This window comes from Capricornis sumatraensis, chromosome 10 (assembly GCF_032405125.1).
Source record: "Capricornis sumatraensis isolate serow.1 chromosome 10, serow.2, whole genome shotgun sequence".
Taxonomy (NCBI): domain Eukaryota; kingdom Metazoa; phylum Chordata; class Mammalia; order Artiodactyla; family Bovidae; genus Capricornis; species Capricornis sumatraensis.
In genome coordinates this window covers 103137173-103198162 of record NC_091078.1, presented here as the reverse complement: position 1 = coordinate 103198162, position 60990 = coordinate 103137173, and the positions used below count along the sequence as shown (strand labels likewise).

General features: G+C 56.2%; 1 protein-coding gene across 1 annotated transcript; it reads right to left on the bottom strand.

The window, feature by feature from the left end:
* Positions 1–4872: 4872 nt before the first annotated feature.
* On the bottom strand, positions 4873–46477 carry GRIP2 (glutamate receptor interacting protein 2). The gene is made up of 24 exons (XM_068982044.1): positions 46411–46477; positions 37674–37754; positions 37054–37189; positions 35646–35791; positions 34893–34979; positions 33977–34052; positions 32508–32653; positions 31298–31445; positions 31018–31187; positions 29265–29390; positions 28825–28974; positions 24968–25154; positions 24321–24466; positions 23527–23607; positions 21482–21548; positions 21238–21383; positions 13389–13533; positions 12317–12456; positions 11531–11710; positions 10423–10594; positions 8434–8539; positions 7118–7261; positions 6017–6163; positions 4873–5031 (listed from the first exon to the last, which is right to left on the bottom strand). Exons 1-24 carry the CDS (start codon positions 46448–46450, stop codon positions 4873–4875), a joined length of 3126 nt encoding a protein of 1041 aa, XP_068838145.1. The 5' UTR covers positions 46451–46477.
* Between the last annotated feature and the right edge of the window lie 14513 nt (positions 46478–60990).

The following is a 60990-nucleotide window of genomic DNA, read 5'->3' as shown; positions in this document are numbered from 1 at the left end:
CCCCTATTCTCAGGAAATAGCCTGCAATAGATAATGCCCCCCAAAAACTGAATCTCAGCTGACTTTCAGGAAGTCAATTTGAAGAGGTAATTGTACTCACACTGGTGGTAGACAGAGAAATAAGTAAAGAATCCATACCCCAAGATGCTCAAGATCCCTAATATTTAGGAGAATGCTGAGCAAACCTACAAAAGAGGGGGCCACTCCTCCAAGCAGGAGGTCCATTCACTAAGTCTACGCACAGTAACTGCTGGAGCGACCAAGGAGGAAAGGAGCCCACCTACACTGTTGTTGGGAATGTATATTGCGAAGCGCCACCGTAAAACGCTCTCTGACATCACGCTTACAGCAGAACAGGCCCCTGATCTGCCATTTTCTCCCCTGGATGTACATCCAGAGAAAGCTCCAACTGGAAAAGAACGCACCCCAGCCTTCATGGCGGCACCGTTTCCCTGCGCCCACGCACAGCAACCAGCAGACTGTCCACCCGGAAACGAGTGGGAAAGGAAGCTGTGCTAGAAATAGACGGCGCACTGTGAGCCAGAAAAGGGATGAGATGCGCCACTGGCAGGAACAGGGGTGCACCCACGGAGACCCTCCACCAACTGAGCCACTTTAAGAGGAGGCCCAGGAAGACTCGCTATCACACGTGGATGGGGTTGGGGCATAGACGGAAGAGACCAGCTTTGCAAACGACAGAGTGGCTCAGAGACTTCAGCCAGAGAAGTAGGCTTACAGAAGCGGAGGAGACGGTGCGGCGGCAAGGGAGGAGGCCTGGATTGACATGCACAGAAATATGTGTGTGTGTGTGTGTGTGTGTGTGTGTGTGTGTGTGTGTGTGTGACAGATAATATAGAAGGGCCTGAGATTGAGGAGGCCTGGATTAATATACACAGAAATATATGTGTGCGTGTGTGTGTGTAACAGATAATATAGAAGGGCCTGAGATTGAGGAGGCCTGGATTAATATACACAGAAATATATGTGTGTGTGTGTGTGTGACAGATAATATAGAAGGGCCTGAGATTGAGGAGGCCTGGATTGACATGCACAGAAATATGTGTGTGTGTGTGTGTGTGTGACAGATAATATAGAAGGGCCTGAGATTGAGGAGGCCTGGATTGACATGCACAGAAATATGTGTGTGTGTGTGTGTGTGTGACAGATAATATAGAAGGGCCTGAGATTGAGGAGGCCTGGATTGACATGCACAGAAATATGTGTGTGTGTGTGTGTGTGTGACAGATAATATAGAAGGGCCTGAGATTGAGGAGGCCTGGATTGACATGCACAGAAATATGTGTGTGTGTGTGTGTGTGTGACAGATAATATAGAAGGGCCTGAGATTGAGGAGGCCTGGATTAATATACACAGAAATATATGTGTGTGTGTGTGTGTGTGTGTGTGACAGATAATATAGAAGGGCCTGAGATTCAGCACATGGAACGCTCTCAAACTTCTGGAATTCTCAACAGCAAAAGAATCCGAAAGTGCAGAGATATGCTCTATGTATAAACCAAGGAGAGCAAACCAGTCCATCCTAAAGCAAATCAGTCCTGAATATTCACTGGAAGGACTGATGCTGAAGCTGAAACTCCAATCCTTTGGCCACCTGATGCAAAGAACTGACTCACTGGAAAAGACCCTGATGCTGGGAAAGACTGAAGGCAGGAGGAGAAGGGGACGACAGAGGATGAGATGGCTGGATGGCATCACCGACTCGATGGATGTGAGTTTGAGTGAACTCCGGGAGACAGTGATGGACCGGGAGGCCTGGCGTGCTGCAGTCCGTGGGGTTGCAAAGAGCAGGACACAACTGAGCGACTGAACCGAGCCGATACGTCGAGTCAAGCTGCTGTACATCGAACACAAACGACAGTGTAAACCAACTAGACTCCAACATGTCGTAAAAATGGAACTGGAAAAAAGAGTAATAAAAGAAAAGGCCTTGCAGAACGCTCTGTCCTCCTTGTCTTGGGCTGCTTGGTATTACGTCCCTGGAGCCTGAGCCAGCTTGGGTCCCGTGGCTGAACTGCTCTGGGGCTGAGAGGCCTGGCGTGCGTGGGCTTGTAACCGAGCCCCACTTTGCTCCTGGAACACATCTGTTTTGCTCCCGATACGACCGCAGTCTCCAGATCTAGGTAGACTGTCCTACAGCTAAAGCAAGCCTGGTACCCCTGAGCGACGGCGGGCCTTCTGGCCAGGGGTTTAAAAAACCTCACATAGCCTCTGCGTGCCCTGGTGTAAGGTCCCCACCTCAGCCTCCCCGCTCCAAGTTACCCCTTCTATGAATCACCGGCCACTGAGGAGGCTGTTTTTTCAAGGCTTGGGATGTTTGTTTTGTCTCGGGTTGAATCTTAAGGGGGCATGAGTGGTGAGACGCAGGCCGGTAGTTCTTTGCTCAGGCGCGTTCTTCATGAAGAGCACATCCCCTAAGGCTCTAGCTCCCCCAGTAAGCACAGGAGGTGTAAAGAAAGGCTACTCATGGGTGTTGCCCAGAACAGCTTTAGTGTGTAAAAGTATCAGGACTACAGTATCTTTTCCTGTATATTTTTGTCTCCTTTGTCAAAGATTAATTGATGAGATGCTTGTGGGTTTATCTGTGAGCCCTGTATTCCCTTCTACGGATCAATATGTCCATTCTACGACAGGGGCATGCTGCTTTGATGACCGTAGCTTTGCAGTGCTGTGTAAAGTTTGGGAGGCTTATGCCTTGTTGTACGTTCTTTCTCTTTGGGATTGCTTTTTGCAATTCTGGGTCTTTTGTGGTTCCATAAAAATTTTAACAATTACTTTCCCTCATGTTGTGAAAAACATCATCAGTAATTGGGAGAGGTATCGCAAGCCAATGATTTATTTTTTTAAAGCAGACACCCTAATCCAGGTGGCTGTAAATAGTTTTATTTTTTTAAAAAATCACCCCAGCAGCAATCTCCCACCCAACCCCCAAGTCATTGCAACTTGCGGGGGAGAGGTCTGTACACGTGTCCCCAGACAGACCCCAAATGGCCTTTACAATTTGGCGCCGCTTGTCATGTTGTGCTTCCCAAGAGCCCTAAGAAAACCCCTTGTAGAAAAATACTTTACAAGGAATACGCTCTAATCTCAGCCAGAGAAAAATACAGCTTTTAGGGGGTGGGCGGGGCACGTCGCGGGGGGCTGTACTGAAAATGCATAGGCAGGCAGGACGCTCGCCGGGAGACGGGTGTCAGGAAACGTCGATTCTGGGGTGACCAGGCCCCGTGAGAAGACAGAGGAATATTGCATATGAGAAGGCCGGCCGCAGCCAGGAGGCTCACCCCCGGGGCCCAGCGACAGACGTCTGGGGGAGAGGCGGAGGCCTCGGCCCAAGGATGGGGGTGCTGGCCGGGTTCAGGGCGCGTCTTCCTCCAGCAGGCAGAGCTGGCTCTGAGACCATCCCCACCCTAATCGTGCAGAGGGGTCAGCCCGGATGGGGCACACGGCAACGCGCAGTGACCCAGCGCGCAAACAACACAGCTCTGGGGTCCTCACCAAGCCCCTTGAGGGGAAGAGCGTTATTCTGGGGACACAGGGGTGCGAGGTGGAAGGTGCGGGAGGGTGGCGCCTCTGTTTTCCTGGGACCCTGTTAAGAGCTGGGCAGGGTCCAAGCCCGGCCGGGGAACTGGCTAAATGCTTTTTGCCCACCTCCATCCCCGGGGTGAGGCGGGGGCCCCCGCCCTGACCTCCAGGTAGATGTCCCGGGCCCTTCTCCAAACCCAAAGGTAGCGGAACATGAGGAAAACCATCTTAAGCGATGCTGGTGCCTCCAGATTTTCAAGCAAGAATCAGCTTCCCTCCACAACCCCTTTGGACACTGTCGCCCCCAGGAGTGAGGAGGAATGGCCTGTCTCCCCCCGCCCCTCCAGTCTCTCCATCTGCTTCTGTCCCCTCCTCCGCTGACCTGGTGAGGAGCTGGATCCCCTCACATGCATCCTGCTTCCAAGGTTCCCCATCTTCACAGTCACAGCAGGTGAAGGGAACACCCCTGGGTCTTCGGTCCGAAAACGATTCCCTCTCGCCCTGAGGGGCCTGGGCTGAGAAGGGTGCACTCGTACGGAGCAATGGCCATGTGTCCAATGAAAGCAGCGGGAGAGATGGACAGCCTGAAGCCTGCTTTGTGAAAGGTCACCCAGCGGGCCCAGAAATGCGATCGCAAGTCACAGAGGCTTCGACCAGTCTCAGAAATGGAAGAACTGCTCAGAGGGCCTGGGATTTGAGATGCCCCGGCTCCAAGTCTGCTAAGTGCGGCATGGGAGGATGTGCCGGTGAGCCCTGGACCCAGATTCTGGAGAGAAGGGGGTTGGCCCCGTTCCGTCTTTCCTGGCGGGAGGCCGTCCAGATCAAGTAGCTCGCAGCCTCACCCTAGATGCTCCCCTGAGGGGAAACTAACCATCCCTGAGAAGCTGCACATCCCCGCCTGTGACCACGCAGCTGGGATCAGCTCCTCTTGCTCACCTCCTGAGACAGGGAGTTCACTCCTGCCCTGAAGTCACTCGGCTCCACAGCTCTGCTGGGCGATCGCTCCCTGCGTGGCGCTGAGCTGTGCCCACACTGGATGCTCTTCCCAGGGGCCCTGCAGGGACCTGGAGTAGCCCCTTCACTCCTGGCTGAGCGACCTGCCTTCACTTCTATTGGGTGCCCCGCCCCACCCTGGCACATCTCAGAGGCCCAGTTGGAGAAAGACCTCAATGTCACTGGAACAGGCCCAGACCCCTGCCTCCACAGATCTGGAGGACAAAGTCCGATCCGAGCCTGCCCGATGACAGACGGACGAGCGGGTGGCCACATCTCCAGTCTGGCTGCAGGTGTGGGAGCCAGGATCTTCCTGGATGTCCAGGTCACGGGCCGACTTCAGAGCATCCGTGGGCCGCTGGGGCCGGGCGCTCGCGGGGACCGGCTGGTCTGGGCCAGCGGGTTGCGGCTGACGATCAGCTCCACGACATCGCCCGCGTCGGCCAGGAGCGGCACGGCCAGGCAGCAGTCAAGGTCCCGCGTGCGGATGTGGTTGACCTGCGCAAGCACACCCACGGGGCAGACAGCGCCCACTCAGCCTGGGCTCAAGCGGGTGAGGACTTCCCAACACACAGACCCTGCCCGGCCTGGACACGTGTCGTTCTGCACACTGACACAGAGGCGGGCACTCCCATTGAACTCTCTTCACCCTCCAACACCTGCACCTTCTCTCTGTTTGTTAACATCACAAGCAGACCACACGCTGAGCCTCCTGCCCAGCAGGGGCATGAGCAAGGGGGTGCCCACTCACATTTCCCAGACTCCCTTGCTGTGAGATCGCATGACTGAGTTGCCATGGAGTCTGGGGCACTTCCTAGAGGGTGGACCCTCCCTGAGCCCAGGTGGAATAAGACCCGCGGTGGACGTATAGGAGAGGTGACAAACAAATGCCCATGTGCGTTAAATCACTGAGATCTGGTGACTTCTCTGTTGGTCCAGTGGCTAAGAATCTGCCCGCTGATGCAGGGGACCTGGGTTCAATCCCCGGTCCAGGAAGATCCCACATGCCACAGGGCAACTAAGCCAGCGTGCTCCGGCTACTGAGCCAGTGTGCTCCGGCTACTGAGCCTGCGTGCTCCGGCTACTGAGCCTGCGTGCTCCAGCTACTGAAGCCACCAGCATATCCTACAGCCTGGGCTCTGCAACGAGAGAAGCCACGGCAGTGAGAAGTCCATGCGCCCCCACTAGGGAAAGCCTGAGCACAGCCACCAACAGCGAGCACAGCCAAAACTAAAATAGAAATATTTCAGGCAAGCAGTACTTAAAAACCACTGGGATGTGGGCTTGTTTGTTACCGCAGCATAACTTAGCCTAACCTCACTGATATAACTGTGCGGTCAGCCCCTTCTCTCAGATGAAGCAGCTGGCTCTCAGAGACGGGAAGCCACCTGCCCAAGGCCACTCAGCCAGGGTAGACGTTGGACTTTCTCCCCACCCTGGGTTTAGGGAAGACCACTCCATCAAAGCCAGACCCCGGCGTTACCTGGAGAACCCGGTCAAAGGGCCGGAGACCCCCTCGCTGGGCTGGCCCATCAGGGCGCACGCTGTGGACGTAGACGCCCTTCTCCAGGAGGCCGTCTGAGACGCTGAAACCGAAGTCACTCCGTACGGGGTCCTTGTGCAGCGTCACCTGGGAGCCAGAGGAGGGGGCCTCTGGAGCCCTGACCTTCCCCCAGCATCCCACAGGGGCCCGAGTCCCTTGGGTTGGCATCAGATGCCTCTCAGACTCAGCCCCAGCCCACCTGGATGCCCCCCCCCAACCTCTGGGGCCCCTCAGTCTGCAGCACTCAGTCACCGCGGAAGCCACAGGAACAGAGTTCCCTTACATTCCTTTCCAGTCTTCCCACTTCCATACCAGAACAACGTCTCCACAGGGTGCCATGTGCACTCCCAGCCTCTGACACTTCCCATTGCCCTGCCCACCAAAGAGCTCAGAACCCTCTGAAGGCGATTACGGGGCGAGAGGTTTCTTTCCTCCTGTGTATTTTATTTTCCTAGACTGTAGCCTAGTTGACAAAAATGCTGGCCTTTCCTTTAAGTAGTGATATACATGCATGCATACACAGATATGGGCTTCCCTGGAGACGCTAGTGGTAATGAATCCGCCTGCCAATGCAGGAGACGCAAGAGACGCTGTTTCGATTCCTGGGTCGGGAAGATCCCCTGGAATAGGAAGTGGCAACCCACTCCAGTATTCTTGCCTGGGGAATGCCACGGACAGAGGAGCCTGGCGGGCTACAGTCCATGGGGTCATAGAGAGTTGGACTCGACTGAGCGATAAAGCCACCACTGCCACACATGTATCTACACACACACACGACAAGCTTACATACTGTATACACTCACACACACAATCACTTAAGTGGGATAAAAGTGAGTCCACTTAAAGAAAAGCATCACAAGTGTGTGTGTGTGTGTGTGTGTGTGCACCCAAATGGCAGGAGTTTGGGAAAACTCTCCCTTCTCCCTAATCTTGTGTTTTACTGGTGGAGGAGAATGAAGCCTGGAGAGGAGTGGGGTCCCCCTGGGGCCGCATCAGGACATGCGCCCTGGCCTCCCGCACACCCCGAGCCCCAGCACCCACCTTGTGCATCTCCACGGGCGTTGGCAGCAGCAGCTCCCGTGTCTCTTCGGGGGAGGCTCGTAGCTCCCGGCTCCTCCTCCAGGGCCCGTGGCCAGGCCTGCCCTCCAGGGCCACGCTCTGCACGGTTCCTGTCATGATGGATGCCTGAGGGGACACAGCCCTCCACTCAGACGCTTCCCGCTCTGTCTGCCATCAGCAAACTTTGGCAAGCGTATCCAAAACAGTTACTAAAGCTGATCATATCCTTGGCCACCAAGAAAGAAGTCTTACAAAAACTCCCAAGAGTTAGGATCAAATCGAATGCACTTTCACAACCCAGTGTGAACAGGTTTTAAAGTTGGCGTCAAAAAATGAAACCAAACATATGCAGTTCCAAAACCAAACACCCCGCTTCTAGAAGTGTAATTAAAGGGCTTCAGTAGAAATCACAATGGAAATTTTTTAAATATTAGGAATTGAATAGACCTTAAAAGCACCACAACTTGAAGTTTATGGGATGCAGTCAGGCAAGGGCTTACAGGTAAATCCGTATCTTTAAATGTTAGGAAGCAAGAAAGACTGAAAATTAAGGAGTTGAGAAACCAGGAAAAGTATCAGGACTTAAAACACAAGTAAAGTAGAAGGAAGGGATACAGAAGCAAAGTGTGCAAAAGGGTTAGACAAAACACCAATGGGACGTGAGCAAGAGCGCATAAACCTGAAACTTGACTCTGATGAGCCAAGCACTTGGCAAGACTAACAGCGAAAAAAAAGCTCAATCAAAAATCCAAGGAGCCAAAGCACGGCACGAGGCACAGACACAGAGTGCAGATCACTGATCTCGGAGCGGGCAGGCGCTCCAGGAGCGACCCGTGAGGACCCCGCCTGCGTCTCCCTCGCAGCCTGCCCCAGCATGGGGGACGCAGACCTCACTGCAGCCACGCTCACCTCCCAGCCCCGCACTGCCTGCTGTTACCGATGCTGACATCCAGAAGCTTCCCCTGGGCACGCTCACAGCCATGTCACACCACTGTACTGCGCACACACACACACACACACACACACACGCGCACACACACACACAACTGCCCTTCTGCATCGACATGTGCACACCCGGACACGTGTTGTGACAACATGCTGCACTGTGCATGCCTGAGCATGCTTACACGCATGCACACACATGCTCCAAACATGCTCACAGCTGCACATGCCCGGTCGCACATGTGTCCATCGTGTGTGTGCAGCGCCTTCCCCCGGAGGAGGCCAGTGCGTGCATTCGCACACACTGCACGGGAGCACAGTGCCACCACCGTGCTGCCTCCCACGGGCACACGCACCTCCAGCTCCCTCAGCAGCTCCGACTGACCGCACGACTCCAGGTCTTCGAGGGCCTCCCCGAACGTGCGCCAGAAACCCTCCTCGCGGCTGGGGCCAGGGGCTGGGCTGCAACGTAGGAACCAGAGAGCGTCAACTCCCAGGGGCGGGCAGGCGGGCAGGGGTCTGAGGCGTCTTCCAGGCCCTGGGGACCCTGCGCTGGGCTCAGGGGGGGCCAGAGGGTGGGCAGGCGGGCGGGCTGGAAGGCAGGTGTCCTCGGCGGCAGTGCTGGGGCCCCAGGGCAGTGGCTGGTGACACAGAATGGGGGGGAGACGCAGTGAGGGGCCACCGGGACTGGCGGTGAGCGGCTAGAACGGGGGCAGATGAGACGGGGCGGAGAGCGGTGACACAGGACGCCTGGGGAGAGAGACAGACGGACAGACAGACGGACAGAGAGACAGACAAGAGAGGAGATCCATGGTGCAGCCCCGGAGGACAGCCCCTGGCCTCCCCTCCCCGCCCAGACACAAGGCGTCACAGGACAGTGACAGACGCAGCTGGAGCCGGCGTGGACACGGATGGATGAGGATGGAGGGTCTGGGCTGGGGAAAGGGCCGCCCCCGCGATTTCTATCACAGGAGGTCAGGCCCCTTCTCGGCTCTAGACTCGGGCCCCATCAGAACTCAACAAGCCACAGTTTCCTGCTTCACTGCCTGCAACGCCCTTCGCTATTGACACAGCCCCAGCCGTTATCAAGTGTGCCGTGGTGTGCAAAGCACTCTCTCTCTCTCCAGAAGGCACCCAGGCTTTCATCTCCTGGGGAGCCGCCAGGACGATGATACAAAAGGGGCGGCCCCCTTGCCTTCCCATTTCAGAGATGAGAAGACGGAGACTGAAGGCCGTGCGCTGCGTTCAAGTCCATTCTACAGATGCGCTGAGCCAGGCCCTCTGCTGGGTGCAGGTCCATGCTACAGGCGCAGCGAGCCAGGCCCTCTGCTGGGTGCAGGTCCATGCTACAGGCGCGCCGAGCCAGGCCCTCTCCTGAGTGCAGGTCCATGCTACAGACACGCCGAACCAGGCCCTCTCCTGGGTGCAGGTCCATGCTACAGGCGCGCCGAGCCAGGCCCTCTCCTGAGTGTAGGTCCATGCTACAGGCGCGCCGAGCCAGGCCCTCTCCTGGGTGCAGGTCCATGCTACAGGTGCGCCGAGCCAGGCCCTCTCCTGGGTGCAGGGGAGGGGACTAAGGTGAGGGCCCTGACCTCACGGCGTGTGTGCATGAAGCTACTGGGTGCCAGGCTGAGTTAGCGGTGCCACGTAGAAGACTCGACAGCCAGGTCATTAACAGGGAGACCCAAGGTGGCCAGAGCCACCAGCAGGCTCATGTGCACGGCCATGGGTTTCAGCAGAGGGACGCAGGCCTCTTCCTTACGAGACTCAGGGAAGCCTGCCGCGGGGAGGGGACCTTGAGCCTGGTCTGATGGATAAGCAGGCGTCGGCCCAGAAAGGGGAGGGGACGGCACTCTCGGCAGCAGGCACGGCCGGGTCGAAAGCACGGAGGTGGGAAGAGGGCAGCTGGGACTCCCTGGGATCGCTCCTCGCAGGAGCAGTGGGCAGCTGAATTCCCCCAAAGACCCTGCCACAAACACCATCACACCCACAGCCCAGGGCTGGCGCTCGTGACCACAGCCACCCTGGGGGGCCACTGCCATCTGGGCCAAGTCGGGAGGGTCCGGATTCAACGTCTCAGGTTCTGAGAAGAGCGGATCACCAGACACAGAGTGAGGTGGGGGAGTCAACCAGGCTGCCTCCCTGCCCCCGACCTGGGCCTCCTGAAATGGAGACGGCCCTGCTCCACGCTTGCTCTCCTCTCCCGGGAGGTGCCTCTCCTGGGGGCCACATGAGACTCATCCATCACACCCACCGCCCAGGCACAGGGGCCAGCTCCCTAAGCCCATCCCAGCCGAGAGGGCGAGCCTGCTCCTCCCCTGGGGTGCCCCCCACCCCCCACAGACCTAGTGGGCGGCTCCCAGTCCTCCTCCTCCTCCTCGGGGAAGCTCTCATCGGCAGGGCCTGGGGTATAGCTCGTCCTCCGGGGCTCGGTCAGGGGGGGACTGCTTCTCAGCCGGCTGGACCGCCACTCCTGGGGGGTCACGGCCCGAGCTGCTGCCTGTGGAGTGTAGGAACCTGGCCGGGGGGAGAGAGAGGGCGTCGAACATCCTCTCCATGTGCCCCGCTGGCCCTCCTTCCTGCCCACCTCCAGCCTGGCGGGGTGGCCTGGGAGAGGTCTTTCCCTCCTCTGGGCTTGCTGGACCACCCAGGCCCCTACCCTAGAACCCCGTGACCATCAGCAGAGTGAATGCCAGACCTCCAGGACCCTGTCCCAGCTCCATGGGGCTCAGCGTGGCCAAGCCCTGCCTGAGAAGGGGTCCACTCTTAACCATCCCCTTCCCCCTGCCCTGAAGGTCCTGCCCTGTGGGGTGACGCTGACCCAGGGCTGCAGATGGGGAAGCTCAAACACAGCGGACAGACACGCAGTGAGGGGTGACCAGGGCCAAGGGCCCCTGAGACTACCTCGAGGCCTCACCCCACTTCTCCCTGAGCTGGGCCTTGGGGAGGCCCCTGCAGTTCTGGGTCACAGAGATCACAAGATTCAGATGTCCCCCAAGGCCGCCCATGGGTCTCCACTTGCAGTGGGCAGGGGGGCACGTGTCCTGGGGGGTGGCCTCCCAAGTGGGTCTCATAGGAGGGATAGCAGGGGGCTTTCTGCCTTCCTGTCTTTGATGGGATATAATCAGCACTGAACACTTGCTGCGTGCCAGCCATTGGGCTGGGAAGGGAGGAGGCAGAAGCCAGACCCCTTAGTCTCAAGCCTCATGGGGGAGATCTGAATGGGCAGCTTTGTGCCACGGATGCCAATCAAAGTCCAGGAAGGCCTGCGGTCCCCGCTCTGAGGGTGAGGGGCCGTCAGAATGGCTGACCGGGCCCGATCAGCTCTGCCATGAGGAAGTGTCCCTAAGGGATGGAGCCAGCAGAGGAGGAAGGAGGCGGGGCAGGGGGAGGGCACGGCCCTGCAAAGGCCCAGAGACAGTACCGTGCTTGTCCAGGGGCCCGAGGCGTTACCTGGGCCCCCAAAGCCACCGTCTGTGGCCGAGCTGCCCCAGGACTCCACGGCGCTGTCCACGCTGGGCACGGTAGGTGAGGATCGGGCCGCCAGCAGACCACCTTTCAGCGCCTCTGGCGGGTCTTCATCCGCGTCACTGGCTTCGCTGAGGCTGCCCGACTTGCGGGGTGCGAGGGGGCCTGGGAGGAAGAGCGGGTGTCACCGCCACTGGCTTCCGACCTTGGAGACACAGATGTCCGTCTGTTTCCCTGCTTCGGCCTGGTTTGGGGAATCACAGGCCCCTGGGTGACCAAGTGGACATGTGAGGTGGGAGGCAGGCTGGTGGGCACACCCATTTCACAGATGGGAACAGTGAGGCTTTGGGAAAGCTGCACCACACACCCAAGGTCACATGTTGGGCAACAATGGAGCCCAGATTCAAAGGAGAGCCCCAAAGTCTGGACTCGTGTCCACTCCCTACCAAAGCACGGGGGATAAACACAGGGGAAACTGAGGGATGTATAAGTGACAGCCACAAGGGAAAACAAGCAGGCTCCTTAAGAGGCAGGAGGCCGAGGCGGGAGGTGATGAAGAGCATGGCTCAGGCCCACAGAGCTGCACAGTGGCTGTGTGACCTCGGGCGCATCACTCCGAGCCTCGGCTCCTCATTGTCCCCGGGACCCTCCCACCTCCACGGGGTGAGCAGCCATCTTATGAGGCTGGGCCCTTGAAGCGGGCCACAGTGCCCCAGGGATCTCTCTCCCTAGGTGGGCTGGATGGCCCCCAGGGTGCGGGGTGAGGCTCACGGTCTAGCTGCTTCTTGATCTTCAGGGTGACGGTCTCGCCAGCCACCTGCAGGAGGTGGATGGCCTCGCTCAGTGGCCGGCCCTTGAGGCTAACGCTGTTGATGGCCAGGATACGGTCCCCGACGTGGATGGCGCCAGTCCTGGGGAGGGGGCACAGGGTAGAGGACGGGAGTTAGAGACTTGAAGTGGTGGGGGCCTGCCCTCCGGGAACTCAGGAAACCCAAAGCACAAGCCAGGATGACCCCAGGTAAACCCACCTGTGGGGGATTTAAAAAAAAAAAGCCAGTGTGATTGTGTTAATAGAGGCGTTGAGTCTTTCATCTGGGAGGGGATTGTTCCAGCTCAACTCCAAAGTTAGGTTCTGGAACCAGTGTTCATCATGAATTCTGAGGATGTTTGCAATGTCACTTGTGAAGTGAAAGTGAAAAGTCGCTCAGTCGTGTCCGACTCTTTGTGGCCTGTGGACTGTAGCCCACCAAGCTCCTCCGTCCATGGGATTCTCCAGGCAAGAAACTAGCTACCAAATACTAATGTGGTCTTTTCAAGCTGAGCGCTGGAGAATTGATGCTTTTGAACTGTGGTGTTGGAGAAGACTCTTGAGAATCCCTTGGACTGCAAGGAGATTCAACTTGTCCATCCTAAAGGAAATCAGTCCTGAATATTCATCGGAAGGACTGATGCTGAAGCTGGAACTCCAATACTTTGGTCACCTGATGCGAAGAGCTGACTCACCTGAAAAGACCCTGATGCTGGGAAAGACTGAGGGCAGGAGGAGAAAGGGACGACAGAGGGTGAGACGGTTGGATGGCATCCTGCGTCTCCTGGATTGCAGGCAGATTCTTTACCCACTGAGCTGCCTGGGAGGGATTTATCCAGCACTTACCTGAAATCGGGATGGCTGCCAGGGGCTAGCCCCCATCTAAGGAACTGAGGTTCAGAGAGGGATAGGACAGGCCCCAGACCATCGATACTGGAACAAAGCTAAGAGCCAGTTTTGACTGACCCCAAAGCTCAGCTCCTGCCCTATGGGGTCCCTGGCTCACCCGTGTGTGCCCACAGAGCCCTGGCTCACCTCTCAGCCAGGCCACGCTTGGTGAGGCCCGAGATGACAATGGGATCGAAAGGCTCCTCTGTGCCTGAGATGGTGATGCCCAGGGGGCCCCCGTAGCGTTTCAGCTCCACCGTGTAGCTGATGGCACCTGTGGTCTCCTGTTCATCTGTGGAGGGTGGGTATGCATCAGAGGTTGGGGGCATGTATCGGGGGCTGGGGCATAGGAATGGGCACGCCCAGAACCCCACAAAGCTTTAATGCACCACACTCATCATACACTTCCATTAATACACCCCTACTCCCTCAGTCAAAATAAAGTTACCCATTCCCTAAACCACTAGTACACCCAATTCCTCTGCCATTAATACACACATTCCCTCAGTCACTAATACACCCATCCCCTTATTCCCTTAATATACCTATTCCTTCAGTCTTTCCTTGTGTTAATTCAGCCATTCTCTAAGCCATTACTTCAGGCATTCCCTCAGCCATCAATTAATCCATTCCACACCGTTAACTCACCAATACTCCCTCAGCCTTGAATACACCATTCCCTCAGTCATTAATATACAATTCCTACGGCCATTAATTCACCCATCATGCCTCCAGTAACTCACCCTTTTCCTTAGCTATTAAATCAGGCATTCCTTCAGCTACTAACTCAGCCAGGAACTGAGCCATGAATTCACCCAGTCAGCCATTAGCTCGCTACGCCTTCAAACATTAATACACCAATTCCCCCAGCTTTAATACGCTCATCCACTTAGCGATAAGTGTACCCAGTTGCTCAGCCATTAATTCACCTTTTCCCACAAAAATTACTGGACCTATTCCTTTGGGCACTATACACTCATTCTGCTGCTCCTGCTAAGTCACATCAGTCATGTCCGACTTTGTGTGACCCCAGAGACGGCAGCCCACCAGGTTCTCCCGTCCCTGGGATTCTCCAGGCAAGAACACTGGAGTGGGTTGCCATTTCCTTCTCCAATGCATGAAACTGAAAAGTGAAAGTGAAGTCGCTCAGTCGTGTCCGACTCTTAGCGATCCCATGGTCTGCAGGTCACCAGGCTCCTCCATCCATGGGATTTTCCAGGCATCAGCACCTAATTCAGCCATTCCCTCAGCCTTCAATACACCATTTCCTCAGTCATTAATGGAGTCAAGTGCCTCCATTAATTCACCCATTCCCTCAGCTATTAAATCAGGAATTCCTCAGTTATTAACTCAGCTAATACCTGAACCTTTAATTCACTCATTGCCTCAGTCATTCCTTATACCCTCAGCCATGAATTTACCTGTATCAGTTCAGTTCAGTTACTCAGTCATGTCCAACTCTTTGCGACCCCATGAATTGCAGCACGCCAGGCCTCCCTGTCCATCACCAACTCTCGGAGTTCACCCAAACCCATGTCCATTGAGTTGGTGAGCCATCCAGCCATCTTATCCTCTGTCATCCCCTTCTCCTCCTGCCCTCAATCTTTCCCAGCATCAGGGTCTTTGCAAATGAGTCAGCTCTTTGCATCAGGTGGCCAAAGTACTGGAGTTTCAGCTTCAGCATCAGTCCTTCCAATGAATATTCAGGACTGATTTCCTTTAGGATGGACAAGTTGAATCTCCTTGCAGTCCAAGGGACTCTCAAGAGTCTTCTCCAGCACCACAGTTCAAAAGCATCATTCTTTGGTGCTCAGCTTTCTTTATAGTCCAACTCTCACATCCATACATAACCATTGGAAAAACCATAGCCTTGACTAGACGGACCTTTGTTGACAAAGTAATGTCTCTGCTTTTCAATATGCTGTCTAGGTTGGTCATAACTTTCCCTTCAAGTAGTAAGCGTCTTAATTTCATGGCTGCAATCACCATCTGCAGTGATTTTGGGGCCCACAAAAATAAAGTCAGCCACTGTTTCCACTGTTTCCCCATCTATTTGCCATGGAGCGATGGGACCAGATGCCATGATCTTAGTTTTCTGAATGTTGAGCTTTAAGCCAACTTTTTCGCTCTCCTCTTTCATCAAGAGGCTTTTTAGTTCCTCTTCACTTTCTGCCATAAGGGTGGTGATATCTGCATATCTGAGATTATTCATATTTCTCCCAGCAATCTTGATTCCAGCTTGTGCTTCTTCCAGCCCAGCGTTTCTCATGATGTACTCTGCATATAAGTTAAATAAGCAGGGTGACAATATATAGCCTTGATGTACTCCTTTTCCTATTTGGAACCAGTCTGTTGTTCCACGTCCAGTTCTAACTGTTGCTTCCTGACCTGCATATAGGTTTCTCGAGAGGCAGGTTAGGTGGTCTGGTATTCCCATCTCTTTCAGAATTTTCCATAGATTATTGTGATCCACACAGTCAAAGGCTTTGGTATATTAGTGATGGGGAAATGTGCGAATCCATGGCATGAGGGAATGGATATATCAATGGATGAAAGAATGGTTGTATTAATGGCTGAGGGAATGGTTGGAATAACAGCTGAAGGAATTGGTGAATTAATGTCATATGGCTGTGAGGAAAATAAAGTGTCAGACTTTATTTTTCTGGGCTCCAAAATCACTGCAGATGGTGATTGCAGCCATGAAATTAAAAGACGCTATTCCTTGGAAGGAAAGTTATGACCAACCTAGATAGCATATTCAAAAGCAGAGACATTACTTTGTCAAGAAAGGTCTGTCTAGTCAAGGCTATGGTTTTTCCAGTGGGCATGTATGGATGTGAGAGTTGGACTGTGAAGAAGGCTGAGTGCTGGGAGCCAGCACGGGAGATCCCACCCATGAGAAGGTCATGCGGAGAGGCCTGGTGGGCAAGGCGAGTCAGGTCTCGAGGGGTCCTCTGTCTGAGCATCTACCCCGAAACCAAAACCTGTCTGTTTCCTGTCTGCTATACTATACCCTTCTGACATAACAGGGGGTTATCCCCAAAAGAGTTAATTCAGAGCTCCAGTTAACAGTCTCCTGCATATAAAAAGAATGTCTCGGCTTAACCCCTTTGATGGCTTTCTAACCTATTTAACCGGTCTGCCTGGACTTTACAATTTGTGGGTTGTTTACAGCCCCCAACCGTGAGAGGCACGAAGCTCAAAACACCTTAAAGATATAGAGCCTTTTAGAGTTAAGAATTAGTTTGGTGAAGAGTTTGTTGAGTTAATGTTTGCCCCCAGGCCTCCATATCCTTTATCTTTTAGGTACCTGGGAGGATATTAATCAATGTAAACAGGATGCAGAAATAGGAATATAGTAGTTTTGATGTTAGCAACACTAGACTTTTGAGTTAATTAACTTTCTCTTTGTTATAAATCACTGCACTTCTTTCATTGTTATAAATTGTTGTGTCTTTGCTATGTAAGAATGTAACTTTACTTAGTGCTTTCTGAGCGTGGCACCAGACTTTGGGAAGAACAACATTATTAGGGCAAGTCAGTCTTCTGGTTGACAAACCCTTATCAGAAAAGGGCCGTAAAATGTTAATTGGCCTTCTGGCCAGAAGATGATGTAAATCACCTAAGACTTGTGTATACAACTAGGTATGCAGAGAGAAAAGCCTGGTCTCGCTAAGAGTCAGGGCTGCTAATGCTACATAATTTTATATTATCCACTGATCTCTATGTACAGAAAAAAAGGTATAAAAAGCCTTTCCAACAATAGAGGATGGGCCAGTCACTGGAAAGACTGGTTTCCCCCGTGTCTTCTTTACTCTCTTTTCTGGCTGAATTCCCAGCTGGGGCATGGAGGCTTGCCATGTCTACTTAGTTGCCCCGGCTTCTAAGATCCACACAAGAGTGAGCCCAAGGCGGGGCACTCCCCGCTATTCAAGAGGACGCCGGTGGCCTAACGTAGATGGTGCAAGTTCCTCGTCTTGGAACTTCATTGGTTTTCCACGTAAACCAAGTTATTCAGCATCTTTTCTCCACTAAATTTTCCTACTACACTATTCTTTCCTAATCTCTCTTTTATACTTCTAAATAAATAAGTTTTTCCTCGCCACGCCGTCCCCACTTCGAATTACCCTGGATCCACCGGGGCTGGACCCCGGCAGCTGAATGCCGAAGAATTGATGCTTTTGAACTGTGGTGTTGGAGAAGACTCTTGAGAGTCCCTTGGACTGCAGGGAGATCCAACCAGTCCATCCTGAAGGAGATCGGCCCTGGGTGTTCATTGGAAGGAATGATGCTAAAGCTGAAACTCCAGTACTTTGGCCACCTCATGCGAAGAGCTGACTCACTGGAAAAGACTCTGGTGCTGGGAGGGATTGGGGGCAGGAGGAGAAGGGGACAACAGAGGATGAGATGGCTGGATGGCATCACCGACTCGATGGACATGGGTTTGGGTGAACTCCAGGAGTTGGTGACGGACAGCGAGGCCTGGCGTGCTGCAGTCCATGGGGCCGCGGAGAGTCAGACACGACGGAGGGACTGAACTGAACTCAGTTCTTCCGTTCTTCCAGCTGTTATCTCCACCGCTCCCTCAGCCGTTAATTCAAGCGGTCCCTCGGCATTATTTCTGTCATTCCCACAGTCTTTGACACAGCAATTCCTTCAATCTAGAATACCACATACCCGCATGCATTAACTCACCCATTCATCAGCCATTAATTCAGGCATTCTCTCAGCCCTAATTCACCCATTCCCTCAGCCATCAATGTATTCCCACACTCATCAGTAGAGCCATGTCCTCAGGCCATATAAAAAGATCTCACCCATTTCCTCCACTCTAAACCACACATTCCCAAAGCCATTGATTCCCCCATTCCTTCAGCCACTAATTCACCCTTCCCTCAGCCATTCATTCACCCATACTTTCAGCCAGTAATACAACAATTCTGCCAGGCCTAATATACCCAATCCCTCAGGAATTATTTCACCCACTTGCTCAACCATTATTTTCCTCATAACCTCACGTTCACCAGTTCCCTCAGGTATTATCTCAACCATTCTTTCAGCTATAAATTCAGCCATTCCCTCAGCCTATTTTTTGTTTGACAAGTAAGAAGTAGGTTTATTTAGTTACACATTCCGTAGACCGGGTGTGGTCCATCTCGAAAAGTGCGAGTGACTTTGGCAGAAACACTCCATAGAGAGGGTGGGCCATCTCCGAAGGCAAGAGGCCTCCCTTAATCTTTGATACACGAATTCCCTCCATCATTAGGACACACATTCCTACATCCATTAATTCAACCATCCCCTCAGCCATATTTCAGGCATTCCTTCAGCCAACCAATCCCTCAGTCATTCATACACATTTCCTCATGCTATTAATTCACACATTCCCTCAGGCCTAATACAAACTTTCCATCAGCTATTAATTCAACCGTTCTCTCAACTATTAGTTTCCCATTATCTCAGCCACTAGCCCATTTACTTAAGTTGTTAAATCACCCATTCTTTCTGCTGCTGAGCTCAGTCATAAGTCCCCAGTTCACCCAGCCCTGCCATCATTCAATCACCGTTTACCTTAGGCATTACCTCATTCATTCCATCAGGCACACTCACCTCTCTCCTGTGCAAGCTCTCACCCATTAATTCAGCCAATCCAAGACATTTTCACACATTCTCTTGGCCATTAAACTGTTTCTTCAGCCAGTAAATCCCGTATTCTCTCAGCCATGAATATAGCCTCAGCCACTAAGCACATATTCTCTCAGCCATTAATTCACCCATTCCATCAGCCATTAAGTCAATCCCTTGGCCATTATTCCACCTATTTCATCAGCCCTAACATGCCAGTTCTTTCATTTCAATAGAGATTCCTTAAGTGACTAGTTCCCCTATTCCCTCAGCCATTAATACAGCCAGCGCCTTCATCATTAATTCAACCAATCCTGCAGCTATTAACTCAGCCAATTCCTCAGTGATTATCTGAGCCATTTCCACAGCCTGTGATACACCAGCTCCTCCATTAATACACATATTCCCACTCACCCATTCATTAATTCACCCATTCCCTAGACATTAATTCAGTCAATCCCTCAGCCACTAATACACCAAGTCCCTAATGCCTGACACCCGGACTTGCTGGTGATCAGTTCACCCACGTCCTCATGCCATGAATACGCTCATTCCCTACGTCATTTATAAACCCATTCACTCAACCGTTAGTCCACTGTTATCGCAATCTTTAGCCACAGACCGCCAAACCCGTAGTGGATCCACTCCTTCGGCCACGAAGTCACCCCTCATCTCAGCCACTAACTCTCTACCACTTATTCAGCCGTCCGCCAAGCACTGCCGCAGGCCTTCCCTGGTGGCTCAGACGGTAAAGCGTCTGTCTATAATGCGGGAGACCCGGGTTCGATCCCTGGGCTGGGAAGATCCCCTGGAGAAGGAAATGGCCACCCACTCCAGTACTCTTGCCTGGAAAATCCCATGGACAGAGGAGCCTGGCGGGCTACGGTCCACGGGGTCGCAAAGAGTCAGACACGACTGAGTGGCTTCACTTCACTTCATCAATCATTAATTTACCCAAACCCTGAATCATTAACTCACCTATTCCTCCAGCCATTAATTCGCCATTCCCTCAGCCATCAATACGGCAATTTTCTCATGCCTACACAGCAGGCTCTGCTAGTGACCAGTCCACCCACTCCCTCGTGCCAGCAGAGAGCCACCGCCTCAGCCATGACGTCACACACTCCCCCTCAGCCATGTTTCAAACATTCCCTCAGCTGTCAATTCACCCATTCCCTCTGCCATTCATACACCCATTCTCTCAGCTCTGGCACAGACTCCTTCAGCCACTAATTCAGCCATTCCCTCAGCCATCAAGTCACCCCCGCCCTCATGTCATTAATTCACGCATTCTCTCACGGCGCTAATTCGCCCATGCAGCCATGCCATTAACACAGCCATTCCCTAGGCCACCTCTCCACCCATTTCCTCTCCATTGCTTCACCCCTCCTCTCAGGCATCATTCCACTGTTCCTCCAGCCGTTGCTATGCTCATCGCTTCATGCCTTTAATCCACCCGTTCTCCCAGCCATGAATTCAGCCACTCATTCTGCCATTATAGCAGCCGTTCACTCTGCCATGAATACACCCATTGTTCCATGCTATTAATCCACCTATTTCCTCAGCCATTAATTCAAACATTCCGTCAGTCATTAATCCACCTATTTCCTCAGCCATGAACACACCCATTTCCCCCATGGGAGGGCTTCAGATCGCACCACGTGAGGCCATCTTCTGCTTCCAACAATGTTTCATTCCACCCAAACAGCCATTTCAGTAAGCACAAACACTGAACCGGCATTTTTATAATAAAGATTTCACATACCACGCAGAACCACAAGGATAATGATGGTGATGACGATATTGACTATAAGACGACACCAGATTTCCCGGTTTTCTTAAAAACTCTGAACTCTGCCCACAAGTGATCCTCCTGCCCAGGGTGGGAGTTGGTGGCAGCCCTTCTGAACAAGATTCTCGCCAGTGGCCACAGTCCTCTCCTTCTCCTCTGCCTACGCAGACTGAATAATTTTTCTCAGCTTCGGCCCAGTTCACGTACTCTGTCACCTGTCCAGCCTCAGGTGTGCCTGAGTTTGCAGCCTCAGCTTATTCACAGCCACACACACCGTGGTACATCCCCCACCCCCACCCATTCATCATCACACCCAGTCATCTGCACCCAGCAGCTGTGGGCAGGGCCTGTTAGGTCCAAGTCTGGCTCAGACTCTAGCAGACCTCACATGGGCCTTTGGAGAAGGCCAGACCTGGGGACAGGGACCCATCTGCCATCTTCCCCCCCGGCCACCCCACGTCTTCATCCAAGGGCTCTCCACCAGCAGCCCCTGGGTGGCACCCTTGGTTGGAGGGAGCACCAGACTGCCAGCTGGGCACCGTCTGATTGGCGTGGGCGGGTGGGGATTGGGGCCCTCACCCGAGTTGTCCTCATCCTTGCGGATCTTTAGCTTCACCAGGTCCTCACACTGGCGCAGGATTTGCACAGCGTCCTCCATGGGACAGTTGTCCAGGCGGATGTTGTCAATGGCCAGCAGCTTGTCCCCTGGCTCGAGGGTGCCGGTTCTGCAGGAGCAGGGAGGGGACATGAAGGAGTTGGGCACATGTAGGCGCTCAGCCCACCCCCATGGGCCAGCCCCCCGCCCTGCCAGGGGCCCCCCTACCTGTGTGCCACACTGCCTTTCTTGATGTCAGAGATGACCAGGGGCTCCCCTCGCTTCCTGCTGGCCGCTGGGGGAAACAAGCCAAAAGCCCATCCTTGGCCACCTCGGCCTCAGGGGCCCAGGGACTGGGTGTGGACTCAGAGCCCCAGGCCCCGCTTCCCATGGCTCCTGGGCTGTGTGGACTGTGAGCAAACCAGCTCCCCTCTCTGTGCCTCAGTTCCCCTCTGTAACACGGGGATGAGGCCACAGAGTTCACAGGGACATCCGAGATGAACTAGACGAAGCAGGACAACACCTCCCACACTCAGCTCATTCTCCAGCACATGGAGCTCCCTGAGGGGCTGTGTCTGGCTGGTGTCTGTGTCCCCAGCAACACAGACAGGCCCAGGTTCCAGAACCAAGTGACTCTTAACAGCTGAGTTCTTCCTTGCCCGCTGCAGGGAATGCTGGCTGCGAACACTGCAGCAGGATCCTGCTGGGGAATGGCCTTTAGCTGAGGGAGCAGCCTCACCCAAAACAATGCCTACACCCATCGACCGGGCCACTCAGCGGTGCCAAGGCCCGGCTCCCAGCCTCTATGCAGGACAGCTCCCGCAGAAAGTGAAAGTATTAGTCGCTCAGTCATGTCCGACTCTTTGTGACCCCATGGACTGTAGCCTACCAGGCTCTTCTGTCCATGGAATTCTCCAGGCAAGAGTACCAGACTGGGTAGCCATTCCCTTCTCCCGGGGATCTTCCTGATACTGGGATTGAACCCAAATCTCCTGAATTGGCAGGCAGATTCTTTACTGTCTGAGCCACCAGGGAAGCCTCAGCTCCCGCAGCCTCCCCAGCAAAGAAGACTGGGGGAGCCCTCTATTGACTACATCGCAGCCTAGCTCCTCCCAATGCCTGGTCCGACAGTCTCCTCTGCCCACAGGTGTTGATCCTAAGAGCCCGCCTCAATAAGGCCCCCATACGTCACTCCTTGTGGGAGAGGCTATTTCCCAGGGAACATGATTTAAGAGAATGGATGGCTGAGTTTTCCTGCAGAAAGAATCCAGTGGGGTTAATGGGTTTTCCCATGAGTGACCAGGTGTAAAGCGGTCCCTCTGGCCCAAACAGCATCTTTGCAAATGAGACAAAGGGGCCCTGTCTAATTAGTCTGTTGAGAAAAATGTCAGAAAAATCTAAGTCTACCTTGAATGGGCGCCTTGCGTCATGTACAACCTGCACAACTGCAGCTGGCGGCCCTGGGCTGGAAGCACTTTCTCCCCATTGGCTGCTCCAGCTTCCGCCACCACTGACTGCGGGGCTGGGGCAGAAAGGACCTGCAGCACCAGCCCTTCTGGTCAGCTGCTCCTCCCGAGTGTGATGGGGAGACGGCAGGCGATGAAGTCAGAAGGGGCTTCCCCAGGGGCTCAGTAAAGAATTGCAATGCAGGAGCCACAGGAGATGCAGGTTTGATCCCTGGGTCGGGAAGATCCCCTGGAGATGGGCATAGCAATCCGCTCCAGCATTCTTGCCTGGAGAATCCCAAGTACAGAGGAGTCTGGCAGTCTACAGGCCATAGCGTCTCAGAGAGTTGGACATGACTGACGTGACTTTGCATGCACGCACGCACAAAGTCAGAGGACGTCGGCTTTTCCGGAGTGAGATGAGGGCTGGGGGAGGGTCTGTGACCGTTCCTCTGCTTGTGTATTCTAGTTCTTTCCATTCTGCAGTCCCTCACTTTCGTCCCTTTGACAAACATGAATTAAGCACTGACTATGTTCCAGGCCTTTCCTGGGCCCTGGGAATAGAGAGGCAACAGAAAACCAAACCTGGGGCACGTGACTGGTGCCTCACAAAACCACTTAACCACCCCTGGAGACTAAATAGGCTAGGAGACTCTCATTGCGCAGAAAAGAAAACCGAGGCTTCCAGAAGCCTGGCCTGAGGACATGCACTGCACACAGAGGGTAGCCAGGTCAGCCAGCTCCCCCTCCCACCCAGAACCTTCCCCTGACCGCCTCGTGCTGGGCGGACTCAGGGCAGGCTGGAGGGCGCACAGGACGGGGACTCACAGCTGATGGTGATGCCCAGCTCCACGCCGCGCCTCTTGGGCAGCTTCACGTGGAAGGTGCCGCTGCTCGGGATGACGGACTCTGGGTGCAAACAGACACAAACCCGGGAGACTCAAGCAAACAGCCTCGGGGAGTCCGCACCCCACACTCATTCTGGTCCAGTGGAGAGGGATGCCAAACACAACCCCATCCTGCTTCTTCTACCCACAGAAGAAACTGAGGTACAGTGCACAGATTTGTCCCAGAAAAGCACCCATCGGGTCAGAGCAGAGTCAGGACTGGTACCCCAACCTACAGCTGCCACTGGGGCCTCCCAGCCTGGCCCAAGCCATTCGGATCCAGCAAGGACTTAAAGGGCACCTCTCACATGACAGACCTCAGGTGGTGCTTCCAGGAGCTTCATCTCATCGCATCTCAATAACACCCCTTGGGATAGAGGATTCTATCCACTTTACACTGTTTTTACACTGGGGAAAACTGAGGACGGAGGAGGACAGGCCCTGTCCAGGAGGACACGGTGTCCAGATCAGGAGCCAGAATTCTAACCGAGTTGTTTGGGGATCTTTGCATAAACCCTCACCTCCCCCACCCGCGGCTCCTGTTCCCTTGCAAAAACCCTCATTCACGCTGGCGTGTGCAATCCTTTCACTCCCGCCCAATGCCTTTCTCCCAGCGTTCTGGGGACACGCTGCAAACGCGGGAAGAAGCGGGGCGGGAGGTGGGGGGCGCAGGGTGGAGAAAGGAGGGAGCAGGGAGTCGCGAAGGAGACGAGGAAGCCGCAGGTACCCACTCACCGGCCACGTCGAACTCCACCTCCAGCACGACCTTGTGGGCCAGCGCCGCGTCCCGCAACAGCTGGTTGGCCTCCTCCATCGTCCCGTCCTCGGTGGCGATGCCGTTGATGGCCAGGACGCGGTCCCCTACCTGCAGCAGTCCACACCTGAACCGGAGAGAGAAGCGGCCCCTTTCGAAGCCAGCAACTGGCGGCGCAGGAGCAGGGCCAGGCCCCGCCCATGTCCCGGGCGGGGCGGGGCGGGGCGGGGCGGGGCTGGTAGCGCCCCGCCCCGCTCCGCGCCAGCTGCCGCTCCTCAGGCCATTTACCCGGGACGCTGGCTCTAAGGGATACCCTCGCTGGGCCTCAGTTTCTCTGCCCCGTGGGGATGACGCCATGCCTCAGGAGATGTTTATACAGGACTTGGACTTCAGACCACACTGGGGTTCGTGTCATGGGTCACTCCCAAGCTGTGTGACCCTGGGCAGGTGAATCAGCTTCTCTAAGCCTCAGACCCCTCGTCTACAAAACGAGGCCAGGGACGGGGTGGACCGTGATGGCTGGTGAGATACACCTGTGCAGCCAGCCTAAGCGTGTGACTGGACTTCCCCGGCTGTCCACCCCCGAATCGGACAGTGGCAGGACCACGGGAGGGGGCAGTAGGCTCACCTCTCCGCCGGGCTGTCGGGCTCGATAAAACGCACGAGAGGTGGGGAGGACAAGGTCTCGGTGGCGAAGATGCCGCCCTGGAGCTGGAGGCCGAAGCCGCTGAGGGGGTCTCCGCAGAGCACAACCTCCGTGGTCTCCGTGTGCACAATCTGGCCGCCTGGCCCCACCGTGCTGGAGGACAGCGACACTGCGGGGCAGGCGGGCACGGCACTCAGGGCACTGTCCCGGGGGTTACTTCCTGCCAGAGCCCACCCACCCTCGGCGGGACCACCTGGAGTCAGAGAGGGCGCGTGAGTGGGAGGCCCGCCCCGCCTCGGGGCGGGGCCAAGTCGCGGCCCATTCTGAACTTCGGGGTCGTGGGTTCCACCTGGCAGAGCTGCGGCCAGGACCCAGGAAGACAGCTCCTGGAAGGCCATGTTATAAAACAGGCTCCGAGGGTCCGTGATATGACGTCCTGTGATGCTGTGTGATGTTATGCTGGGATCAGTCGCTAAGTCGTGTCCTACTCCTTGCAACTCCACCGGCTGTAGCCCGCCAGGCTCCTGTGTCCATGGGATTTCCCAGGCAACAATACTGGAACGGGTTTCCATGCCCTTCTCCAGGGGATCTTCCCGGCCCAAGGATCAAACCCGTGTCTCCTGTATTAGCAGGTGGATTCTTTACCACTGAGCCACCGCGGAAGCCCTGTGTGGTGTTACACTTCGACTTATTTTATTACTGTACCATATATCAAATATCACATTATATTACTGTTAGATGCGATAGTATATATTATGCCATTTGGGGGCAACAGCTTTATTGAGATATAGTTCAGCTTCCATAGTATTCACCCACAGAATGTACAATTCAATGGGTTTTAGTAAATATATTATTTAGTATAATCAAGTTGTACAACCATCCCCTCAATTAATTTTAGAACATTTTCTATCCCTCAGAGAAACCCTGTTTCCATTAGTCACTCAAATCCTCCTGTCTCTCCCAGCCCTAAGCATACTTTCTATGTCTATAGATTTGCCTGTTAAGGACATTTCATAGCAATGGAATCATACTATAAATGGTCTTTTGTGTGTGGTTTCTTTTTAGCATGTTTTCAGGATTCATCCATGTAGCACAGATCAAAATGTCTTCCTTCTTGAGGCTAATATCCCACTGTATGATGATATCACATTTTTAAAAATTCATCCATTGATGGACATCTGGGTTATTCTCACCTTTTGGATATTATGAATTACACTGTATAAACATTCATAAATAGGTTTTGGAGTGAATATGACATGTTTTCATTTCTCCTGGGTATTTACTTAAGAGTGGAATTTCTGTGTCATATGATAACTCCAAGTTTAACTATTTAATATATTATGTAACATTCTATTTTATATTCCACATATAAAATACATTTGTATTATTAATATGGATATTGGATATCATTTATTAAATAAAACTTATATGTCATTCTATTAGCTATACCATTGTGTCTTTATATATTATTTCCTTCAGTTCAGTTCAGTTCAGTCGCTCAGTCATGTCCGACTCTGTGCAACCCCATAAATCGCAGCACACCAGGCCTCCCTATCCATCACCAACTCCTGGAGTTCACTCAAACTCACGTCCATCGAGTCGGTGATGCCATCTAGCCATCTCATCCTCCGTCGTCCCCTTCTCCTCCTGCCACCAGTCCTTCCCAGCATCAGAGTCTTTTCCAGTGAGTCTTTATGCTATTATATATCACACGTTATAATATGTGTAACAAACTTTATTGTTGGATATATTGAGTTATTATATTCCTATTCATTATTTTTTCACTATTATATCTCCAATGATAAAAATGGTATCTGGAATATTGGAAGTGTTCAAAAATTTTTATTTAACTAATTAATCATTATCATCAAGGAAGGAGACAGGTAAGGGGGTCCCAAGAGTCTCCAGGCTCCATAAGCTCCTGCCTGTGAAAAATATTTCTGAATCTTTTCACCAACATACCGGCTGCTTCAGTGGGTGACAATGGTGGTTGGTAAAGTTGGACTGCAAGGAGATCCAACCAGTCCATTCTGAAGATCAGCCCTGGGTGTTCTTTCTTTGGAAGGAATGATGCTAAAGCTGAAACTCCAGTACTTTGGCCACCTCATGCAAAGAGTTGACACATTGGAAAAGACTCTGATGCTGGGAGGGATTGGGGGCAGGAGGAGAAGGGGACGACAGAGGATGAGATGGCTGGATAGCATCACCGACTAGATGGACGTGAGTTTGAGTGAACTCCAGGAGTTGGTGATGGACAGGGAGGCCTGGCATGCTGCGATTCATGGGGTCGCAAAGAGTCAGACACGACTGAGTGACTGAGCTGAACTGAACTGAACTGAAAGTTGAATTTTACTACCTGACTCTGAATTCTGTTTCTCTTTTCACCTTGGCTGCCAGGAAGCTCATAACCATGTTTAGCACCTTTCAGTGCCAAACTGACTTATATTTCTCTCTTCCCTCACTTGGTTCAATCCTAAATGGCCCAGTTTGACCCTCCATTCTTCCTGGAGGCCTCAGCAATTCACATGGAAGGAGGCTGGGAACACTCTCTACGTCAACAAAGGAAAGATTCTTCCCAGGCCAGATTTCAAAATTCAGGGCCCTGGACTTCCCCTGGTGGTCCAATGGCTAAGACTCAGCGCTCTCAGTGCAAGGGGCCTGGGTTTGATCCCTGGTCAGGGAACTGGATCCCGCATGGTGCAACTAAGACCTGGAGCAGCCAAATAAATAAATATGAAAGAAAAAAATTCTGGGCAATCTTATGACTTTTTGCTACTTCCACATTATCATTCATTACTATTCATTTTAAAAAACACTTAAGGGACTTCCCTGGTGGTCCAGTGGTTACGACTCTGCCTTGTGATGCAAGGGACATGGGTTCGATGCTTGGTCAGGGAACCAAGACCCCACATGCTGCAGAGCAACTGGGTCTGTGCACCACAACTCCTGAGCCCACCTGCCTCAACTAGAGAGAGGATCTGTGTGCCACAACAGAAGATCCCATGTGCTGAGACTAAGACCCAATGCAGCCAAATAAATAAAAACGAAATAATTTTTTAAATTTTTCAATAAAAAATACTTAAATACCTTCATTTCAAAAGGAACTCTATATAGTGATCACAAATAAAGAGAAGTCAATAAGCACACGTTGAGTAGAAATATACACCTAATAAAACTAAAAATTACCATATTCTGGATGGCTAGTTTCAGGCTTCTTGTGTCACTGTCTTAGGGAAAATTGATAAATGTCAGAAAGGTGGTAAACACAAAGTAACACCACCCCCTGGAATGGATCAGAGGGTTGAAGGAGAGAAAAATGAGAGGAAGTTATTCTGAGACCTTCGCCGAAATCTGGAAAAGGCAGCCTTTTTCAGACACTTTGCCACCACCGGCTGGGAATTTTTCATAACAAAGGCTTCCCTTGTGGCTCAGCTGGTAAAGAATCCACCTGCAATGCAGGAGACCTGGGTTCGATCCCTGGGTTGGGAAGATCCCCTGGAGAAAGGAAAGGCTACCCACTCCAGTAGTCTGGCCTGGAGAATTCCATGGACTGTATATAAGTCCATGGGGTGGCAAAGAGTCAGACACGACTGAGCACCTGTTGGGAATTTTTCATAATAAAAATACAAGACAAAGTGTACAAATTCACTGTCACTCCTCAGGAGAGCCTTTGTGCAGTGCACAACCTGCCCAACCATCCGCAGCAACCTGGTGTACCACACATTCTATGTAATGCCGCCTCCCCACCCCCGGCCCTGCCCCAAATACCCCACACTTTGGCAAATCTCTCTCTCAGGCATCGTGGCAGCCCAGAGGGGAGAGAAGAGACCACGGCTTACGTGAGCTCTTGTGTTCCCTTCTCCGTGGCCGCCTCCGCCCCATTGTGGTCCGGGGGCTCATGGGCTGGGATCCACGAGGGAGGGTGCTGGGGTTGGTGCAGGAAAAGGCATGGTTCACGGTCGGCGAGGAGAAGGGAGATGACGATAAGGCTGGGGAGATGAGAGCACAGACCCATGAGCCCAGCAGAGCCCTCCACCTCGCCCCAGGGAGACACAGGGGCGCCTCGCCCGCTCCCACCGCCACCACGCTCACTGTGTTATCTCAGGCCCCTCTCTCCCTCTCTGGGCCTCAAAGCTTACAGGCTTTTCACAGACCTGGTGAAACCCAGCTGCCACACAGGGGCCCCTCACTTCTCTCAGTCTGGGCTTCCTTCCCTATAAAACAGGCTCCAGCCCCTCCCCAGGGACAGAGGAGAGGGACCGCGGGGAGGGCACTTTACAGTGGCTCTGGTCCTGGCCGGCAGGGGCGGCCCAGGTGGGCGTCCTGCAGCGGCCGGGCCGGGGGCTGTGGCAGGCGGGCACGCAGGGGTCCCAGCGATGCGGCTGCTCGCTCCTCTGCACCGTCACTGCGGCGGAGGAAGAGGAGAGACAGGCGTTAGGGGCTGGGCGGGGCTGGACGCCACGCCCCAGGAGGATGAGCTCTGTCTGCCCAGCGAGGGGAGGAGAGCGGGAACAGAAGGTCTGGAGTTTCCGAGCCAGGCTGGGCATTCCAGACTTCTCCCACGTGTCACAGACGCCCACTGTGTGCCGAGCCCTGTGCTCAGGGCTCAGCTATGCAGCAGCCTGAGAGGCAGGGATCCAAGAGGGAAAGCCGCACCAGCCCACAGCTGGGAGGGCTGGAGGAGCAGGATGTGAACCAGGCCAACCGGCCAGTCAGCTCCAAGCAGTGCGGCTAGCAGACGGTGACCAGCTGGAGCACCTCCGGGGACTGTGGTCATGCTGTAGCCTGGGCAGCCTTGGCCTGGAGCTGGGCAAGCAGGGCACCAGGGCCGGGCGTTTCTGCCCCACGCTGGGCTCTCGGGGGCCACGTGGGTCCCTGTTGGATTGGCCCAGGCTTGCAAGGACCTGCATTGCAGTCTGAGGCTGTCCCCCCTCAACCTTTCATGGGCCTCGACTTCAGTGAACTCTTGACGCCAGCTAAGCATCTGCTTCCCAGAGGAGCCCACAGACCCTGCCTTTCTCACCTCCCCGACCTGGTCCTCCTCCCCGCAGTCCGGACCCCATTCTGGCTCTTCCTTCCGCTGCAGGACTTTGCGGGGAGTTGGGGGGGGGTGTCCAGCCTGGGGCAGCATGCTCTTGGATGGACGGACAAGGTCCCTGTGATCTCAGCCCATTGATTCTGCCTCCCTGGGCAGACTCTGGGGCCAGGAGCTGAGTCCAATCCTGGCTCCATCAGTGACCAGCTGTGGGACTGGGACAAGTCCCTGAGCCCCACCCTGTGCCTCGTTGTCATAACTGTAAAATGCGACAAGGCAGCTACCTCCTAGGGAAGCTGGGAGGACAGAAGGAGTTAACACATGGGCTTGGCAGACGTTTATTTAGGGAGAGCCAAGGGGACTGTCGGCAGCCAGGTGTCATCAGAAGGACCTGCACTGCTCGGACCCTCAGAGCCTCTGTACTGACCTCGTAGACGTGTCATGGGCATGTACCCAGATGACCCCTGGGAAGCCTCAGCAGCACAACAGGGGTGAGAACAGATGCTGGGACACCTGAGGGGCCCACAGGGGCGGCTCTAGGCCCTCCTGGCTGCTTGGCTGCCTCCTCTGGACCTGCTGAGGGCCCTGAGGTGAGCCCACGGGTCCAAATTCTGAGTAGCACAAGGCACAGAAGGACTATCCCCTCCCTTGTTCCAGCCCTCATACTTCTATTAATGAGACCAGTGATGGAACTAGCTTTGGGGGTATCCACGCCAGCAAACTGCCAGATCAGCAAGTGTGAAAGTGTTCGTTGCTCAATCCTGTCAGACTCTTTGTGACCCCATGGACTGTGGCCCACCAGGCTCCTCCATCCATGGGATTTTCCAGGCAAGAATATTGGAGTGGGTTGCCATTTAAACACCCAAGTTATTTATCTGCCCTACCTCCGCACCCTCAGCTGCTGCACTGGACACTTTGAGCGTCCCTGTGGGACAAAACATTTGTTCTGCTAAATGCTAGCCTGCCCCTTAGCCCTCAGGGTCTGCAGGGGACTCACCTGCCTCTGAGGGCTTGAGAGGCCGCCGGCTCTGGGGCGCAGGCAGGATCTCCAGCCGCACTTTCTCCGACACACTGGCCAGAAGCTTGGTGGCTTCAAGCAGCGAGCAGTGTTCAGTGCTGGTACCGTCGATGGACAGGATGTGGTCTCCAGCATGCAAGGCCCCGCTCCTGGCCGGGTTGGGGAGCAAAGGGGAAAGGGTACAGCCAGATAGCTCCAGACGACTCTGCCCCTGCAACCCCCCAGCACACACCATGGCAGCTCCCAGCAGGTGCCCCACCTGTCCACCACACTGGCCGGCTTGATGCGGTCAATGGTGATGACCGGCTTGTTCCGGTGGGAGCCGGTGGTGAGCGAGATCCCCAAGGCTGACCCTGGCGTCTTGGTGATTTCCACTATCAAGGGCCCCGAAGCGTTGGCCACTGTGTCTGGTACGCAGAAAGAAAGAGGAGTTTGAGACGCAAATAAATCTGTCTCAGCTTAATCCTCACTGCCATCCACTTCACAGACAGGAAATCTGAGGCGCCTGGAGGCAAAGGCCTCGTCCAAGTTCACATGGCCACTCAGTGGCAGAGGAGGGGCAAGAACTCAGGTTTCAGAGAGGCTTTGAGCCCAAGGCTTTGCTGAACAGTACTAATTTGCTCACATATATTGAGAGCCTGGGCTTCCCAGATGGTGCTAGTGGTAAAGAATCCACCTGCCAACGCAGGAGACAGAAAGAGACGCAGGTTTGATCCCTGGGTCAGGAAGATCCCCTGGAGGAGGGAGTGACAACCCACTCCAGTATTCTTGCCTGGAGAATCCCATGGACAGAGGAACCTGGCGGACTACAGTCCATGGGGTCACAAAGAGTCAGACGTGATGGCAGCGACTTAGCACTCAAGCATCAAGAGCCTACTGTACACACTGAACTGCGGGGTTTCACTATGAGCCTTCCGCATCTCAGAAAACAGCACCCCCTGCACCTACCTACCCAGTGGCTGGAAAACAAAACCCGGCTCTTTCCACTCTCTTTCCCGCCCACGTGTCGAAACCTCAGCAAAGCAGGCCAGCGGAGCTTCATCATTTTTCCCAGATCTAACTCCTGTCTACACCCCCGCTCAGCCCCTGGTCCAGCCACCATCACTGTTCACCCACCCGCACGGCCGCAGGTTACAGGGCATCCCCCAGCCTTCCCCATCTCTCTCCCTGATTTTTTTCTGCACACTTATCATCCTCTGACACACTCTGTATGTGACTTATCCCGTCCATGGTCCATTTCTTCCCACCAGAATGTCAGCCCCATGGGAACGGAGACCTCATCTGTGTTATTCTCAGATGGATCCCCAGCGCCTGGCAGAGCGTGTACCCCCCCGAGGGGCCCAGAGAGACTGCAACTGGGCCAGGGTCACACAGCCCTTGCAGAGATGGGGATGTGTACCCACTACTCCTTGCCCTCCACCCCGGGGGCCTCTTCTCACTGCAACCTGAGCCCTCAGGCCCCAACTCACCGGGGATGGCCACGTCGTACTCCACCTGGAAGAGTGCCTCGTGACTGCACTGCCGCAGCGTGGCCAGGGCAGTGGCGTGGCTGGCCCCCTGCAGCGGGATCCCGTCAACGCTGAGCAGTCTGTCCCCCACCTTCAAGGAGCCCTCCCTGCGGGGAAGGGCCGGGTCACACCGCCTCGTCCAGGGAGTGAGAGAACAGAGGCAGGGCAAGGAGTGGAGGAAGGGGACAGGGGCAGAAAGGATGAGGGCCAGCACGCGTGAGCGAGCAGACCAGGGAGGGCACGCGGAAGAAGCTGAAGAACTGATGGAAGTCGGGTCAGCAACGACACCCCCCGCCCCGATTCAGTTCAGGTCAGTTCAGTCACTCAGTCGTGTCCGACTCTTCGCAACCCCATGGACTGCAGCACGCCAGGCCTCCCTGTCCATCACCAACTCCCAGAGTTTACCCAAACTCATGTCCATCAAGTCAGTGATGTCGTCCAACCATCTCATCCTCTGTCGTCCCCTTCTCCTCCCGCCTTCATTCTTTCCCAGCACCAATTAGTGCTTAATAAATTCACAGTCCCAGGTCAGCCCTCCAGCGGCTGAGCTGGAGATGCCCTTTGAGGTCACCTCCAGGGCCTTACCGGGGTCCCAGCCCTGCCAAGGCCGCCCAGCACCAGGGGTGGGCTGTCTGGAGGCTTGGAGCTGCCTGCACACAGGGCCCCCGCCCAGGGCCCCCTCCCTGGGTCTCAGCAGTGACTCTGGCCTGGTGACAAACATGCTTGGGAAGGAATTCCACTGGGTCCCAGGGGAACGGCCTGCAGGGGTTCGCCTCGGCCTGGGTCATATCCCAGCTCTGGAATGCCTGCCCCAACAGGTGGCCAAGGCTATTCTGGGTGGTTCTATGAATAGCTCGTCACAGGCCCCAAGGACGGGTTTAGATTTCTGACGAGGCCATTCCAGGCTTTTCTTAAAATGGCCAGGGGTCACCCTTTGGGCGGTCGGGGGCCCAGGAGCTGGGAGCTGGGTGTGTTCCTCCCTCACCTCTGCTCCTGGAGCTGCTGGGCAGGACCCGGGCAGGGCCAGCCGGCAGTGCAGCCAGGACTGGGGAGGCTGTGTCACGGAGGGCCACAGTGACACCCGTCACCAAGCCCCACATCCCTCGAATCAGCTCTGCGGGGCTCCACTATTGGGCCCATTCCACAGATGGGAAAATGAAGGCCAGAGGAGAGGCAACAACACCACCCCAAAGCTCTCCACCCTGCAGACAGCAGGTTCTTCGGGAAGAAAGAGCTCGGGGCCCCCCTCATTTGGGATTTAGGGCTGGCTCCACCAACAAGCCGCTGAGTGATGCTAGGCAGGGTGTCCCCGGTCTGGACCTCAGTTTGCTCCTAGCAGACTCTGCCCGATGTCCCATCTGCCTTCGTCCGGGAAGCTGGGCGAGGGCAGTGCAGGCCGAGGCTGTAAGCTCCCCCCAGCTCAGACTCACCTGTCAGCAGGGCCGCCGGGCCGCACATAGGTCAGGACAAGCGGGCGGGACTTGTGCCCATCTTCATGGGCACCTCCTGGACAGAATTTGACAAGAGATGGCAGTCATCCCGGAGGCCCAAACCCAGACCTTAAGCGGGCTTCCTTCATCCCCTCTGCTCGAGGACTCTACCTGCTATTCCCTGCCCCTCCTATGAGACATGAGCTCTAAATCCCATCCAGAGGTGGGATGGAAAGTAGGGAACAGAACCAAAGTCCTCTCTCGATTAAACAGCTTGCTTTCTCTCCTGCAATCTCATCTGATTTCCCTTTTTTCCCTGGTTGCTAGGCAGCTCCGAACTTCACTTTCTGTTACAACTTTTCCCTTTCACTTCCTCAGTCATGCACATTTTATTGGTTGGCCAAGTTTTCCATCTAATATTTGATTTAATGATCCTAGGTTCTTAAAGGTCAGAAGGAAGATTATATAAATATAAATACAAATAAATATATAAATATAAACAGATTATTTCATACATAATTATATAAATATAAGCTATATTGAAAATATACATTATATTAAAATAATATAGATATATTTTAAAGATATATTAATCATATATTTATAAATATATTTGATATAAATATAAACTTAATTTATAGTCATATATAATTATAAAATATAAATATATTCATAAACATAAATATTGTTTATTCAAATATATTTAAATATTAACGCAAAATTATTTAAACAAATGTTTACATAAATATACACTTATTTATTTAAAATTTAAATTGTATTTATTTAAATTTAAATATATATTTATTTATCTAAATTTAAATATAAATATATTATAATTCATCAGAGCAAAGCAAAACACATAGAATTGGCATTAGCCTTCCCGCCCCTTGACCCCAAAGGTGACTCTTACACTGACCTCTGAGGACAAAGCCAAAGCTATTGCCCTCCTTGTAGAGGGAGATGTCCACTGTCTTTGAAACAATCCCTGGGTTGTTCTCGGGGGCTGGGGAGAAGTGGGGACCCTCCTGAGTCCTTCCGTCACATCACCAAGCTGGCAGCTGTCCCCAGAGTTCGTTCCAGGACAGGCGGGTCACCAGTCACAGACACTACAGGAAAGGCCAACTCCCCCCACCCCATTTGACAGGCAGGACAAGTGAGGCTTAGAGGCACCCTCCCCGCTGAAGCCCACTCAGTCCTCCACTTAGAGAGGGGAGAGGGCTGGCCCGGGCTCTCACAGAGACAACAACGGCAGAACTCAAGCTTGAGTCCAGGGCAGAAGTCTTAGGCCTGAGCTCAGTTCCAGACAGTTACTCAGATTTCAAGACTTCAGAACAACTTTGGAAATTCAGAGCTGAGCTAAAACACCCCAGGCCACTGTACTCGGTGCAGCATGGGAAGGGCAGGGACCGATGTACTCAGCGACATTCTTAAAACCTCCCCCACCACAGGAGAAGCATCTGGAAACCAAGTACGCACGATGATAAGGGTGTTACAAATAGGCCCACCACCTCCTGGTGACAGCGCACTGCATTTGCAGCAAAGCCCCGGGTGCGGCCTGGCGGTCTGTGGCCAGTCCCCTGGTCCTGCCCACCCAGGTGCTGGCGGGCAGGCAGCCGCGTCCCCCCGCGACCAAGGCAGTGGAGGGGGTTCGCGGCCCGAGGGCACCCACCGGGCGGGGGCAGCTCAAACTCCACCTCCAGCACCACGCGCTCGCCCACGTTCTTCAGTAGGGTGATGATCTCATCGTGGCGGAGCCGGGTCAGGTGGATCCCGTTCACTGACCGGATGTAGTCGCCCACGTTCAGCAGGTCACTCCTGGGAGAGAGGAGGCCAGCGCACGCGCCGGCTGACACACGCTGGCGTTCACATCCTCCCCACCCACTGAATCCCGGGGTCTCTGTGGCCCCATCTTACAGGTGCGGAAACTGAGGCTCGGAGAGGGCAGGCCTGGTCTGAGGCCACACGGCGGGTGAGGAGGAGAGTGCGGACCCTACCCTAGATCTGGGGGACACCCAGGCCTGGCCTTCTCCCCACCCCACCGATGCTGGCCTGCCTGCTTTCCCTCCTGCGGGGGCGTCACCCTCACAGTTCGAGCGCGACAGAGAGGCCACAGTATCAGTGCTTGCTATTCCTTGACGCTCTTCCTGGGCCCAGAGGGGCAGTAATACGGAGACTAACTCCTGGGTTCATGGACCTGAATCTGCCTGCAATGCAGGAGACCCCGGTTCGATTCCTAGGTTGGGAAGTTCTGCTGGAAAAGGAGTAGGCTACCCACTCCAGTATTCTTGCTTCCCTTGTGACTCAGCAGGTAAAGAATCCTCCTGCAATGCGGGAGACCTCGGTTCGATCCCTGGGTTGGGAAGATCCCCTGGAGAAGGGCAAGGCTACCCACTCCAGTATTCTGGCCTGGAGATTTCCACGGACTGTATAGTCCATGGAGTCACAAAGAGTCGGACACGACTGAGCGACTTTCACTTGCATGGTCCAGGGAGCCCCCGAGGTGAAGTAAATAGTGAGAAAATGCAGGCAGTGTGTGCGGAAGTGCCAGCCAAGCAGAGTGGCGCTTCAGCCTGGGGCCTTGGGGGGCTTCCCAGAGGCAGTGAGTGGGGAGGAGCAGGAATTTGCCAGGAGGGTGTCTGGGCTTCCCTGGTGGCTCAGCGGTAAAGAATCTGCCTGTCTGTGTGAGAGACCCGGGTTCAGTCCCTGGGTCAGGTGGAGCCCCTGGAGGAGGGCATAGCAACCCACTGCAGCACCCTTGCCTGGAGAACCCCATGAACAGGGGAGCCTGGCGGGCCGCAGTCCGTGGAGTTGCACAGAGTCGGAAACACAACGAGGGGAGGACGGTGTCTAGGGAAGGGGCCTTCTGGGCAGAGGGCTGTGTGTGAAAAGGCCTGGAGGGCCCCGTGAGTGCGGGGTGCTGGGGTCGGGTGGCTCCGGAGTAAAAGGAATGAAGTGGCCTCCAGCCCTTCCTCCACAGACACCCAGCTCTTACTGCTCTGCAGAGGCCCCGGGACCCCCTCCCCTCCGCCCGGCCCCCTTCCTGCCCGCCCCCTCCCCACCGAGCCCAGGCTTCTCACCTGGCAGCAAGTCCCCCAGGCCTCAGGTTGGAGACCCTGGGCTTCCCATCCTTGTCGGTGCCCCCCGAGATGGTCAGGCCCAGCGTGCTGCCCTCCTTCTTGGTCAGCTCCACCGTGGTGACCCCTCGGAACTCCTCTGCCAACAGAGAGGGGGTGAGTGGGCAGCATGGGGCAAACCCTGAGCCCCCGGCTCAGGACAAACAAAACGGATGCTTGGTAAGCAGCGCACGATTGTAAGTGGCTGCATGATGCTGGGTGAAATCTCCTTTTTACGGATCACAGAGGCTAAGGCACTAGTCTAAAGTCACAGAGCCAACTCCTTGGAGAAGACCCCGATGCTGGGAGAGATTGCGGGCAGGAGGAGAAGGGGACGACAGAGGGTGAGATGGGTGGATGGCATCACCGACTGAATGGACATGAGTCCGAGCAAGCTCTGAGAGGTGGTGAAGGACAGGGGAACCTGGCGTGGCACAGTCCAGAGGATAGTAAAGAGTTGGACACGACGGAGCGACTGAACGACAAGGCCACGGGGTGAGTCAGCGGCAGAGCTGAGGCGGTCTGGCCCCGCCTGGAGCTGTCTGCGCCTCCAGGGAGGAAGGGGAAGGCAGGAGGCTGTTTACCTGGGATGCTCTGCCGGCGGCATGCCAAGGCCCCGGAGGCCGCTGCGGCGTCCTGGCCTCCTTTGGTGTAAGGCCCATTGTCTGCAGGCGGCAAACAGAGGGAAGGCCCTGAGCTGCGCTGTCATTCCCATCGGGCAGACCCCTCCCGCTCGTTGGAAGCAGCCCTGAAGGGTTCCCTCCTGCCCCCAGCCCCACCCGGGACGCTCTGGGGGAGCTTCATGGCTTCTCCCGCAAGGGCGATGCTGCCTCTTCTCTCCAGTGGCATGCTTTGGGGCGCCCACCAGAGTCTGGGCGGTTCTCAGCCATGCAGAGATTCGCCATCTCTACAGCAATCACCTCACTTGCAGAGAAGGAAGCTGAGGCTCAGAGAGGGACGACTCGTGCCCACGGTCACACAGCCCTCGGCCAAGGCAGCTTCTGCCAAAAGCCAGACGCCTGGCTCTGTTGTCCAGCCCACCCCATGCTCCAGGTTCCCTGGACCAGGCTCTTTATTCCCTCTCCAAGTCCCTTCTCAGTCCTGCACAGAGCTGGGTCAGGTCAGCTGGTAAACCATCCAGCAGGGTGGCTCTCCCATGCTGCCCCTGGGGCCACCCCCTACCCCCAACCTCCAGGCACCTGTACAGCCCCCCAGGCTTTCGCTAAAGAACCCGCCTGCCAGTGCAGGAGACACAAGAGATGCACATTCGATCCCTGGGTCAGGAAGATCCCCTGGAGTAGGAAGTGGCAGCCCACTCCAGTATTCTTGCCTGGAGAATCCCCGTGGACAGAGGAGCCTGGAGGGCTACAGTCCACGGGGTTGCAAAGAGCTGGACACGACTGACACACAGGCTTCACCCAAGTCTGCACACGCCCCACCTGCCCCTCGGGAGCCCCCTCTGCGCCACCCCCCTTCACCACTCATCAGCAGTGGGAAGGCCACTCCCTCCCCAGCCCCCTGACCTCCGCAAGGCCTCACTCACAGGACCGTCCCCCTTGCCACACTTCCGAAGAGGGGATGAGAGAGGGCTGGGGCAACGGCAGAAGCGTCCCATCCCATCCCAGCCACGTCATTTTGACAAGGGAGAGGCCCAGGTTACCGTTCAGCCAGAGATGGGGTCAACCGGGGTCAAGATCAGGACACAGCCTGGCCAGGGCTCCGGGCTCAGTCAGAGGCAAGCAACGGGGTTCAATCAACCGCAGGTTTCTCAACCTCAACACTACTGACACTTTTTTTGCCGGATGCTGTACCATGTTTGGGCTTCCCTGGTGGTTCAGATGATAAAGAATCTGCCTGCCAATGCGGGAGACCTGGGTTCAATCCCTGGGTCAGGAAGATCCCCCGGAGGAGGGAATGGCAACCCACTCCAGTATCGCTGCCTGGAGAATCCTATGGAGAGAGGAGCCGGGCGGGCTGCATGCCTGCCCTCTAACCACTAGAGGGCAGCAGCATTCCACACCATCATCACAGCCAAAAATGACGAGACACCCGCCTTGTCCTCAAGGCGAGCAACACTGCCTCCCGACCCCGACTCGGCCCCTCATTGAGAATCAGGGCTTTAGATCAGGGGTGGAGCTCAGGCTGGGTCCAGGTCACGTTCAGTCTGGGGTCAGGGCTCAACCCAGGACTAAAGAAGCCTGAGAACCTTCACCACCTGCAGCTCTAACCATTGAGAAGCGGTTTCTCCAGACCGGGGGACAGGCTTCCTTGGCTTTGCCAGAAGGTGGGAAGTAACAAATCAGACCGCAGTTAAGCCCAGAGTCGTTTCCAGGGCCCCTGGAGTCAGCCCCTAGCAGCTTTGCTCACCACCCGCGACCCCAGGCCCCGTATTCACATTTGCAGCCACGGATTCAGGCAACACCTCATTGAGTATAATGCCTCGTATTACGGTTCCCTCATTCACACTTCATTTAGATTCAACAAGACATTTCTGAGCTAATCAAATTAAAAAGACCGGGTTCTATCAACTGCATGACAGTGAACATCTCTGATATTTCAATGTGGGCGATTCTGGAATTAAATGTCTTGTTCCGTGCAAATTAGATTCCGCCACTGGAAAATCCTTCTCTCCTGGGCTGCCCCGGGAAGACCTGAGGTAAGCTTGCTTCCCAGCGGGTGCTCATGGTAAAGAACTCGCCTGCCTAATGCAGGAGACTTCAGAGATGCGGGTTTGACTCCTGGGAGGAGGGCATGGCAACCCACTCCAGTCTTCTTGCCGGGAGAATCCCATGGACAGGGGAGCCTGACGGGCTGCAGTCCACGGGGTCGCAAAGAGTCAGACACGACTGAATGACAAACGCTTTCACTTCGCTTCAAGTTTGCTGGCTCCAAGTTTGGGAGCCTGGAGACAGGGGAAGGGGGAGATCTCCTAAGGGCAAGAAAGCAGAGTCAAGTCTGCCAAATTCAGAGCTGTAGAATCTCAAAGAATGGAGAGGAACGGCAGCGGGTTCCGGCTGATTCTGGGGCAGAGGACCCGTTTCCTGGGGTGTCTCTGTGGTTTGTCAACACGACCTCTCTGCGCTTCCCTCATCCCAACATTCAGATTCTGCTCCAGTGAACGACATGGCACCAACTGGGCTGTGCCGGCACGCTTGTCACGGCTGAGGCCGGGCGGGTGTGGGGACAGGGGCCGTCTGCTGGCTTTGGGTTAACTGTCAGGCATCTGACCACACGATGCAACCTGAGGCTCATACAACTATGTGCGGAAAAAGAGTCAGCAGGCTCTGGGCGAGGACACGAGAGAGTCTTCTTCAGGGAGAGCACGTGCATTTTAGGGTGTGGCCGTGATGAGTTCTCCGGGAAGCTGAGGCCACTCAGGACAGCTGACTGCCAGATAAGGGGCTTCTGGATCCCTCGGACCCCTGCCACTTTCACAGAGGCCCCCACAAGGGATGCTACGACATTCACTGAGGCTTGCTCGGAGGGGACTGTCCCCCACTTTCACAAACACCCTCAGGTCAGGGGGAAACAGGCGGCATTTACAGCAGAAACCAACACAGGGCCAGAATTACTAGTTAACTGTGTGACCTAAGTCTCCATTTCTCTGTGAAATGGGGGTGTCTCCCCCCAGCGCAGGCAGGAGAATTTGAGGGAATTATTTTATTTATGGAAAACCCTCAGAGGGCTCAGACCCCAGTCCTGCTCCCTCAGAGAACACGCCTGCTCTCTTTGGCTCGCTCTTTTTTTTGTTCCAGGACCTGGTAATTATATGCTTAGAGATGAAGGCTTTTCAAAAACATCTTTCCCACCAATTTTCAGCTGGAAACGTGCATAAAAAACAGAGATATTTTTATCTGGGTGTTTTTTTTTTTTTCCCTGTCTCCTCCTTCCAGCAATGGGCAATTATGAGCTTTTGCCTTCAGTCAATCTGTCCTGTAAGAACTCGCTTCAGAGAGAAATTCATTTCCGCAGTGATGCCAAGCCATCCAGCAAACGGGCTAGGCAAGTGGCGGGGGGGGGGGAGGGGGGGGGGCGGCAAGAGGGAGAGATGCCTGGCGGAACATAGACTTTACACGTGGTCCCCAGGCCCCAGGCTCAGTCCGGGTGGGTGGGCTTCTTTTCTATTTCATTTCTCTTGAAAGCAGTGCTAATTTGCCTTCATTATCTCTGTTTCTCTGGGGCCCCAGGGAGCTACTGAGCTTTGACAAAGGGGAAAGGAAGTCAGCCCCCCGCCAGGCTGCCTTTGCCAGGGTCCCGCCTAAGCGGGAGAGGGGCTGGGGCCGTGAGACTGGGCAGGGGGGCTGTGGATGGGGCGTGGCTGACCTCTGGCTCTGCAGGCCTCGAGGAGGGAGCACTCAGCATCTGAGAGGGGCCACTGGGAAATTGAGGCCCCGGTGGGAGGTTCAGCTTGCGTCGGACAGAAAATGATCGCTTGACTGCAAGCCACCAGCAGGTCCAGCCCCACCCAAGTGCCGATGGAGAGAAGGGGGGCTCCCAGTCGCCTCTGGGTCCAACCACAACAGCGCACAGAGTGACCCGCGGCTTGCTCCCTGCCAAGTGATCTGCCGAACCTGGCTGGCTTGGCCCCACCTCGGAAGGCATCGCCGGCTCGATGCGAAGGATGGACTCTGGAGTCTCAACCTGCTGTTGACTGGCTAAGGGGTCTGGAATGTGTCGCTTCGCCTCTCCAAGTCTTGGCACAGCGCTAGTGCCCACCTCGCGGGCTGGTGGGAGGAATCAGTGAGGCTATGCGGTGCCCGGAGCCAGGACGCATGTTAAGCTCTCTCCCTGGCCCTCCCACTCACATCATTAGAGAGATTTTCCTATTAATAACGGTAACTGTTCCTACCGATTGCATGCCAGGCTGCACAAGTTTTATCTCATGTATCCTCATCACCTGCTGAGGTGGGACAATCGCCATTCCCATTTTACAGATGGGTGGGGAGTGGTGGGCTGAGGCACGACAGCTTAGGTGACTTCCCACGGTAAGGGGCAGGGCCAGGATTGGAACCCAGGCCGTAGTCTAAGAAACTGCAACTTATTACCACTTTATCCTCATATGGGGCTTCCCAGGTGGCACTTGTAATAAAGAATCTGCCTGCCAATGCCCGAGACCTAGGAGACGTGAGTTCGATCCCTGGGTCGGGAAGATCCCCTGGAGAAGGGCATGGCAACCCACTCCAGTATCCTCGCTGGGAGAATCCCAAGGACAGAGGGCCCTGGCGGGCTATGGTCCGTGGGGTCGCCAAGAGTCGGACACGACTGAGTGTCTGACTGCATATCCGCAGGTGGGTGGGTGCCATGATCATTCCTACGCTATCAATGAGGAAACCGAGGCACAGAGAGGTTACGGGTCACACAGCTCCTAGGTCGCTTAGCTGTGGGCCGCTCCCGCCTCCTCCCCTCGCTCCACGACGGTCCTGGGGGGACTCAACTCGGGGGTGATGCCTGCGGCCCTCCTGGCAGCAGCCTCGGCTCCTTTGGGCGCTCCTGACCCACCGAGTGACCGCCCTCTGGCCCCGGCGGGGTGGACCAGGGCAGACAGCCGGATGGAGAAGCAGCAAAGCCAGCTGTGGGCTGACTTCAGAGCGACAGCCCCAACCCCTGCAGCTCACAGGGCTCCCCAGAAGCTGTGGAGAGATCACCGGCTCAGCCACGGGCGACCCTTGCTCTGCTCAGTGCATTTTTTAAGGGAAACAAAAAGAAATTTATTAATAGATTTAAAAGGCAGACACCTGTTTCACTTAGAGCCAAGGACTGGAAAAAAACAAACACCTGACAAAGGAAACCAGAGTCGATTAGCCCGGTACCTGGCCCTCTCCAAGCTCTTGATGGGCACTGATGTGTTTAACTCCTCTGAGTGATGGGCACTGATGTGTTTAACTCCTCTGAGAGCTCACGAGCATCCCCCTCTACAGACAAGGGGACTGAAGCCCAGAGGGACCACTCAGCCGGGGAGCTGCCGAGGACAGACTGGGGTTGGTCTTTCTGGCCCCCAGCAGACCAGATCCTTAATCACCACCTCTGCCCTCTCCCGCCAAACACGAGGGCAACAGACCCCAGAAGAGGGGTGCCTGGGGAGGCAGCGCCCGCCCCCAAGAGCCCCCTGTTAGGGCTCGGGCACCCACAGGCTGGACATGACGAGAGAGGTTGCCAGCCCCGCAATCTCCCTGCTACAAGGAGTGTGGGGTCCCCGGCACTGGACCCTGAGCCCACGCTCTGGCTCATGTTCCCCCTCTTTGGGGCCCACGATGACCCCAGCATCGTGTGGGGCTGAGGACAGGCTCAAGAGGGGCCGAGGCCTTCTGGACCTGTGCTGCCCCACGTCCCTCTGAAACCCACCGTATCGGAGTGCATGACCCCCGGACCAGGTCACCAACAGGAGCAGGGAAGACTCAGTTCACCCAGCGGAGAATCAAAGCAGCAGATCTCCCCACAGCTGACCGACCTGGGCCTCCCTGACCTCACCTGCTAAAGCTCTGTGCTGGGCCAGCTCCACTCCGTGCAATGGTCCACCCACGCCCCGCTTCCACAGCACCCCAGGGCCTTCGCACTGGCTGTTCCCTCTGCCCAGAATGCTCCTTCCCCGACATCCACAAAGCCCCCTTCCTCACCTCCTCCAGGAACTTGTGGAATCTTTACCTTCTCATCTTCCCCAAGCAGCTTGTTTGAATTTATATCTGAACCCTGCACCCCTCCGGCACTTCGCACGGCCTTCTTTCCCTGACAGACCTCGCCTTTTTTTTTTTCCTTTTAACTTAGTGATCTTTACTGTCTGCCCCAGCTCACTATGATGTCAGTCCTGGGGGGCTAGTTTTTTGTCTTTCTGTTCACTGCTTTTTCCAGTATGGAGAGTCTGGCACACAGGAAATGCTCAGTAAATCATTTGAAACGCAATTCCCACTTACAGATTAGGTGAATGGGGATCAGAGAGGTGGAATGAGTTGTCCAAGGTCATGGAGTCAGGAAGAGGCAGAGGCAGGACACAGACCCAAGTCTCCCTGGGTCTGGAGGCCACAGCCTCCGTGGTCTGGAGCCTGAGGATCCCCCTCACGGCCACGGCCCCACTGAGAAGCAGGAGGTCAGGCCTGCCCGAGGATCCGGGTGGCTCTGGTGAGGGCCCCCACCGCCTGGAGGAGAGGGCAGCTCAGGCTGTGGCAGAAGGTCCCTCCCACCACCCCGACACACACGCACCCTGTCTGAGCCTCCCAGCTGGGACAAAGTCCGCTTTGTGGCCGGCCAGCAGTCAGAGGAGAGTGGACACCGTGGGGCGTGGGGCTTCCTGCCCAAATCTGCTTTCAAGCCTAACTGCACACCCCAGTCCGGGACACAACCCTTCCTGCAGGGCTCGGGGTTCGTGGGGTGAACAAGGCTCCCAGCACCAAGACGGCAGCAGCAGGGTATGGGCCTGAAAAAGGACTGGTGCTGGAAGAGTCCATCGGGGAGGAGAAAGGGCCCTGGGCACTGCGCCCCACAGGCCCCAAGTCCCAGCCTGGCTCTCCCTGAGGAGCCTGCCTGAGCACAGCCTGCCCGCTCAGGGCCCCAGCCCGCTCTGAGAAATGCCGAGGGTGCATGGACTGGCCACCTGTTGGCTGCCTTTGGCCCCAGGCTCCAGCGAGGCCATGTGGCCAGAGGCCCAGTGGGTGGTCACGTGATCCAAGCTGGGTTCATGGGAACCAGCCCTGGGACGTTTGCTGGAAATACCCTTAACCTCAAAGGCACTAGGGGTCCCCTGGGCACCTCAAGGAGAGGAGTCTGCCTGGAAATAAAGCCTGCCTGAAAAGAGGCAGAGAAGAGGCAGAGACCTGGGATCTTCATCATGTTAACTGAGCACCTGGATCGCACTGTGCCTGAAGCCACATTTTGGACTTTTCCTTTTAAGAAGAAGCCTGAGTGCTGACACCAAGTGAGACAGGGGTGATCGTGAAGCGATGTGACCCGGGTAGGAGACCACAGTGGGGTCTGCAGGCATAAGGGAGGGGGTGTCAAGAAAGCCATTCAGATAGGAAGAAGCCAGGGAGATCATGGAAGGCCTTGAATGCCAGGATAAGAAGCTGTGATCACATCTGGGTCTTAGCAAAAAGAACCCTCCCACAGCAGCATGGAGCGGGTGGGAGAGGGGAGGCCCAGGAGGCCAGTGAGGAGCCTGGGGCTAAGGTGAGGCAGGTCGAGGGCAGAGACCACAATACCCAGAAGAGGGGGAAGACATCTCCCCAGCGTTGCCCCAGGTGAGGTCTCCAGGGCACTACCACCCCTGTGGCTCTGACCGCTGCAGGATGGACTGACCCCCACTTCTTGGGCCTGATGTCGAGAAGACAGATGTGCCCAAGCCAAGAGAGGGGTGGAGTTGCCAGGAGGGGGCAAGGGCAGATCACAGGGGGTCAAATCCCAGCCGTAGCCCCGGACAAGTCGCTTAACACCCCCATGCCTCGGTTTCCCCAGCTATAAAACGGGGAAATTGACAGTACTGAACCCACAGTGGTGTGAGGACGCCATGAGAAAAGGCAGAGACAGCGCTGGAAAGCGTCTGGCACAGAGTCGGATCTCAAGAGCTGTCAGCTACTACTATTATTTCCAATATTATTATGATTATCTGGGGGCCTAGGGGCAACTCCGCCACCTGCGATGTCGGGGGGCAGGGTGAGGGGAGGCGAGAGCCTCAGTTCCTGAGCCCTCGGAAGCACGGTGCAGGGAGCTCTGCTGTAAGAGAGATCTGGGTGCCAAGCCCGCCTCAGCCCCTGTGGGTCGGCCCCTCTGACCCTCAGCTTCCCCACTGGGACCACAGTCCCTACGCTGGGAGCTGTTGCACGGTGGTGACACCAGGAGGATGCCAACTATGGGAAGGCATCGCTGGGGCTGCTCAGGACACGGGCTGAAGGGTGAGCTAGTGGCCCCCGAGCCCCGCCCAGGGTCCCAGCCCCGGGGCCACCCAAGAGTGAGACAGCTGAGCAACACCTGCCTGCCCCCTCGCCTCCTTCCCACCAACCAGTCACCCCTGCAGGCCAGGGGCACCGTGAGCCAGGGCAGGAGTTCTCCAACAGCACCCTGGCACCCGTGGGGCACACGGGGCGGGATGTGCCCCCTGGGGCACACCGGAGGCCGGAGCACTGGGGCAGGACAGCCCAGCGGACTCGCTCCCCCAGGGCCGGGTCAGACAGACAGCCCTGCCACCTGCCCACCAGCCGGGCGACCGGCCCCCGCCCACCCTCCCGCGTGGGGTCTGGGAGTGGCCATCCCAGGCGTGGCCCCTCTCTGGGCGGCGGTTCCAGAGGACTCCGTGGGTTCAGTCCCCCTCGCCCCTCCTGCCGGCCCATTACTCACCCGCCTCTCCAGGGGTCTCCCGGCTGAACCCACACAGCATGACTGCTATTGTCTCCCGGTGCCACCGGCTCCCTCCCTCGCCCTCCCCAGGGAGGGGCCGTGGGAGGGGAGCTCCTGGCTCCCACTGGCTGGGCACGCGTCCACCCACCGCAGCGGGCGGCCCTCTGCTTAAAGGGGACACGGCCAACGTCATGGCTGATTCCTGGACGGGGCTCAACACACCCCACACCGCCCCCCCCGCCGCCCCCCGCCACCCAGTCTGAGTCTGGGCGGGGGGTCTCTGAAGACGGCAGACTGCCCCCAGGGCCCTCAGGCAGACAGACCCCTGGGCCAACTCTGCGCCTGACGTGTCCCGGGACTTTGGGGAGTGACTGCTGCCCGCCCTAGACTCAGTGTTTCCACCCGGAAAAGGGGAACAGTGCCTGCCAAACTTTTTTTTTTTAAGTAGCAGATGCTAGTGGAATCTTGCACAGGATTCCCAGGACATGAGGCAGAGGACAACCAGTCACTGAACGAGGCCAGGGTGTGTCTGCAGGTCTCAGTGTAGAAACCCTCACCCTCGGAGCCCCCTGGCCCTTCCACAGACATTCCAGCTTCCTCTCCCAGGCCTCCGTCTCCTCTCCCCGAAGGTGGGACTTGGGGAAGACGAGCCCAGCACCCTGTTACCCAGAGCATCTCCCAGCTGTGTGGGAAGACAGAGAAAGCAAGTTCCGGCTTGATGGACAGGGGCAGCTGGTCACAACTCCAGCCCCTGTTGGGCCTCGGGCCGACACCCTCCTGGGTGCTTCCTCTGCACCAGCTCAGGATGGCCCTGACGACCCTGACTGACACCTGGGGCTCCCCTCCAGCTCTCCAGCTGGTTCTGCTCACCCACCAACGCTGGTACCGGCAGAGAGCCACACACCGCAGAGGTGCTAGAAGGATGGGGGATGGGGACTCGGGGTGTCAACAGCCTGGACAACGAACGGCATGTTGCAGCCAGCTGAATGAGCAGGGAAAGAGACGGACAAGGTCTCGGCTCCCTGGAAGCGCTCCGATGCATGGGAACAACGGGGCTCAAGTGTCCCCGGGTCCTACAGCAATTGGGAGGGTGCGGCCTGCGGCTGGGAACCCGGGGCTTCATCTGAGGTTCCTCCCCAGCAGGGACACCCACCACAGAGCCCAGCCCACAATCCCCGGGTTGCCCAAGCTGGCTCCTGCCAGCCCCAACCTATTGGCACCTTCAGGACAAACCGGGACTCTGAGTGTGTGGGGGGGGTCACTTGCACCCCTGGATCCACAGGTCACGTTCCTTGCCTGATGCCCACCTCCCCAGGGTGGCTTCCTGTTTGGGTGACTTCAGGTACGTCCCAGGGTCCAGGGTGCCTTGGGCCTGAGATGAGGTCAAAGGTCAAAGAGATGCCAAGGTCTCAGCCATAGGAGGGAGGGTGAGCACCAGGTAGGAGAGGGAACCTGATCTGGGAGGCGTTTGCTGGGAGAGGGGCTGTGGGCTCTCCGTGTGGCCCATGGTGCCCTGCAGCCGTCACGATAAGGCCCCTGATGAAGAGCCTGACAATCCCCAGGGCACCAAGAGCCGCCTTGGAGCAGCCCAGCTGCATCCCAGGCAGGAAGGGCACAGCTCTTCACAGACCCTCATCCTCTTCCCGCCGCCCCGCCCCCGCCCCGACTTGCAGCCCAGGCTTTGGAGTTCCATTCACCCCCTTTCATAAGAAAATATTTGCTCTCCGAACACATGCATTTAAATGAGCGATTAAGACTGAAGGTCTGAACCCTTGCCGTGTTTCTCTCGCGCGCGCGGCTCCTTTGGAATTTACTCTCGTGGAAGAGGAGCGGCCAGAAAGGTCACGCCACAGGTTATGGGAGAGCTGCCTTGCAGCAATTCTCGGAGAGCCTGCTGTGCGAGGAGCCAGCAAGGACACAAGCGAGGGCCAGCATCTTCCCCTTGCCCTCTGTCCCTGCCAGCCCACCAAGCACGTTTCACTCCACTTCATCCAAAAAGTGGGTCTGAAAGCAACTGTTGGTCCGTTCTGGAATAAGGCAGGGTTTAAGCGAATATTTGGCACAGAGAGGTTAGCCGACTTGCCCGAGGTCAACCAGCTGTGAGGGCAGAGCCAGGTGTACACCTAAGAGGGCTGTTCTTTTTTTTTTTAGAAGATTGCTTCTGTTTTGTTTTTCCTTTAACATAGAGATGCAGTACTTTTATTTTTTATTTTATTTGGCTGCGCTGGGTCTTAGTTGCAGTACCTGGGATCTAGCTCCCCGACCCGGGACGGAACCTGGGGCCCCCTGTATGGGGAGCAATGAATCTCAACCATCGGGCCACCAGGGAAGTCCCAGAGGTCTGTTCTTAAAGGCGCGGCTAGATGCCTCTCAAGATGAAGAGGTCTGGGGGTGAGAAGAGGGGGTCCACCAAGAAGGCGTCTTTGAGCCTGAATGTAGAGGATGGGAAGGGCGGTGCCGTGAACACAGCGCCCCGGGGCAACGGAGGAGGAGACCAGGCGGGAGAAGACGGAGCCAGACCTCGGAGGGCTGCTGACAGCCGCTCCTCTGGGTGTGGGCTGAGGACCAGCCGCCATCAGTGTTACCAGCCCCACCGGGAGCACCCCCAGAAAGGCAAAGCTCAGGGTTCCCTGGGCCTGCTGAGCCAGCATCGGCATTTCAACTGGCTCCCCAGAGCATGAGGAAGAAGTTTAAGAGTGCTGTATAATGAGCCAGGCTTTCATCCTGCAGACAGTGGGAGCCATAGATGGTTGGAGAGCAAGGGTGCAAGAGGCTCCGCGAGGACCTGAGACTCAGGACACCGGGCCCCGAGGGAGGAGGCGGGAGGGCATGGGATGAGCAGCAAGGGCCCCTGCTGGGACCTGGGAGCTGGGGGGGTGGGGGGGACTGCGGCGGGGCCCTGCCCCAGAGATGAGCCCTCTTGTGCACTGCGGCCGAAGCTCGGGGAAGCAGAGGAAACGAGGCACAGATTGCTGGGCGTGCATGCGGCTAGAAGCCAGGTCTGCTAGGGGCCGCCGGTCGCTCATGGGCACGGGGTTTGAGTGTTCTACATTTCCAGCACTGTGGATGACCCGGGAGGGGCACTGGGCAGCCTGGGGAAGGAGGCAGGGCCACTGAGCTGATGGGAGGTCCCTCCATGGCCAGGAGAGGCCCTGACGCCTCCGCGTCCTCAGCTCTTACGGAACAGTCAAAGAATCAATAGCTGTGTGACCTGGGGCATGCGTCCAAACCTCTCTGGGCCTCAGCTTCCTTAGCTGCACAAAGGGAATAATAACAGCACCCACCCTCTAGGGTCAGGGAGTCCAGATATAGATTCGGGAAGCATTTATGAACCCACTTTTCTGCTAAGGGTCTCATCCCAATGCCTTGGATGAATGAGGCCAGAGAAGGGGAACTTCAAGGTGGCTGAGCACACAGGCCAGGCACACCCAGGTTCAAACCCCAGCTCCGCCACCCAAGGACCTTGTCATTCTGGGCAAATCACTTCTGTCAGAACTGCTTCCCCACCGGTGACGAGCAGGGGCACAAAGGCCTTAGGAGGTCTGCCCAGTGCCCTGACCTCCTCCCTGCAGGGCATTCTTGAAGCCTCTTAGGGTGCCATGCGGTGTAGGATCCTGGCATCGCTGACCCCCACCCACCCAGGGACAGTGACGCCCCCCCCACCTCCATGAGTGGGAACTGACCCCACGCTGCACAGATGGGAAAACAGAGACCCAGAGAAGGTGATGTCGGAGCCCCGCCAAGCCCCCTCACCCAGAGCAGAGTGGGGCTTGGACCCCAGCCTCTGCCCCTCCTCTCAGACCCCAGGGCTGGTTCGTCATCACCACGCAGACAGACCATGTCCTGAGCTGCCAGACACCCTGAGTGACGGCCGGAAATGAAGTCTGGGTGGGAAGGATGCTGAGATGGCGATCCGAGGACAAGAGATAAACCATTTATTGCTGTTCTGTTGCTTCTTCCTCCTTGTCTCCCTCCCTCCCTCCTCACACTACCCTGAGGGCCAGGTGAGGACAGTCACTCCCCTCTCCTCTCGTCAGACATTCCCGTAAGCGGGCACTGTCGTCCCCATCTCACAGATGGGGAGACTAAGACCTGGGGTAAAGCCACACCTGGGCTGTGCCCGGGAGTAGGCCCCCAGGCTGACACCTGCCGGTCCCCAGTGCCCTTCCCCCCAGCCTCCCTCCAGCCCTGGAGGGCAAGGTGGTCTCCGGCGGCTTCGAGAGCAAAGCACGACAGACTGTGTGCAGAGACAGGGAAGGGTGAGGCTCGGGAGGCGAGAGGAACCGCAGCGGGCCCTTCACGGAGAAGCTCTGTGTCCGGCCGCGTTCTCAGCCTTTTACACCTGTCTTCTCGTTTCATCTGCATTCCTCAGACGTGAGGAAACTGGGGCCCAAAGAGATGAAGCCACTTGCTCTGAGTCACACAGAGTCTGAGGACCAAGTGGGATTTACACCCAGGTCCTGCTGATGCTGTCTACATAAACATCCCACTTGCAGGCCCTCCTGAGAAATGCACACTCACAGACACAGGAAGAGAAACGGGTGGGGGGTCCCCAAGCTGCTGCTCCTGGAGGGTCTCTCTGTCCTCTGACTAGGGCAGGCCACTGGGCCATTGCCCAGGCCCGGACACAAACGGGGAAGCTCCTTGGGGCTCCCTCTCGGCCTCCATGCAAGACACCGGCAATGGCTTCTCTCCTGGAGGAGAAACATGGGCAATGACCATGTAGGGGCCCCTGGAGCCTCGGGCTCCTCCTCTTAGTGATGAAGCTGTCCTCACGGGGTTTTGTTGAGACTCAGTGACTAAACAAAACGCCTGGAAAACTGCGGCGCACAGGGTGCATGGAGGTGGCCAGTGTGAACAAGGCCCTGCCCTGCCTCTCTGATCACTCGGCGCCCGAAAGCACCCACTGCCTGCCAGACACTAAGCTGGGCCCCAGGTTTCCAAGAGGCCAAAGCAGGTGCGGAGCCTGCCCCTCGGGCTGCTGCTCTGGGGGAAAGGCAGAGATCAGAGGAGTAGAAGTGAAGTCGCTCAGTCACATCTGACTCTCTGCAACCCCATGGACTGTAGCCTGCCAGGCCCCTCGGCCCATGGGATTCTCCAGGCAAGAATACTGGAGCGGGTTGCCATTCCCTTCTACCGGGGGATCTTCCCAGCCCAGGGATCGAATCTGGGTCTCCCGCATTGCAGGAGATTCTTTACCATCTGAGCCACAAGGGAAGCATCCAAAGGAGAGAAACCCACAATTGCAGGTAAGTGATGGAGTCAGTGCAAAGGGCTGAGGGGCCAGGATAACAGGTGGCAGGCAGGGGTCAGGGAGCCCCTGGAGGAGGTGCCTCTAGCCTGAGACAGGTTGGGAAGGAGTCAGGGTGGCTGCGGGGGTGAGTGTGGGCTGTCTGGGGAGCAGGAGGAGGAGAGGAGCCGGGATTCTGCTCCGGGTGCAGTGCCAAGGGAGGCACCGGGGGGTTTAAACAGGGTCCTGAGTGATCTGACTTGTTTCCAAAAAGCAGCCAGAGGGGCTGGGCTGCCAGGGTGCAGATGCCATGGGGGGACCAGAGCAGGAAGGGCCAGGCGCCTCAGGGGCAGGAGACTGGGCAGCCGATTTTCTCTGTGCCTCGGGCCAGTCCCTTCCTGCTCTGAGCCCGTTTCCCTCCTCTTGACCAGCAGGGTGAGTCTGGGGACCTGCCAGAGAGTGAGGGCGGAGGGGAGAGGTCGGAAGCCTGGAGTCAGGATGCATCGCGATGCAAAACAGGAAGAAAAAGGAAAGGGGGCCGAGCTTACAGGAAACACCCCAGATGGATGCAAGGAAACGCAAATGCATGCGAGAGCCGCCAGACTCACCGGCAAGCAGAGAGGTGAAGGGGAAGCAGCGCTTCTCCCACTGGACTCCTCAGGGCAGCGAGCATGAGAAATGCAGGCAAGAGCAGGCGCTGGTGCCCACCGGGGAGGTGGAGGGGCGGGGCACTGCGGCGGGGTAAACTGAGGCAGCCAGGAGAGACCCAGACCCTTCCCCCCCCCCGCCGCCCGGTAGGCAACCTCCAGCAGTCAAAGCTACGGTTTTTCCAGTAGTCACATACCGACGTGAGAGCTGGACCATAAAGAAGGCTGAGCACCAAGAATTGATGCTTTTGAACTGTGGTGCTGGAGAAGACTCTTGAGAGTCCCTTGGACCAGGCAATCCTAAAGGAAATCAGTCCTGATATTCATTGGACGGACTGGTGCTGAAGCTGAAGCTCCAATACTATGGCCATCTGACACGAAGAGCTGACTCACTGGAAAAAACTCTGATGCTGGGAAAGATTGAGGGCAGGAGGAGAAGGGGACAACACAGGATGAGATGGCTGGATGGTGTCATCGACTCAATGGACATGAGTTTGGGTGGACTCCGGGAGACGGTGAAGGACAGGGGAACCTGGCGTGCTGCAGTCCATGGGGTCACAAAGAGTCAGACAGGACTGAGCGACTGGACGACAACCCTAAGGGGCAGCAGTGGGAACACCATTTGTGAAGATGACCTGCGTCTCCATTCTGCGGGAGGGGGCGCGTAACATGACGGCCACACCCCGGGCACAGCCACGTGGATGGGTTTAGATATATAGTGTCGAGCTCATGGGAGCAAGGAGAAGAAAAGGGAAGGAGGACAGAGGGGAAGAAAGGAGGCCGGGAGAAGGCAGGAACGATCGTGAGATTTCCCTGTAATATCACGTATAAACAAAAAACACACACAAAGCGCAATGTGTGCCCAAGGGCACATACACAGTTAAGATCTATGTCACAGAGTGAAGGTTTCCAGGACAGTACCTGGGAAGAGGGATAGGGCAGGAGGGAGGGAAAAATAAAGCAACCAGAGTGGGTGCCAGGCTGGCCCAGGACCAAGTGCGCTATGAACTGAAGACTAGCTCAACCGCTGAAGCCTGGGACTAAAAGTGAAAAATAAACATGCCTCGAATGGCTTGTTAAGAAGCTGAAGCTCTCTCCTGAGGATACTGGGGAGCCAGTAGGGAGGGAGGGAGGGATGGGGTCAGCCCAGTTCCTTAGAAAAGTAACCGAACTGGGAGCTGAGAGAGCCCTGGGTGGGGGTGGAGCCTTGGCTGACCTCAGTCACCCTCCCCACCAGGACCACTCAGACTGCTCACCTGCGCACTCGCTGCCTGAACAAAACCAGAAAATAAATGGGTAGGCAGTCTGGGCTCAGCCCCGTCATGCATCCTCATCTCAGAGTGCCAAGGACGCCATAGCAGTGCCCTCCCAACCCCTATGCGTGTCCAGCCTTGTAGAGAGCCCTGGGCTGGGAGTCAAAAGATGCAGGTTCGAGGCCCAGCTGCTGCCCACACAGGACCAACTCTGTGCCAAGAACATCACAGGTAATGCAGAACACCGGGGTCCCTTGTGGAAGGGCCCACACTCAATGAGGACCCGCGGGGAGCCCAAATATAGCCAAAGGGAGCCGAAGAGTCAGCCCGCTCGGGGAGGCATCAGGGAAGGCTGCCTGGTGGAGGCGGTGTCCGGGCTAAGCCTTAAGGGACGCAGGAACCAAACCCTCTGAGATGCTGCAGGAAGGGCATTCCAGGCAGAGGGACGGCCTGGGCAAAAGGTGGGAGGGGGAAGGCGCGCAGTATCGTAGGGAGAGGCACCAGCCTGCGTGGCTGAGGTCGGAGGTCCCCCAGGAGCAGGTGGCTGGACAGGCAAGGGGCTGAGTCCTGATAGCCGGAGACCTGCTTTAGGGAGAGAATGGATTGCAGGGGGCATCCTGGCACCCTGTGGATAACACTTGAGGAAGGGAGGCTCTCCTCAGCCCCCTCCACGAGATGCTGGCAGGAGGACACGTGGAGGCCCTCCCAGGTGACCAAGCTGTTGGGAGCAGGGCGGGCGTGGAGAGCACTGGACCCAGAGGACCGCAACGTCCCTTGGGGCTGGAGACCCATGAGGCTTTGAAGGGGCAGGCGCAGCTCTCCTCCTGTGCCCTCAGCCACCAAGAGGAGAGGCAGGTGGGTTCAGCCTGTGGCTAACTCTGGACTCCTGCCATCCCCGCTCTGCATCAAGTGGTGCCCTCTGCGTCCTTGTGAAAATGCCCCAGAGAAGCGGCATCTACGCGCGGCTTTGCCATTTTGAGTGCAGGGTCTCATGGAACCCTCCAAGAGCCCTTTGACGTGGGCACTCCTGCTCCACTCTTAGAGGAAACTGAGGTTCAGAGAGGGGAAGGGACTTGGCCAAGGCCCCCTGCTAGGACAGGCCGAGGGTCAGAGCATCAGGGTCAGGTGCTCCCGCCCGGGGTCCTTTACATGGGTCCTTCCTTCTGCCTGGAACTCCCATCCCCCTGCATCCCTAGAGCCCAACCTAAATGCCACCTCCACCAAGAAGCCCACCCTGACCACATGAGGTGGGTCCTCTTTACCCTCTCCCAGCCTTTCCTTCAGCGCATTTGCTCACCTGTTTTTTTTCCACTAAAGAGGGGACCCTCGACTGTCTTGCTTATTGATTTTGACCCTATGCTCAGGGCTGGGCTTCATACAAAGCAAGAGCTAAATAAGTGTTTACTGAACGAATGACTAAGATATAAATAACCGCTGGGTTGCTATATTGGAAAGAAACCCATCATTCATCCCTCTTCAATCTCATGCGAGAAGCCCTTCTGCTGTCTGGTAGAGCTTGCATACCTCCACGAACGGGGAGCTCACCACCTCACAAGCAGCCCTCCCTATTCCTGAATGGCTGTCGGGATGGGAGTCCTTCTGTCATCCTGAGCTGAAGCCTGTTTCCTTATGGCTCCTCTGGGCCCTGCCCTGGACCAGCCTGCAGAGACTCATAGGTCATGCCTGGAGCCAGGTCACGCCCTCAGAGCCCTGGCAGGAGAAGCCACAGCTCAGAGTCTGGATGTGGTTCCAGTGGGGACCCACCAGCTTCCCTCCCACCCTGAGGGTCTCTCCTGGGTGTGTGGCTGGAAAGAGTGGGCGGCCATCGACACCCCACACCACCAGGAATTCTGGGGCCAGGCTCTTCAATCCCCTCTGGGTGTCAGTGTGCTTTTAATGTCCAGTGGCATTTGCTTCAGGCCCACGAGGCTGGCACGGTCACCTCTTTTACAGATGAGAAAACTGGAGTCCAAACGGGCAGGAGACAGGGACAGGTGTCTGACTTCAAAGCCTTAATCTCAGCCCAACACATTCTCAAAAGGGCTTTGTGTGATAGTCTTATCTTATTTTGTGTCCTCCTAGTGGACTATTTGAAAGAGAATCCTGCTGTTGTGGACTCATTAGTGGTATAAGCTCATGCAGGGAGAGACTTTGGGAAGGCAAATTTTGGAGAAGGGAATGGCAAACCACTTCACTGTTCTTGCCTTGAAAACCCCATGAACAGTACGGAAAAGCAAAAAGATATGAAACTGGAAGATAAGCCAGCCCCCAGGTCAGTAGGTTTCCAGTATGCCCGAACGGTGGTGCTGGAGAAGACTCTTGAGAGTCCCTTGAACAGCAAGGAGATCCAACCAGTCAATCCTAAAGGGAGTCAACCCTGAATATTTATTGGAAGGACTGACACTGAAGCTGAAACTCCAGTACTTTGGCCACTTGATTTGAAGAGTCGACTCACTGGAAAAGACCCTGATGCTGGGAAAGATTGAAGGCAGGAGGAGAAGGGGATGACAGAGGATGAGATGGTTGGATGGCATCACTGACTCAATGGACACGAGTTTGAGCAAGCTCTGGGAGATAGTAAAGGACAGGGAGGCCTGGCATGCTGCAGTCCGTGGGGTCGCAAAGAGTCAGCCACGACTTAGCGACTAAACACTGCCACCACCAAGGAGGTCGTGCAGCCAGCTGAGAATACGGCGGTGAGATCCAGGCAGCAGGACTGCCTGGTGGAGGTGCAGGGCAGGGGTGGCCCCTGGCACAGGCCACTTATTTGAGGACAAGGCTTGACTCTGAGATTTCTGGATCAGTGCCTGCTCCCGGCAGCTGAGGCTCCCCATGTTCCGTGGCTCCCTCAGTGCTGTTCAGGAAGAATCCTTGGGAGGTCACCAACTGGCGTCAAGAACCCGCCCTCCCCTGCAGCCTGGCCTCCCTCCATTCCCACCTCCAAGCCTTCACGCTCTCAGTTCCCCAGGAATGAGCTGGCCCTAAGGCCTCCTCTGCCTAGCAAAATAAGCTCCCCAGGGTTGCCCCGCTGTCACTTCCTGGGGGCCGTTCCAGCTGGTTGGTGTCCCATCTGGGTCTCCAAAGCCCTGGGGCATCTCTCAGAGCCACCGGCAACTCACCGGATGCCCCCCTCTTCCTCTCCTGTCTACTGACAAGCCTGACCCCTAAGGGGAGACAAACATTTCAGCCCTGCCAGCACCCCCTCCTCCAGCAGCAGCAGCGTGGGGGCCTGTGAGGGGACCCTGGGCTCAGGTCCTATCTCCACCCCTGACTTGGCTGGGTGACTGTGAGCAAAAGTGGCCTCAACCCTTCCACGTGTAAAATGAGGGTACATGTGTGGGCTGGGGCGGAGCCAGGCCTGCGGCCTCTGGGGGCTCCAGCTCCTACCTCGCCAGCCTGGGACTCTTCGCCTCAGTCCCCAGCTTGGGCTCTAAACGACCCTGTGTGCTCTGCTGCTGAGTCGCGTCCGACTCTTTGGGACCCCATGGCCTGTGGCCCGCCAGGCTCCTCTCTCTGTCCATGGGATCTCCCAGGCAAGAATACCGGAGTGGGTTGCCATTTCCTTCTCCAGCAGGGAAGCTTCTGGACCCAGGGAACGAACCTGCGTCTCCTGCATCTCCTAGACGGGCAGGCAGATTCTTCACCACTGAGCCATCTCGGCTGTTTCCAAACCTCAAACAAGCGTCCCTCGACGGACTGTTTTGCAACCAGGGGACCGAGCCTCGGTGACGAGCAAGGACTGTCCCCGAGGTCACCTGCAGGGACCCTAGCAGCGTCAGTTGTGTGGCTCTAAGAGGCTGCCGCGTGGGCGCCCGCCCCCCTTCCCACACTTGCACTTATGAGTCACCATCACCTGGGCTGAGTCAGTGAAAGGCGGGGGCTGGAGGACAAGGTCAGCCCAAGGAGAGCCATGGGCGGATGGGAAGCGGGGTGACGAGACTTCCAGCCCCGGGGGAGCCGGGTGGGGGCACAGAGGGAAACTGCGGCCAGGAGGAGCAGGGCAGGGCTCCGGGACCACAGGCAGCGGGGTCTCCTGTGCGATGGCTGTTCTTTCTGCTCCATCAGGCCGGCAGCCCTCACAATCATCGGGGCGATTAGCGGGCAGATGGTCCTGCTGGACTGAACTTTCAAGCCGACAAACGGAGACGACGCTGGGACACGGGCTGACCCGATCAGCACTGGTGCTGGAGGGCGACGCCGCCACTCAGCCTGGAGGGGGTACCCTGGGGGACCCCGTTACTGTCTCTGCAGGGCCGTCCTGGGGCGGGGGTAGCAGAGGAAGGGGGGAGAACCTGGGGAGAGCCTGAGGAAGACAGGCTAGTAGCTGCATGCTGAGGGGTCCTCTGATCCTGGCCGGGAGGCCAGATAACTGACCCCTGAGAAAAACACCCGTGGTGAGATGTTTGGGCTTGGAAGTCAGACTGCCTGTGGGTGGGGGGTGAGGGGGGCAGGGGGTTACACAGACACCACCATTTCCTTCCTGGCTGTGTGACCTTGGAAAGTTGGCAAGTCACATCCTCCCTGAGCCTCAGTTTCAGCATCTGTAAAATGGGGCAATTTAGTTCACAGCTCACAGGATTGTCGCGAGGATGAGAATGCACATAGGAAGCGCTTAACACAATGCCTGGCAAACGTCAAGTGCTCAGTAGAGGCTTGGAGAACACAGAACAGGCCCAGAGGCTCACTCCTGGCTGCGGGGTTCCAGGAATTACTCCAGGCTGAGTTGATCCTTGGCCCTCTCTGCCCCCGGGGAGGGAGAAATCCCCGGGGACTCGGGACACCCTCGCTGGTCTGAACTTGGGCGGGTGGGGGGGGACAGGGGGGCGGGGGTGCAGGCTGCTGTCTGGGCACTGGAGGCGGGAGGCCTGTTTCCACACTGAGAGTCAGATCCGAGCCCCCCAGCGCAGCTGCTGCAGTGTGAGAAGCGCCGGGAGCCGGATGTGGAGGCGAGAGGCAGACAGAGGAGAGACTCATTATGGAGGGAGAGGAAACAGTGAATAATTCATCACAGATGTGCGCCACGGAGTGGGGTGCGGGCAGACCGAGCTTGGGGAGGGCACGCGCGAGAGAGGCCCCGCTCGGCCGGCGGGGGGCACCGCTATCCTTGATAACCTCGTCATCCCTGAGCTGCCCCTGGCTCCCCCGGCACCGCAGGGGCCTCACCAGAGGGTCCCCCTCACCACCCGCCCTGACCGCCCCTGCTCCAGCCTCGCCAGCCTGGGGACAGGCAACCCGTCCGCACCCCAGGCCCTCTGCACTGGCCGCGGCCTCTGCCAGCCACGCTCTTCCCCTGGACGGTCCCCTGGCTCCCTCCCTGCCCTGCGTCAGGGCTTTGTCCCAGGGTCACCTTCCCCCCACACCCTTTGCGAAACTGTACCCTGCTAGCCACTTGCCCTCATGCCCTTTCCCTGCTTCGTCTTTCTTTCCAGCGTGGCACCACCGTATATCTCCCTCAACCGTCTTGTTCCTTAGCTGCCCCTTCTCCTAGAAACGTCAGCTCCACGAGGGCAGGGCTTTCTGTCCGTCTTCCTCTCTGTTGTACCCCCAGGGTCTAGAATAGTATATGGCACGTAATACGGTATCCCGTGAGCGAGTGAACGGCTCGGGGTATTCCCCTGCCTCGACAACCATCAACTCCCCCTCCACCCCTACAGCCCTAGCTCTCTCCCCACATCCCCGCCTGTGGTTTGCTCAGTACCCAGAGCCCGTCCTAACACTCACAGCTGGCCTCTATTCCTTGCTGCTCATGGACCCTCCACGGCGTCCCCTGCGCCCAGGACAGAGTCCAAGCTCCACGGCCTCCCACCTGCTCTGCCCCAGCTCCCATCCGTCCCAAACCCTTCATGCTGACCGAAGTCCCCCGATTCTCTGAGGCAGATCTTCGTACAAACTGTTCCCTTTGCCTAAATCCTCTCTTCCTCCCTTAGCTGTCTGGAAAACTCCTACGCATCCTTAAAAACCCCACTCTGGGGGCTTCCTCCCCTCTCACAAGAAAACTACTGCTTCCTTCTCCAAGCATGAACAGGAGGACCCTGTCAGTCCCCCAAGCAACCCACCCCCCACCCCTGCCACGCCCGGACATCATCTACCCCTCGTTTCTCCCTGGGTCTGAGGCCCCTGAGTCAGAAACTGCAAGTGACACCTAGCACTTTGAAAGTATGACCTCAGTGGTCCTTGCAGCCACTCAGAGAAGAAGGCTCCAATATTAATCCCATTTCACAGATGGGAAAACGGAGGCCCAGAGAGGTGAAGGCACTTGGCCTGGTGGCACGCCTGAGACTTTAACCCGGCCCATGGCTCCACGACTTGCGTATCCTGCCTCTCTCACATCAGCACACATCAAATTACATCTCTCACTCTTTGAATTGAATATAACTATTTTATGCCTCTAGAGGCTGAAGCTCCACTCAGAGTCCAGCACTTGGGTCAGAGTGCAGCTCTGCAGGCCCCCCGGCCCCCACTGTCCAGATGCAGAAGCCAAGGCCACTGTCAGGACTGAGGCGGGCGGGGGGAGGACAGTAAGCCGCCAGCATCCTGGAGTTGTTCCCAACACTGGGCGCACCCAGCAGGGGCTCCCCCGGCCTCTAGGGCTGCAGCAGAGATGGGGTGCCAGCCGAGTCTGAACCCCAGCTTTCCCCAGTCCCAGCCCCGGCAGGAAGCACGGCTCCTCAATTTAAGCCAAGCCTCAAATCACATTCTGGGAGACACAGGAGCGGTTGCAGATGGCACGAGGCCCAGGGACCGCCCCGCTTAAGCAATCACAGGGTGAAGAGCTTGGGGGTCTTACCCAGGAAAGACGGGAAATAGGTTTGTCTATGTTAAAAAAAAAAAAAATGGGCTGGAAGTGGAGAGACGTGTCCTCACACATTTAAAAAAACGCTTTGGAAAAGAAGAGAAACACCGTTCCTTCCCCCACAACCTCTTGCGTCCCTCTCCCCCGAGAATTCCCGTTTTAAATGGATGTGCAGGCTCATAACACCGGCGAGCAAGGTCCCTGTGCCTCCTTTGAGCCCCCCCAAAGGAGTGGGGAGATGCCACAAAGCCTGGCACCCGTCAGCGCAGTCTGTCCTCAGGCGATTAGGCCGTGCTTCCCTCCGCCTTCTTCGCTTGTTTCCCATTAAGGGCTTGCTGGTCCCAGACACAACCACCCTGGGGTCCCTGTTTTTGTGGGGTGGGGGCAAGGGGGGAGGGGGAGGAGGAAATTGGGCCGCGGACGGCAAGATGAAATTCAAGATTACCAGGGGGCTCTTCTGGGTGCCAGGCCCCGCCCCAATCTTTTCTAATTGTCACTGCAGTCTCAGAAGGGCGGGCTTTCCTTGGGTGCCTTTTATCGACAAGGAAACTGAGGTTCCGAGCCAGCCACGCAGGAAGCAAGAGCCAGGTATGTCGGGGACAATTCAAGCACTTTCTGCACCTCCAAGACCCAGAACCGGATCTGCAGCATGAAGCT

Coding starts and splice junctions, on each gene's coding strand:
- GRIP2 (XM_068982044.1), bottom strand. CDS start 46,450: ATGCTGTGTGGGTTCAGCCGGGAGACCCCTGGAGAGGCGG. Junction 35,792..37,053: donor CCTGGGGGACTTGCTGCCAG/GTGAGAAGCCTG, acceptor CCTCTCTCCCAG/GAGTGACCTGCTGAACGTGG. Junction 23,608..24,320: donor GGTGGAGTTCGACGTGGCCG/GTGAGTGGGTAC, acceptor GTTTGCACCCAG/AGTCCGTCATCCCGAGCAGC.